General features: G+C 35.7%; 1 protein-coding gene across 2 annotated transcripts; it reads right to left on the bottom strand.

Annotated features, from left to right (window-relative positions):
- Window positions 1-23,921: 23,921 nt before the first annotated feature.
- CDC2 (cell division control 2) lies at window positions 23,922-62,824 on the bottom strand. 2 transcript variants are annotated; one of them, XM_089827599.1, is made up of 9 exons: window positions 62,281-62,824; window positions 61,873-61,934; window positions 60,231-60,415; window positions 56,489-56,609; window positions 28,871-29,044; window positions 28,623-28,786; window positions 28,407-28,494; window positions 24,486-24,539; window positions 23,922-24,320 (listed from the first exon to the last, which is right to left on the bottom strand). In XM_089827599.1, the coding sequence occupies exons 2-9, from the start codon at window positions 61,879-61,881 to the stop codon at window positions 24,231-24,233; spliced, it is 885 nt and encodes a 294-aa protein (XP_089683725.1). In that variant the 5' UTR covers window positions 61,882-61,934; window positions 62,281-62,824; the 3' UTR covers window positions 23,922-24,230. The 2 variants fall into 2 exon arrangements, with proteins under 2 accessions (XP_089683725.1, XP_089683723.1); XM_089827597.1 differs by having other exon boundaries at window positions 62,776-62,824.
- Window positions 62,825-72,089: the final 9,265 nt, after the last annotated feature.

Raw genomic sequence — 72,089 nt, 5'->3', positions numbered from 1 at the left:
CATGGATGTTCAACCTTTAAGTTGGGGGGAAAATGTCACCCTATTATCTTCCATTTGTCACCCTTACTAAACCCATCATACTATCCATTATATCCATCATACAATAGCATTTATTTTGTCTCTCATTTCTCCTATTTCACCATTTAACCTCCCCTTGTGCAAATGAAAATAAATTTCTCCTATATGAAACCTTTTGAAACATGATGCTATTTAAAATGAAAAGCAAAGCAAAAAGAAAAAAGAAAAAGAAAAAGAAAGAAAAACAAAAGAGAAACAACTTATGAAAAGTTGAAAGAGATATCCCTATTGAAGAAAAAAATAGCAAAGCTTGTCGTGTAAAGCAAAGAAATGGATTTTTGTTTATATATGAGTTATCATGGTTCAAGGTGGAGACAAAGCCAAAACTATAAATTCAAAGTGCTTTTAGTCAAAACTAAAGACCTTATGATCATACTGATTGCATGAGGACGTGCAATAAGCTAAGTTGGGGGGATGATGAGAGCATTTAATGTTCCAAATCATACCATATTTTAGCCTTCATATAAGCCTTCACACTCATTTCAATTCCCATTTTATATTCCATTTTCTCTTGATAAGTTGCATATGATTTAATATTTATGAGTAATATTGAAATTAGTTATTAGATAGAATATGTGAATATATAAAATGTGATTGTATTTGTCTAGCATTTTTTATTATAAGCTATGACTCTTTCTATCACCTACATATCTTCCTATTTCCTTCTATGCTAACTGGTGGTGATTAGAACATTATTGAAGCAAGTTGAATGCAAATTTGTTGTTATAGAAGCTGCTATATTATTCTTAATTTAAATGCCAAGTTAAAAGCAAATTTGTAGGCAAATTAAATGCCACATCATTATTTGATCACCTTCACGTAAATTAGTGGTTATAAAGGGCTTACATATTATCAATCACCTTACCCATATGGAAACATGATTGGTCCAACATTAACCATCGCCGATCATTTTGCATGAAACAAAATTTGTTTTGACTAAACCATAGAAAATATTATTTTGTTGGAATGATACAAAATGTTACCTAATCTACCCATACCGCATGAATCATGTGGATTTTGATTCTAAAGTGGGCAGCAATTTTGAATTATACAAATTCCATATTACAAGAAGATTGGAGGATCGATAGCATAAAGTCTCAACCTCCAATTTGCTCCTTTTGTGTGCCTACAGAAAGGATTCTACAGATTTAGACTCGGTCAATATGATAGGAGGCTGTTAACACAATCTTTCACATCAGCCACCTATTGTTATGGTGAATGCCAATAATTATATTTGTTATGAACTAAAAATAGGTTCGATTTTTCTCTCACCTTATTATAAAAGGGACTACTATGAAGTAAAATTATTTACACATATAGTCTTGTAGAATACACAGCATTGTACATAGATTGTTATTATTATTCTAAAATATAAGTTTCATACTTGCATGATTTTGGAGGTGTAAAACTATTGTTTTTCTTCACCAGGTAGCTAAGGAGGAAGGGCCCACTCTAAAGTTACCCGATGATTATTTTCTATTAGTTATGTTTGGAGTGCATTAAAATAAGTTTTCATTTGTATGTTTATTTATATTAGCATTACATAGTATGGATTTAAAATTAGTATATTCGTTTATGTGTTTGATATCTATATTTGATTATATAATAACATTTCATATGAATTAGATTACGAGCTGATAATTTGTTAAGAGTTGTAGTTATTTCATCATAGAATATTTATGTTATACTTCAATAAATTTCTGCTACTGAAAGTGACAGTTCCTGTCACAAAAGCATTTCAATTTGGTGTGAGTTTGTTTTTTGTGTGTTACAGATGCATTCATAAACCCTCATCTCACAACTACCATCCCTAGATAGCATATTGATCGGACACCTTTCACAAGCTTACGCTCTCAATTTGACACATATAGACCAGCCGAACTTTATCATAAAATTGTTAATTGTTTATTATTATTTGCCCCAGTGTTAGCCTATCACATACTAACCTTGATTTTTTTCTGGAAACTTCTTAATCTTCATTCAACTTATTTATGAAAATCCACTTTGTGCCAATCACATTTTTATCCTTGGGTCTAGGAACAAGAGTCTAAGTCTTATTCCTCTCGATCTATTTTATTTCTTCATTCATAGCTCCAATCCAACTTTCATTATCCAAAGCATCTTTTGCTGACCTAGGTTCAAATTCAGCAAGCAAACATGTACCTTTTAATTTGTTTCTTGTCATTGTTCCATCTAACTTGTCTCCAATGATCTGATCAAGTGCATGGTGCCTTCTGACATATCTTTCTAACATAGGTACTTTGGATTTAGAATTTTTTCCACTAACCTCACCATGATCTTCTATATCAAGCTCACATGTCACTATCTATAACTCATGTACATCAGACTCAATTTGCTCTAGCAATAGCTCGATAGCTTTTGACTGTGACTTGGATCCTTTAGACTGTGATTTGGGTTGCACTGGTTGCAACTTAGTAGCTTTTGGAGATTTTAGGGACTCGGGAGGTGAAGTCTACTGACTTCCAATTTGATTTGGCAATGTATCAAGTTCATAATACACAAATCTTCTATAATCCTCAGGTTCTTTGTTGCTTTCTTCTTCACTATTTTTTGCAAACTCATCAATTCCTACATCTACACTTTCTATGATTTTATGAGTTGACAAATTCAAACATTTATATTCTTTTCTTTTGTAGGAATATCCTAGGATTATGCCTTCATCACCTTTGACATCAAATTACATTTCCTAGATTCCTTCAAGATATAACATTTGCTACAAAATACTTTCAAGTAACTTACATTATGTTTATAGCCATACCATCGTTCATAAGGAGTTTTATTTGAGTCTTTCTTCAATTTTACTTTGTTCAAGGTATGCACTATAGTACTGATTGCTTCCTTATAGTATTTTATTGCAACACTCTTTTCTATCATTAAGGTTCTTGCACAATCCATGATGGATTTGTTCTTTCTTTCAGCTATACCATTTTGTTGTAGTGTACCAAGGGCTGATACTTGACTCTTAATCCCTCTTTCAATGCAAAATTCATTAAACTCATTGGTAAAATTCAATGAATTCACCACCTTTGTCGAATATCAAACACTTCAGCTTCTTTCCAATTTCTTTCTCTACTCTTGCCAAATACCACTTAAATTTTTGAAATGCTTCAAACTTTTCTTTTAGACATATTACAATTATTGTTCTAGAATAATCATCAACAAAAAGAATAAAAATATTTATCTCTATTGTAACTCTCTATTCCAATAGGTCCACATAAGTCTATATGAACTAGCTCCAAGACTTCTTCAGAATGATAATCCTTGCTTTTCAAACTTGTCTTTCCCATCTTACCAATTTGATAATTTTTGCATAGACCCATATCAAGTTTCCTCAAAGTAGGAAAACCTCTTACTCTTTTCTTCTTGCTTATCTTGACTAGATTGTCAAAGTTCACATGGCACAACCTTTTATGCCATAACCAACTTTCTTCTACTTGAGCAATAAAACATGAACTTTCACAGAGATCTAGGTAGAATAGGTTACCTTTTGTTTGTTTGCCAGACCCAACCAGATTTCCTTTTCCATCTAGTAGTTTGGCCTTCCCATTCATGAATTCTACCTTGAATCCAATGTTATTTAATTGTGCCACACTTAGTAGATTATGATTAATTCCTTCAACCCAATAATCATTATCACATCTAAGTTCACTAGTTAGTGAGATACAACATTTTCCTTTTATGCAACAAGTTTCATTATTTCCAAATCTAACACTTACACCATTGTAGTGTTCAATACGTTCAAACTTTGATTTGTCACTGGCCATATGATGAGAGCAACCACAATCAATAATTCATGTATTATTCTTTCTATCATGAGAAATAAGTGTCATTTTATCTTACTCATCATCTGATTCATCTTTTATAGCTATATATACCATTTCATCATCCTCACTACTATCTGATTCTTTAGCCATAAAACTAGATTTCTTACCTTTTTCCTTGTAGTCCTTGTAGCTCTTGAATTCCTTCTTGCCTTTGAACTTACCACTTTTCTTTTCATCATTGCCTTCTTTGTTGGGACATCTTGCAATGATGTGACCAAATTCTTCACGTGAAAAATAGATTAGAGGAATCTTACCTTTGTACTTTCCTTTGCCTTTGGAATATTTCCTTGCAAGTAGGGCTTCAACAACTTCAAGATCATTTTCTGGAACTTTCTTCCTCTTCTTCACTTTTTGATTGTTTTCCTTTTGATTTTCCACCTTTTTCCTTGAGTGAAAGCTTGCCTTCAAATGCAGAATCAATACCTTTGGAACTAGGGACATAGTTATCATAGTTATCCAACTCAAAAGTTGTCAATCTTCCCACTAGAGCATCTAGATTTATCTTATTATTTGGATCACATCTCATCTCTTGAATAGCAGACATTCTAATTGCATAGATAGGAAGAAGGGTTTTGGGTACCTTGCTTACAATTGTTTTGTCATCAAAGTCTTTTCCAAATGCTTTGATTGCACTCACACTTGCAGTGTTTTCATCCTCTCTCATCTTCATTTGATCAAATTTATCATAGTTAAGAGAAAAAACAATGTCAATCATCATGATGTTATGATTTTTCTTTTTAGCAATTTGTTCCACAATCAATGTTCCATTAGGAGCCTTGTAAGTATTTTCCAAGTATTTCAAACTTGAATCACTCATGGTTTCCAAATGTAACTTCATAAGTTCTTGTCATGCTGAAAAGTTCTCTATTCAACTTGGGAATCTCTCTTCTGTAAGACATTCTGATCTTTATCTTAGGTCCTTGAAACCTTCTCTGTGAGCACCAAAAGCTCTGATACCAATTGTTGGAAATATAAGAGGAGTAACTAAGAGGGGAGGGGTGAATCAATTACCAAAAAATAAATCTCATTTCCCTTAGATGTCAATAAAAATCAAAACATAAACTTTGATTAAACTGTATTTTGTTGTTACTCAACAAACACATAGGAACTCAGTTAAGACTAGAAAATACTGCAACTTGACAAGCACTAAGAATCAACCATAACTTAGCAATAACTAAATATGTCGATCTCAATGTGATTAACCTTAAATTTAAATTAGTTTCGTACACATAAAATAAATAGCATGAACACAAGTGACAACAAGATTTAACGTGGAAACCCAATTTGGGAAAAACCACCAATTGCAACTAGATACTATTTTCACTCTTCTGAAGTGAGCCCTGTTAGGAACCTACCCTGTTAAAGGTTACAAAACACACTATTTGGTGTGACCTTGTTAGAGGATTTAATCACCATGTTAGGAGTGGCCTTGTTAGAGGTCTTTAGATACTTCAATCTAGAAATGCCACCTTGTTAGATGATTTACAAATAGTTGTTAAGCCAACTCTATTAAGAGATTTAGATCACTGCTACAATGGTTAGAAAGTAACAATGAGATGACCTAATTTATGATGCAGCTAATTTTTTGATTACAGATCTCAATTCTAGCTTGTATACTTGATCCTTTCTAATAGAATGTATCTTTGTAGCTCCACAAGGATATTTTGCTTATCCTTCAAATTCACTTCCTCTTACCATCTTCAGATCTTCTATTGCCTTACACACATTCAATCCTCAACTTGACCTTATATTTATATCTTACACATTATCAAGTCAACTTGAATAAAACTTAGAATACTTAATATTCATCTCCTCAGTCGGCTAGAACCAACAAACAAATCAATTGAACTCAATATGCCAAAACAAGAAAATATTTTGTTAGCTGACCCTGCTCAGTAGACACTAACCAAAATAGATTTTCCTTCATTAACCAGTGAGCTCGGTTAACACTGTTCTCATGCTAACTTTCTTTGTCTCCCAAGTGAACTCGGTAGACACTACCTTCTATGAATTCACTATTCTCATGTGAACTTTTTTTGTCTCCCGAGTGAGCTCAATAGACACTACCTTCTGTGAATTCTCTATGGTAACCAAGTGAGCTTAGTTAACATTCATTATCTTCCAACTTTCCTTTGTCTCCTGAGTGAACTGGTAGACACTGAATTCTACACTTGGCATACATAAGAATGCTTGGCAGATACAGGGAACTGTCTTTATTGCTCGAGTGAGCTCGGTAAACACGAAACTGGTGAATGTATGACATTTTGTGTAACATCAAAGACAATATACAATTGATCAATTATTTTTAACAGAGCTTTCGTCCACTATCAAAAATCTCACTATCTAATTCCCAATCATCTCAAGGTAATAATTAGATAATAAATGAAGAAGAAGGTTAAGAAGCCATACTCATATTGGACTTTTGTCAAAAATATTTAATGATTGGATTAAAACCAAAGTGTCAAGGTTTCAAAATTAGTGCATAGTTCTCTTCCCATTAGTAGACATGTTCAAACATAATCATGCTTCCTTCTTGAATTTTTTTGAAAATAACAGTGAAAAAATCCTTTCCCACCGGTAGATTTGAACAAATCCAATAAGCATGGGCTCATATTGTTAGTTACCAGGTATGTCATTGTTGTAAACTTAGCCAAAAACCTTTAAATCATCAAATTAAACTCATTTTAGAGAAAACTACTAAGTTTTGAAACACTTCCGCATCTATCTCTTCATCCAAGTTCATTGTGATCTCCTTGGTGGATTGTGCCAAAGACTTCCCCCCATGCCTCTAAAATTTATTTGTGCCAAATGAGAGTCTATCAAAACCCTCGATGTTGAGAAAATTTGCAATGGCTCCATTTGGCTCATCAGACATTTTGTTTATTTATTTCACAATTACTAATTAATAATAATAAAATTATAGGCAAAAGCCTACAACGCAATGGCAACTTGTGAGCCACTCATGTGGGAGGTCTTGGATTCAAATCTACCTTTGCTTAACATATAATAATAATTAATTCAAACAAATAATAATAATTAATCTAGGCTTTGGCCATTTACCAATCATTAAAAATAATAATAATAGAATTATAAAAATCTATCACAAATAAAGAGAGGAAATTATTACTTCTAATTGTATATTTTTATTTTATTTATTTTAATAATTTGATCAAAAAATTATTTATGTTTCAAGTTATTCTTCCAATACTTTACAATGTATAGTGTTCATTTAAATTCCTTTATGAAAAAGACATGAGGCAAAAATTCTCGCTTGACCTCTTCCTCTCATATTATTTGTGTTTACATGTGTATGTACGTATAAACATGCATACATACATGTTTGTGTACAAATTCATCCTTAAATGACAACAGACATTATAGTACAAAGGGATCTGGAAAGGGAAGAGGGGGCTCAACCACAATGAAAGAAAGGCTTTTACACATTATGAATTTCATATGAAATTCCACAATAACTTCTCTAATATCACATTTGAAAATTCTAATTTTATTTCAATCCAAAGCTCATATTTCTCCCTCAAGATTACAAATGGATTCTCTTATCCAAATAACTAACATGTGGGTACTCTTTCCCCAATTGAAAACCCCATGAGTCACTCCCACTCAAACTAAAACTAATAATGGAGGTCCAAAAAATTTCTCAAGACTAGTTAGTCCATACAACATAAAGAACATAAAACCCTTATAATAATCACCATTATCCCTTCACATAAAACACAATACCAATGCAAAATAAATTACTATATTTTATTATAAAACTTCACACACAAATAAATGTGTATATCTTTCAATTTATTTTGCATACACACCAACTACTACAATTTAGAAAAGAGGGTTCAAACTCAACCTTAAATTTTGCTTCAACCTTAAATTTTGCTTCAACCTGAAAAAATGAATAAGAAGTCCAGAAGTGTCCCCTTCTCTCTCTCCTTCTTATTCTCCATCCTAGGTAACTTTTCCAAACTCACCAAGAGTTTCCAAAAAAGAGAAATTTCAAAAGTGCAATAAGCCCTCTTTCCTCACTAAACAGGGGAATAAAAAGAGAAAAGAAGGAAAACTTTCTCTCCACAACTCCATGTTTTTCACTTCTAAAAATGACTATGTAAAAGGTCTCTAAAACACAAAATAAAGAATTTATATGTTTTAACTACTCTCCAACCCCCATATCTATCACCTAGGTATATAGTTTTAAGAAAATCACATGTAGAGAATATAAACTAAAAAAGGTAAAATATTAAGAAAATATCAAAAATAAAACTCACAACAACAAGACATCGCAACACATTAGTTTGCATTATTATTAGAATCACAAAATTACAACACTAATCTCATAAACTAAATACAAATTTAGATCAATTTTAATGAGGAGATGTACAAAAGGAAAGTATCAAGTGACCCTTATTTGCTATTGGACAATAATTTGTATTCACCATACCAAAAGTGTTAGTACATGATATTAAATAATTATATGATTAGTCACAAAGTGCATCATATTAATTAACTATATGAATCGTCACAACACCTAATATACATATCACGACAATATTTGAAACATTTGTCATCTCGAAAGGTTCTTATCATATAGAAATCATATAACTCAACATTATTATTTATTTACTGAATTATCATCTTGCAATACCTACTTACAATTTTACCTAGTTTAATCATTAGAAAATACAATATATCCATCACTAATAATAAATCAACATCAATCATATAATCAAGAACTCAAATAATATCCATGATTAGACATATAAATGCTATACCATCACTTGAACATATGAAATAAATAAGCATCCACAAAAATCCAATCATATAAATCAAACACAAGTTGAGGGTCTCATTGTCAATAGGAAACAAAAAACCAACAAGAACATTATGGGTGGGATCTCATAAATATCAATGTCATTACTCAATCTTATTCACCTAGTTTATGAACCAAACACACTATCTTGAAAAAGAGACAATCTAACTAAACAGCATTACCTCTAAATAGAATCAAAAGAAAGAATTGTTCATCAAAATAAATCATACTAAACATAAACAAATCATCTAATTATATGTTGTTGGGGATGGGGGTGTTGGCATCCCTAAACCCTGTGGGTTTTGTGGATACCATAATCTCCAAAAACTCAATTGAAAAGGTTTATGTCTTTTAAACAAAGTTTTCCAGACTAGGAGGGATCAAGGAGTAGGAGTCTCCAATCCATTTCATGGGTTAGGGACAATGACATCCTTGGCACTTGACATTTGTCTTAAATTCCTTAAATTAAAAAATAATAAAGTTTGAGGATTAAATATTGTAAATAAAAAAATGTTTATAGGGCTCTGAAACACCAACCATAAAAAGGTTAAGGCCTTTTTGGGATTGAGGATCGATGATCCTTGATTTATTTACTCTGTGGTTTGAACCTTATGGTTCTCTTGAATCTTCCAAACCTTAACATGTTCATTTACTACTAGATTGTGATGTTCCTTAGTTTATTAAACCAAAGGGACCTCCTTTTTCGTGCTTGTGTTAGAAGGAAATGATTTTTTTATAAAAAAAGAAAAACTAAAAAATGGTTCAAACTAAGCCCTAAAAAGACACAACAACAACCAAGAGAAAGGGAGGAATAATAGAATTTTTTAAAAAACCTAAACTATGCAAAGACAAGAAGAGAAAAGAAAAGATATAACAAAACAAGTAGGGTGACAAAAATATACGTGTGACAATGGGACGAAAATGAAAAAGGAAGCTCTCAATGAAACAAGTAGGCACACGCAATGAATGACAACCATTAGTTTTGTAAACCATAAGATCTGAAAAAGATAATCAAAGTTGCAGTATATATAGACTATCATTGATTGGGACTTGCTAAAAATGAGACAAAAATGCCCCCTTTTTAATGGACAATTTTTATGTGACATCACCATCCTATCCTATACAACCCTTTATGAGTTAAAATATTAGGGGGAAATGGTAGTAACATTCTTGACATACTCCATCAACCCCCAAAATTACAATCCCTAATGCACAAAGAATCAAACCTTCAATCATCAAGCATTAGGAGTGTTGAGTTCCCTCAACACTTATGAAACCTTGAAGCTCTAAAGGTAAAAAAGAAAGAAAAAAAGAAAAAGAAAAAAGGGGGATTCTTGAGAGGGAGTCCCCACTTGGCCAATTAGATAAATGGGGTATGAGTTGTGAGACACGACATGATTGAATAGTCTAGGTCTCCTCATTATCATTTTTTTGGTGGTTTTAACTTGGATCATCAATTTTGTCTTCTTAGTTTATAACTCTTTTTATATAGCTCTAATTTTTTTCCTATGTTATGATGTTATAAAGTTATTTCAGATCTCTTGGGATCTATCCATGCACATTTTCCAAAATGGTCATTTTTATTTACTTTTTTGTGATATCACTTTTTTATTAGTTAAACATCTTAGCACTTGAAAATAAGTTTTTTTTTAGATGACTTCATTTGGTTTACATATGTTGAGGTTGTTCATCTATGATTTAACTATTTGAGGAGGCATCATAGGTTTTATGTCCATCCTTTTGGGTCATTATAAAAAGAGGATAATTGACACATTTTTAAGGACTTATACCTAAACCAAACAGACTATGGAGAAGATTATCTTGAGATAACATTATTGACCATATTGTAGTGGTGGTATGCTCTAATGTTGATCATGGCACTATGTGTGATGTATTTGTGCAAACTTGGGAAGTTCATGGAGACCCTATGTTGTGGTCTCACAATACATGCCCCAATTTTTACTTCAAAAATTGGGAACCCTTTTTTTGGCTTACAAAAGCTTGTTCGTTGGAATAGGGTATCTTCTAAGGTGCCTGAGGGAGTGGAAATTTTGTAGTTTAGGTTTAGGATTTTGGTCAATTAGCATCATTTTAAACCTCAAGCACCAGTATACTAATGTTTATCTTTTGTGTAGGTCATCATGGCATCATCATCATCCATAGCACAAAAAATTACGGTAGTATTGCATGTGCATTTTCAAAATAGACGCCTTTGGATTTCAGATAGAAGAAGCAAAAAGAGTTCAAGTCTATAACAATGTTGGACTATAAATGGGCCTAAATCATCACAAATATCAAAATAAGTACACTAGAGTGCTCCCAAAACTTGTTTGAGAAAAATTATGAAATCGTTTTCAAAACTGGGAACTTTGATTTGTGGGTGAATTGAGCACCTTGCACACTTCCCTAAAGGTGTGCAGGTGCGCAATTTGATGATTGGGTAAAGGAATTATCTCCAGAAGATGCACAACTGCACAAGTGCACATTGTAATTTTGAAATATGTATAAGTTGAAGGACTCTAGAAGGTGCACATGTGTGGAGGGGCACAATTTAAAAGTCTTGAAGGTGCCCAAAGTCCCAAAGATTTTAAGGTGTGCAAGTGCATAATTTTACAAAGTTTTGAGGAGCAAAGTGCATAGGTGCACAAGGTGCACAAATGGGCCTAAATCATCAAAAATATCAAAATAAGTACATAAGAGCGATCTAAACCCCATTTGAGAAAAACCTAGAAACCATTTTCAAAATTGAGAACTTTAATTTTTTGGTGAATTGAGCACCTTGCACACTTCCCTGAAGATGCACAGGTGCGCATGTGCGAAGGTGCGCAATTTGAAGATTTGGTGAATGGATTATCTCTAAAGGTCCCCAAGCGTGGATATCTAAAACATCTAGAGGCCCCCCTAAGGTCCCAAACATTACCATGGCTTCCTTGTCTTCTGCAATAGCTAAGATTGCACTCAAACCCATGACTATCAAGTTCCAAGGCATGCCCAAGAATTCACATTTCATGGTTTCCATAGGGAAGTGAGGAAAAATTATGAAGCTTTAGACTTTTTAAATCCTCAAGAGATCACCTCTTCCATCCAAAAGTTCAAAGGGAAACATCCACACATCATTTTGGTTGAAGGTCAACAAGACCCAGATGATGGAAATTGAAAATTATGGACTAAGGAAAAAATCCACTTTGAAAAATTATGGAGTTGGAAAAATTCTCACTTTCGAAAATTGTGGAGTTAGAAAAATTCTCACTTTGGAAATTTGTGGAGTTAGAAAAAATCTCACTTTGGAAAATTCTGGAGTTACAAAACTTTTCACTTTGGAAAATTGACACTTAAAAGAATTTTTGGACTTTTTGGTTCTATCTCCATGGTGTGTTTTTTGAAGGTACGCTTTTCATAGGTGCACCAATAGTTTTGAAGAAGAAGCAATGTGCCAATAGTTAACTGGAAGTTGTTATTTTAGCGCATTGTATGCATCGAAAATGCATTTTGACGGCAGTTCAACTCCCAAAGACACCAAGAGAAGATTGAGCTTCCATTTTTTACAGCTCTCAGGGACTCACATATCATCTAATGGATTCTATCTTCTTATCTCCTTCTTTTATTATTTTAAGTCATGTAAAGGCTCATGCACCCATTAATTTATATAAACAATGGTGGAGACATACATAGCACCTTTTAGAGAGTCAATTTGTATGTAAATAGCTTTATTTTATTAGTTTTTTAGAATGTGTTTGCATTAGAAGAGATCTCATTACTAACACAAAGGGGGGAAAGAATTTATTTTAAATACATGGATGTAATATGTACTCTGGGTCATTATTTTGATGCAATAATATATGTTATTGGTGCTTTCATTCTGAGTGTAGTTATTCTTGCTAGAGTGTGTTATTTTTGTGAATGCATGTTCATGAATAATAATGAATCCAATGGTTTTATTGTGTTGTTATGATAATAAAATCTTTTAGTTATGGTGTTTACCTTATGTTAGTGAATTCCATTGTTGTGAGGAATTGGAGAATTGATTGTCTTTATTCTTGCATAGCGTTTTGTGATGTGTGAACACGCTTTTCGTGGCCTCATGATTTGATGAATTGTGAAACATCTTTTGGTTATTATTGAAGTTCTCATCAACAATTGCATCACTGGATTTGAGGAAGCATTGCCTCTCATTTCATTGGTTTCCTATAAGTTCCTTTTGATAATTTGGTTCGCAAACATGTTGTTACTTTGGCTTATGTCCATTAGGAATTTCCCTTTTAGTAATTTGCTTAAAATCTCTTGTTACTCTATCTTTGTTATTTTATTTTCAAACACTTGGTTAAAATAGGAATTCATATAGTTGTATTGATAAATTGAATTCATCGTACAATAGAAAATACAAAAATATATCTTCCTTTGCAAAAACATTTTCAGTAGAGTTGTGCAAATTGGTTAGTACTAGCAAAGGCGTCCTTGTGAACATAAACATTTATCTTCAATTGAGTTACCCAACATTTATGTCGTTAAGCATTTATTTCATTAAGCATTGTGCAAAATGACCGCTCAACACTCTCATATCAAATTTATTCCCAAAAATAATATTGTATACTCTTATTCTCATCGATGATGAAGATTTGATGTCCATTGATGATTTTATTTTAAAGAAGCTTTACTATATCACAAGTCTTGCATGCTATGATAGATCAAAGGCCTATTTCATTTCTCCCACTCGTCAGATTGAAACCCAAACTCCATCTTTTTATTTATGATTGAATTATTATCACCTTATCCATGGCCCCTATTGATTTAGTGCAACTAGACCTGTTTCCTCTTCTAGAAATAACTACTTCCAATTCCCATCTTGCAAAAATATCATCATAATTTGTGAAATCTTGTATTCTACGTTTGGAAAATTCTATTGAGGGCATTCATCTCTTCTTTCATGCCAACCACATCATCAATGTTAACCATCGTCATTGCTACCTTAGAAGTTTTTTTTTAATCAATCTTAATACGATTTTGGATTGAGGATACCTCATTCCAACAAGTGGACATTTTAGTAGTTTTCAACAACAAGGATTGTTTGGATTTGGATTCCCTATTCATCCATCTTATGGGAATAGATTCCCCAATCACCAATGAATATGTTTCTTCCCAAGTGGAGAAATTTTTTTTGTAGGAAATGAATTACTATTTTCCCCTAAGCTTTCATCATTCACACAAGAGCTACATTTTCATGAAAGAGATTCATAACCTCATTCTCTCTCTTATTAGGATGAATTATTATACTTATGTGATAGAATCATGCCTATAGGTTCAAATTGAGACCTTTTTTTATTAGTTATTACACATGCATTTCTTTCTCTTTTAAGGAGGATTTCCTTCCCATAAGGTTTTTCCATGTCTTTGGTTTTGAGAAATTCATTTGTCTACATGCAGGTACTTCATCAAGCCTTATAATTGTGATTTGTAGTCATCGTTGGGATTTTAGAACCTTTCTTAGTTCTATTTAAGGGAGAGGAGAGTGGTGGTCATTGGAGAAAATTGATAATCACCTTATTATTAATTTATTAATTAATTAGGTCCACTTTATAATTTATTAAATTTAACTAAATGTAGGAGTGTTTTTTATTTTTTAAGTTCATTTTATCTCATAGCATAGGATGAGGGTACTTGTCATGATCTAACTTAAGCTTCACTAATTTCATTAGGTGTTTTTTTCTTTCTTTTATAAGTAGTCATTATTCATTTCAATATCAAACACTTTTCAAGATCAACTCTCTTCTCAAGGATGCATAAGCACAATCAATGGCTTCTTCTTTCTAAATGTGATGGGTGTTTTATTGCAGAGGATTACTGAGAGTTGTGGGGGTTTGGATCAACTGCAATAGATCCCCCTCCAAATTTGACTCCTCAATTAGAATATAACTCCTTATTTGATTAGTTGAATGTCAAGACCAAGAGGGGCCAAAGTAACTCTCAAGTGTTCTATGTAGGTGAAATAACCTCTTACATACAGTACTAATAATCCATGAAATATGATATCCATAGTCCACTTATTGATGCCTTATCTAATGACTTGTTACAACTATCATTAGGAAATTAAGCATAATTGAGGATGAGAACAATAGAATCTCATATTACAAAGAGGAAATCCCCATTTGCCCCTTGTTGTGGGGATCTTAGTGATAGTATCGTTTAGAAATTTTCTCATAAGTGTAGGAAATATCATTCTTCGCTTTCTCAATCTCAACCTCATGTTGTGGGCAAGTTGTCTATCCACCCTTGATGTGGGTTGCTAGTTTTTTTGCTAGTGTGTTGTTAATGGTATCTTTTGGACCTTGTTGGTAATAAATTATGGTTTGTATTTATAAGGACCAACACCCTCATTATGTTTCTATTAAATATGAAAAAAATATAATCTCATTATTCTGATAAGTGAATGCACTTTTCTATTCAAATACATCATTAAAAAATTAATACAAGATAATAACAACTAAAACTGAGATTTGCAAAGTTGACAATATCAAGTCATAAATTAAGGGGATTCTAAGATGGACACAGAATCTGAAGAGGATCTAGAGGAAGGTACAGGGAAGAAAAACACTGGTAATTCTGATATTGCTACCTTAAAAAAGGGGAAGAAGACTAATAGGGTTTCTAATATTCCCTCTAATGATGAACCTTTGATCAAGAGGATGGAGCAGAAAGGTAAGAGTCTGCTTTCTCAAGGGAGGGTTGTTAATAAAGGTTTTAAGGAGGTGGATGCCAATAGAGACAATATGGAAAGGGATGAGGATTACCTAGATCATAACAAGAACTATGAGGAACAGGGGTATTGGAAGGGTATAATTGGTAATATGGGTTTGATGAAAGGGGATATCAGAAGGATGCAAGAGAAAATGCAAGACATTAGGAGACAGTTTGATCAATTAAACAAGACCACTAGAGGTGAGAGAACTCTCGGTCAGCATATTGATAGGCTTTCTGAGGTGATTGGCAATGCAAAAGAGGTTAAGAATCTGATGGAGAGTTCCACCCTTGGAAGCCAATAATAGAGCTATAGAACAGAAGATGAAGGATTTGCAGAAAAGGTTGGATGGCTTGGATAATAGAGTGATCAATACTAAGAAGGCAATTAAGAAATTTCTGATCAGAGTTGCTCCATCTTGAAGACTGTGGCGGACAAAATTAACACTCTGCTAGAAAAAATGGAATGGGGAAGAATCTAAGGATTAAAGGACTTGAAAGAGGAATAGGGACCCAACAAACGTACCAGGGCTAATTTTAAGAAGATTGAGGTCATGGAAGCCAAAGAAATGGATGATCTAAAGGCCTCGTTGGTTAACATGAATATCCTTGCAAATCAAGCTGCAAATGTCCTGAAGACCCTGTAGCTATCTTTTTGTTGGCTTTTTTGCTGTCTTTTTGCTTTCTTTTTACTGTTTTTTGTTGTTATTTGTATTAAGACTTATGGTCTTAGTTTTATTTTTTTGGTGTTGATGCACAAGACTTCTGGGCTTCTTTGCTCTTGTTGTTAGCTACTTTGTAAAAGGTTGGGTCCTTTAAAACGTGTTTTACTTAATCAAAACATCAAGTCATAAATAGTTCCCAAATTCACATCTCAAGAGGTATTTAATCATATCCTCGGATTAATTAAAATTATATTTGATGATAGTGATATCTTCATTTAAAAAATGGTCATTTAGAGGCTTTAAAATATGGAGTAGTTCTCCATGCCCTTCTTATAATGTCTTGCACATCACAAAAACATGTGTAATCCATTTAAAGCTTGTGGTTCTTTTCTAATCTAAAGTAGATGTGAATTCACATGTCCTCATTCTTGTGGGGATATACATATATTAGTAGGCCTTCATGATATTGAGGTAATTCAACCACTTCAAGATTATCTCTAGCCTTTTCATATATAGTATATTTATTGTCTAGGAATAAGGACTCCCTTCTTGATTTGTCTCACCTTCTCTAATGGAATCTCTACTATTGTAAAATAAGCTTGCAGTCCAAAAAATACTCATCTAAATGATAGGTTAGGAATATTGTATGAGGCATCAAGCTTGTACATGTCATTGATTTCATCCATAAGATAATTAATTGTCTAAGAGAGTGAATGAAATAGGATTAGCCATTGTCCAGCAATTTGTCTAATGTTTTTAGTAGAAAAAAAAACAATAAAACTAAATCTTCCTCATTAAAGATGTTAACATGTCCCTTAATTCTCACTTTTGACCTCCCTATTTTCTATTTTTTTTAATGAGGTTGACTTTCTAGGGCACTAAATCTTTATCTTTTTGGTGTTGAGATGCCACCCAATTCTCACTTTTGACCTTATTTCTCACGTTTCTTTGTCTGGCATGCCCACCTTTACCATTTCAATTTTGTGCCTTCTCTCGCCACTTAATTTTTCCCAAATACGAGAAGCAAACATCATGGAACAAGGTGTAGCAAATTAATGTCATTTTTTAAACCTAAGGAATATTATGTTGTATACGGTGTCATGTACGACAAGAAAAAAATGTGCGACCAAGAGTAAGGAGAATAATTCTTCCAACTTGTGGAGCCTTGATATTATTAGCATATTGTCTTAATGCATCTAAACAAGAGATTATATGCCACTACATCCCTTATAGCATATAGAAGGGAACTACACTAATTATAGCCTAATTATCAATAATTTATCTTTTAATATAAATATTATAGGCATTCACTTGAAGATATAATGTGGGTTCTCATTTTCATCTTTATTTCTAAGGTTTTTTCTCGATGTCGAAGAGGAATCTTGGATTTCAAAGGTCTAAGTTTGGGAGATTGTGGTCCAAATCTGTGTTATTGATAAAGGCCTTTAGTGAGGTGTGATATGTAAAAAAAATTGAACCTCAAAAGGTGTAACCTAATAGGTCAATCAATTCTTGATAAGGACTATGAATAAATTATGTGAATGTCTCATTAAAAACCTCAACTATTCAATATTTGAATGGTGTATATCTCATGCTCAAATCCAATATTGAAGTGAACATTTTATCTATGCTTATTTTAACTACTCCAATAAAAATTTTATTTTGCTTTGTAGCTTGCAAGTGAGGAGATACATTTATTTCTTCGTGATAAAAAATGGTGGTTGAACCCAAATAAGGATCAGATTACATATCAAGACTTAGACCTCCTCATCTCCTCATGGAATAAAGTTTTGGATCGTGTTGAAGTTCTAATTTTGCATGAGAATGGACTCGTAGTTTTATGTCGAGCAATCTTGTGCTAGTAGAAATATGTTAGGAAATATGTGTTTGATGATCATCTTGTAGAAAAGTGAAAAGGGATTTAAGTGGGAATGAAGACTTTAGGGCATCTCAAACATTGCAATTAGGTCTCACTTTTGGGTTGCTACATAAATAGAAACCAAGATTGGTTTCTCATCTACAAATAAACTACCAAAGGAACTCTTCTCAATTGCTTTCAAGGACTCGATGGAGATCAAACTAAGTTGGATTGGCCAAGGAGACTTAGCATTTGTATCAAAATTCAAAAGAACAGAATGAAGACTTTAGGGGATCTTAGACATTGCAATTTGATCCCACTTTTGGGTTGCTACATAAATAGAATCCAAGATTGGTTGCTCATCTACAAACAAACTGCCAACTGAACTCTTCTCAATTGCTTTCAAGGACTCAATAGAAATCAAAATGAGTTGGATTGGCCTTCTAGACTTAGCATTTATATTAGAATTCAACAGGGTTGGCTTGGTTTTATCATATATGCAATCCTCATGTCATCAACTGTAATAAAAGTTTCAAATATATTTATTTACATGAAGATAATGAGGCACGCATTAGTGGGTTAGGAATAGTAGGATTTACAGGTGATAATTTGTATAAGTCTAAGTGATGCGGCCTCACTTGTGAATACCTTACACTTTCTAAATCTCTATGTGGTTGATTCCAAATCAAAATTATAAATGCAAGACTAATTACAACACCCTAGATCTTGTTGCAACACCCATTGGCTTGAAGTAAGTTCAAGCAAGTTCATTGACCATGCTACAAATTTGAATAGGTCAAGTAGCCTGTAGTGAAACCAAAGTATTTGAAGTTTTGCAAGGTTCATTATTTTCTTCAAATTTCTTCCCTTCCCATATGATCATTTTCAATAGATGAGAAATGCTACAAAGAGAAGCGTGTTAAGCCCTGCATTGATGGGCTCAAAGGAGCAAGATTAATGAGCGGTGATTTGTATAAGTCTAGGCAACACAATCTCACTTGTGAACTCCTTAAACTTTCTAAATCTCCTTGTGGTTGATATTGGACCAGAATTACAAATGCAAGACTAATTACAACATGCTAAATCTTGAAGCAGATTCACAAAACAAGCTAAAATAGTAATAGTCAAGTAGCCTCTAGTGAACAATATCCTATTTTAGCAATTTTTTTTTTTATGTATTTTATTGATCTTTTTATCTATTAAAATAGAGTAACAAACTTAGAATACATCAACTAATAAAAGTCTAAGGGCATAGGCCTAACCAACATAAGGCCTAAAACCAAAACTACATATTTACATAAAGAACCAATCTTGGAAAATACAAAGTTGTGGACTAGAAAACATTTGATACAAAAAGGCCTCCCAAAGATTTTATATTGAAGCCCTATGGCTGCCAACTGATTGGTGACTGCTAATACATCCTCATTTTCATCTCCATCATGAATGGTTGTTGATTGATCACCATGCCCCACTACGGTATGCCCATCATGTGCAGCATGAGTTCAGCTGCTCTTGTTCACATTATTTTCTTGGATGAAATTGCTCAATCTTTCCTTTTCTTTCATGTTTTGCATGTCAGAAAATGAGTCAAAGTACTTGATAGAGTGAACGTCTTCCTTGAATAGGACCATTGCCCCCTCACGTACCAAAGTCATGAATTTGTCCATGGGAATCTCCAGAACAGCTGAAACCTATGACATTATGTAGAAATTTAATATTAAACCCAATAAGAAACCTCCTTTTGTGCTCAAAAATGTCTTCATTTCTCCTTTTCCAAAGATACCAAAGGATTTCCATGGTAAGAACAAACCAAAACTTATTCAAACTCAAAGAAAAAATTTCAACAAAACTAGCTAGAATCGTTTGCCAAGATATATTATTCTTGCAATTCCATATGAGAAATTTTCCAAGAAAAATGGACCAAATTTCACAAGCAAATTTACATTCAAAGAACAAATGCTCAAAATACTGAGGCTAATTGCAAAAAGAACAAGGACTAGAATCAATGCCCAAAGTCTACAACTTATTAACAACAACAAAGCTTTTTAAGTAAAATCCATCTAAAATGCACTTTTAAATGTTCACAAGGATAATGCCAAAACGAGTAAAGAATAAAGTGGCATCTAGAGATTGGCCAACTAAAAGTCCAACTCTGATTAATCCAATTAAGAATGAATCCTTATCTTTGATCATATTATAAATATTTTTAGAAGAGTCATCCAGAAAAGGGGAAAAAAAAGTACCATCATTCCACTTTAGTTGTTGAATGAATTGAACGGAGTCAAGAATCTTGCCAAGAAAAAAGAACCAAGAACCTTGCAACTCAAAGTATAAGTTTTCTTTTGAGTAGCCAGGATATGATATTTGTGCTTAAGAGTTTCCCAATCACATAACTAAATGCCAACCAATAGGTCCCTAATGAGTCTTATGCCCTTCGCATACCATGATTTGGCTAAACAACATTGGGTAAGAGCAAGATGTTTGTCATTAAGATACATCCCCCACCATATAGATTTGTCAACAACAGAAAAGGAAGGTGACCTGCCTATAACATCCCCAAAACAGAGTACGGGTCTAACCCGAGACCAAGCCTTCCATAAGGAAGCAAAAATTTTGGAACCAAAGACTTCCACATCAAACTGCCCAAACAAAATATCATACAAAGAAATGTCCTTCCCATATTTACCTTTCTTGACCTTGGAATTGGCAAATATTGTTTCTTATAAGTACTTTCCAAGGTTCATTACCTTCACTATACTTAACAATCCACCTGGTTGCAAGAGCTATGTCTTGAGTCTTAAGGTCTCTAATACCAAGACCTCCAAGCACTCTAGGAGTGCAACACCAATCTCATCTTACAATATGCCTCTTCCCATTACCCAAGCCATTAGACCACAAAAAGTCCCTAAGAATCCTTTCCAGCGTATTGAACTAATAATTAGCAAACAACCATGAAGAAAGGTAGTAAATAACATGGGAGGCACGAACTTTTTAAACAACTTGTACTCTTCCTGCTAGAGAAAGTAAATGAGATTGTCATTTGAAATGCTTATTCTCAATCTTGTTATAAATCTTTAGCACATGTCTTTTCGAGAGGGCTCAATGGAAAAGGAATACCTAAGTATATGACAATGTTTCTAGGGTCTTTCCACATCCAACCATTGTTAACAATCCAATTGGGAGGATGTTTTGTCCATCCCAGAATAGTAGAATTGTGAGGAACAATCTTGGATCCAAAAGCTGAGCAAAAGACTTGAAGTTTATATAAAAACATTATCAAAGTTGTTTTTGTCAAGTTCCAGAAACAGGGCAATATCATCAACAAATTATGCATTGATGAGAATATCATTGTTGGGGAGAGAGATACCTCTGACAGGAGGGCCTAACTCATGAGCTCTAAAAATATAGAACATAGGATCAGCAGCAATGACATTAAGATATGGGGCACTATGGCAACCTTGTCTTATAGATCTTTGAAGCTAAATAGGCTCAGAATTTTTTTATTAAGATTTTAAAAATTATTTAATCTATTATTAAAACATGTGCAAATATTATCTTTAATTTCTTATTAACTTATCTAGTGAACCTTTTATAGGTGCAAGTGCTAGTCTTATAATAGGGATCAAATTAGTTGCTCTCAAAAATTTAATTATGTGAAAGATGATTGTTTTGTTATTCATAGTCAAATTGATTAATATAATCAATGGCATTCATGGCAAGCAACATCAACATTTGAACCTTTTTTATTGTTTGAACCTTTTTTATTGTTGTCATAGTTACAATTGTAACTACTGCTATTTTTTACTTGGTGAGGTATTTTGAACCCCATGGCTGGCTACACTTGTATTGCTTCTAGAGATGTTTAATGCAAAAATCTGGTTATTTTCTATATTGAATTTAACTTGAAAGTGACCAATATTAGATTTGAACCATTGACCCTTCTATCGCTATTGTCAGTTGCTTGATCGATTCTCATTTTACTCACAAAGCTTCCTCATAAGACTTGTAGTTAAGCCTCTAAACAAAGACATATTAATTGAAATAAAGGTATCTTGGGCCTAATTCCATGAGTTGATTCAATTATGATAATATACCATTTATTAAGACTTTTTATTTCTAGTTTCAACAAGTTTTTTCTTGTAAAAGCACCATTGAATTCTCTAATGAGTTGGCAAAAAGAATGGACTAATCCTTCTAATTGAGGTCAATCCCTTCATATTTTTTGGAATAAGCTTTTGGGAAAACTTTAGTGTTGACGATTATCCAAGAAAGCAACTCCTAAATAGTTGTTGTATAGGCCTTTACGTATTTGTTTAGGTCCTCCATCCTTCAAGCTTGCAAAATTTCAAAAGTGGCCTAGGTAAGATGTTGCCTCCAATCATACTATATACATGCACCTTGCAATGTTCTAAGTACGTTCCCAAGAAGGGGTCACCGGTAGGAGTTTATGTCCTATATATTGATCTCAATAAATTTGTGGCACTGATGTAAAATGATCAGAAGGTGAGGTGGGTCGAATTTGTTTATGCAAAACTTCAAAAGGCGTGAGATGAATGCACAAGGCATTGCATATGTCGGTGAATATGGGGTAACTATGAAAATTATTATTGCATGCATAGATATTAAATAAATCTAAAACATTAGTCTGAATTGACATTAGTGCAAGTTTTAGGACATGCTAGTCTTATGTTATTATGGTGAGATGTTTGGTGAGATGATTGTGCATATTTCTACGATCATGATTCTCTCAATAAAAATGGCAATGAAAGATTTCTACGTAATCTAACTTTGAATCTTGTTTGGGATGGTTCATATAGGAGATGATTGTGCATATTTCTACGATCACGATTCTCTCAATAAAAATGGCAATGAAAGATTTCTACGTAATCTAACTTTGAATCTTGTTTGGGATGGTTCATATAGGTAGTATAGGGAACTTGGGGAAGCTCTTACACATTCATGTTGGGCTAATCATCTTGTGTGGAGCATTATGCATAATGATGACCTCAATCTTTGGCAAAGCCTCGATATCATTTAAGGCAAATTGAATGGTCCATGATTCTAATAATGTGGGCTTAAGTCAACTTGTCTTCCATCTAGTCGACGTTTTGCTCAATATACCTGGTCCTCTCTATAGTGTCGAGCTCAATTCTCTCGCAATATGTAAGGGCATGGCAATGAATGTAATGAACTCAATGGGGGGTTAAGATAAGTATGAATTCCGTGAGCCTCTCATTGCCATATGAGTTTTCTCAAACATTCAAATACAAGCAACACTAAGCTCTTACAACGTGCTCATATAAGTCATATTATCTATTTCTAATCACAATGGCAAACATGTCAAAGGCGCTAAATAATAGGAAGCTTAGGATATGTCTACAATTGAAGTGGGACTGATGATTGCTCTCTGAAATGTTTTCACTGTTATGGGGGAATTGTGTGTGTGCAAAATGTTCAATTATTTTGGCTTTTTCCACAATGTTTTTGGTATTTTATTTTTAATAAGACAATTAGACTGGATATAACCGTTGGAGATCAATTCAATCTACAATTGATTTCAATACAAGGTCACAAAAACTTTCTATATGCATCTGCATTTTCATAATAAATGATTTTGCTTGAATTGAAGTGATTAAAAACTCAACATTTTCTAAGCGAACAAAGTAAAATTACCAACGATAACCTTAAAAGTGAGTTAAGCATAACCATAAATTACTAGCACGAAGACTTCCAGAAATGACAAATAATTCATAACGATATTTTCATGCATATGTTGCACAGTTGCAAGATAGATGCTCTTGAGTTATTAATAAACAAACCTACCTTGCATTAAACATGAATATCATAACAGAAAAGATCACAGCATTCTGGCAGGGCACAAAACATATTTTTCATCTCATAATTTGATCATGCAAAAATCATCCATAAAAAAGACAACATTGAACATTATATGTTGGCTTTTGTTGCTGATTCAAAACAATATGTTTTATGGGTCAAGTTCTGCCCTGCCCTCTTCAAGGGCTGAGAAATCATAACCAGTCACACCAAATCAGAAATACACAAGGTGCACATCCTTAACAAACGTGGAAGAAAACCAAAATGACAACCAATCCTGGTACTCATACATGTCTATATCTAACATACCAGTCTCTAACACAACTCATCATCGAAACAAAACTACAATACAATTCCCCAACAATCTTTTTGATCAGAGTTAATATACAGGTAGTTCACGGTACAAAACCTAGATCCTTGAAATATTCATGCTCGAGAGCACTTCGAGCAGTGATGCGTCTGCTGGGCTCCAAGCACAACATTTTCTGCAGTACATTGTTAATTGGAGAATATAAATGAAGCAAAAATAGTCACAAATAAGCAAATTACTATTCAACATCATATCAACTTATTCAAATGATGATAAATATAATAATATTACAAGTGACTGATATTAAACAGCTTCAAACAACAAAAGTGCTTGTTCTTACAGAAAGAAGATCAACTCCAGTTGGCTCGAGCCCTGGGACAATACTTGCCAAATCCTGTAAGACCCAGAACAAAGAGTGAATGACATGCTTACTGTATAGCACAATTCCACAGAAATCAATTTCATTTAGAAAGGATTGCAAAATATGTGAGATGTCTCATCAAACTACTCATAGAATTAAGCGTTGAATACTAGTACTTTAGAAACTTCACAGTATTTATGTGACAGAAAGATATAATATCCAAAAATAAATTATAATATGGTTATTTTATGCATTTATCTTTAGAATTACTACTTCTGAAAAGTCAAATCAAGAATATAAATAATTTTAAAAAGAATAAACCTAGAAGGCTCATCTTTATTGATAAGCAGTTATCATATTTGTGTTTTATAACTTATATCAGAAGCACAATGCATCAGCCAATCCAAGAACATGAATTGACAATAACGTGAACATAATTATAACACCAATACACCTGTTTACTCTGAGGACGTGTCACCTGCATTTTAACACCTGTCCCCTACCAAAATCAATTAGAGACACCGTGAATGGTTCGAAACACATCCCACAGCTATCCCCAATTTGCAGAAAATATACAAAACATCCCCAGGACATCAAAAAAAAAGTCCAGAAACAGGAGGAAACAGCATTGCCGTCACCTGTAGCCCAGTCAATAATAAAACCAACTTTTTTTGGTTTCAAAAGATCTCACATTCCAGAAAAACTTAAATTCTAAAGAAAATATTGTGATTACCTTTTAACGTGCAGAGAGGATCCTCATTTGGACTCAGTTTTGCCTCTTATTGGGCAGTACTAATGACCTAAGTTACCGATTCAAATGCAGATACAGAAGTGGATGAAGGAAGTGGATACAGTATGCGGGAAAAAAAATGGTATGGATGCGTTTGGAAACGTGTGTGTGTGTGTAAAGAATTTAAGAAACTTATAAATACAAGAATTGAGAAACTAAGAAATATACAAGCATACATCATCTGATAGTATCATATGATACTTGACCATTGATCAAGAATCAAAATTCAAGATTCAAGATATTTCATGTCAATTAAATAGTTCAAACTTCAAATTATAACTTCATAGGCACAAATATTCACATTGAAATTCACTCAAGTTCTAGACTCCAAACTACAAAATCAAAAATACCCAAAGGAAAATCAGCATGCAGCGAAATATTATTAAAATATATAGCTCGGCATGTAGTTGGAGATCCTTGAAAAGAAGCTCATCAGAAACAAATAGTCCAAATCTATTCATATTGTTGGTAAGGTAGAGGGACTAGGCAATTGTAAAGATGGCTGTTAATGGATAGCCAGGTTTGCACTTTCTGTTCGTTGTGATTTTCAACAAACAACTAAAGCAAATGATTCAGCATTTGTCACCTCTCATTTATTTTCATAAGAAGGCTAGGACAAAACAAATAACACAACAGAAACACATTTCTTCTAAAGCAGACTACAATCTAGTGCCAGTTTCAAAATTTACTTTTTCTGCGTGGATGTTGACGGAAGCTCCCAGGTGCCCACCTGGATGCCACTCACAGGCACCCGGATGCATCCGAATGCCTGAAACAGGCATCTGTCTGCATCTGGGTGCCTGTGAGTGGCATCCTGGTGGCATCCACAGGGAACCCTTCCGCCTCCAAGCTTCTGCATGCCTCCGCTTCAGTATCGTCATTCCAAGCAAGTATCGGTATCTAAGCTAATGACCGATGCCCCATATGAACATGGTTCCTATTGTTTGACTTGATGTAATCTCCCCGTTTTTTGGAGGAGTTAAATTATTTATAAAGTTATCAATAAAAATATATTACAAGATAACTTTATATTTAATTAACTCAATAAAGTGATATTTTATAAAATCATTAAATAAAACAATCTTCTAGAGGTTGCTGGAAGAAGCGATGAATAAATAAAAAGGAGGCCGACCTATCGAAAAATAAATAAATAAATAGGCATTGAGGGCTCATTGCCTATCATCGAGATTTATTATTGATTTTTGCTTGTGCGTTGTGGAGCCTAAGGTTTCTGCAAGTAGTCACAATTGGCCATTGAGAACGAAAACTCTCAATTGGTACGCAATTTTGAGGGTCTGAGAGATCACCTGAATTATTGCAGCCGTGGGAAAGATATTTCAGTCCTTTCACTTGTGCTTAATTGCTCATTTGGAGTTTCAAGTGGAGTTGCAATTTCACCATATCATCTTCAGCAGTCAGTCTCCAGTATCTGATCAATCCAAGTTCTCATTTCAGTTTGTAGTTGTAATAAATTCTCAATTGTATACAGCCAGTTAGGGTTATCTGTAATGTGCCAGGTCATAATGTTTCAGTGCTGAAAATTGACATATCATTTGTAAAAATATTTGGTTTTCATTGCATGAATACATTGACACTATTATTTCCTTATTTCAGCAATATACTTAAGCTGTGTATTAAATTTAGGGTTTTGTTTAGTGGCCTATTGGTACGGGTCATTACACTTGAGTCCCAAAATGACTTAACCTTCTGTAAGGTAAGCAAGTTACCTTCTATTTACAGCTATCAAGATCAAGAATTTCATGTCTATGGAGTTTATTATAACTCGTTGTTTTTAAGATTGAAGAGGATTGAGCTCTCTAGTGGTAGAAGATTGAGCAGAAGCTAACAGAAAATTAATGAAAATGGACCTGTGTATTCATTTCAGTGATAAACTACAGCAGTATTGATAATCATTCTTGATAGTAATGTAAACATATTAACTGATTGAATCAAGTAGTATTGGAAGCCAATAAAACAGTGTCAGAATGTATTGATGCCACACAAACGTTATAACTTATATGGAGAAAAAGCTATAATCAATGGGCATTCATATAAATTAACCATGTCTTAGATTAGCCACCTTCCTCCCACAACTCACTCACAGCTTCTAACTCACTAGCATAGCTCGTTCAATTTTATCATATGAATATTTGAAATTTTTTCTATATTTTTTAATTTTCACCAGCCCCCTGCCCTCTCAAATATAACCTTCAAAAAGATCCATCTCAGAAGCATGTCCACCTATCCTGTTGTATCTGTCCCAGAAATTTGGTTTAACATGGCAATACATCAAATACAACACCAGAACCTAAACTAGTACCAGCTATTAAAATATAGAATCACTAAGCCCACCACAGTTAACAGATATATATCACAAGCCAGTGGACAAAACATGTGCTTGCACAAAAAGAGATGACAAAAAGGCCACCCACAATAAGTAACCACATAAATGGCATTAGATGATTTAGTCTACTCCTAAACGCACTGAAACATTTCATAAATGAATGTGACCAACTCCTACAAGGCACTGACATTCTTAATATTGAGCATTACACACGCATAGCGAAATCCTCAAATATTCCAGAGAGTTGATATGAACGAACCTTTTGATCATCTCTTTATGCACATTGTAAAGATATGTATTGCTGATGTCATGAGTTTGGTTGCTTATTTATCATTTGGTGAAAATTATGATAATTTTGATCAGAGTCCAAAATTAATTGTACCTTTATGATAGTCAACATCAAGGAACCTCCCCTCTTCAGACATGACTGGGTGATGATTCCTCCACACAGACCTATAAGCTTTTCATATTTGTTATATTTAGTCACTTGTTTCATCATTGGCCTTTACTTGCATCTAGGTAGATGTGATACTCATTGTGTCTCACCTCCTACTTATTATCTTTTAGAACCTATGATAGAGTTACAAGATTGTTGCCAAAACCACATGTTTACACTTATCATTAATGAGGACTATCTAAACGTTTAATGATATGAACTGGTTAAACAAGGCTAGCACAAGTAAAAGGGCAAAATTAAAAACACACAGGCAGAAAGCTAATTTATATATATTAATAAAATTACATTAGTGCGCTAAGGATAAAATACCTTGGGAGGCCACTTTGGAAAAGCTGATTTGAAGTCTGGTAGAGAGGTTACTCCAGGCCATGTTTCTTCATTTGGTGTTCCTAGCACCCTTAGAAAAGCGTAATAAAATAATGTAATTCTTCAGACATACACATGAGCATAAAAAGGTCGATCCCTTCCAAATAGCATGAGAAAATCTTTATCCAAAAATATGTAACACACAAGTCTGACTCTCACCTGAAAATCTTAAAGAGTTCGTCAATCTCTGAGTCCCCAGGAAAAAGTGGTCGTTGATTTACCATTTCCGCAAATATACAACCCACAGACCAAACATCAACAGGAGTTGAATAATGTCGAGACCCCAATAAAATTTCTGGTGCACGGTACCATAAAGTAACCACCTGACAATAACTACTATATTAACTTTTTGCACACATGGAAAATTAACTTTAAAAGGCCACATAAACCATGTGTACAATGTTTACCTCATGAGTAAAGGTCCTCACTGGAATTCCAAATGCCCTTGCAAGTCCAAAGTCTGCAAGTTTCAAAGCATTGGTTCGGCGGTCTATGAGCAAGTTTTGAGGTTTCAAATCCCGATGAAGAACACGGTGAGAATGACAGTAGGCGATGCCACGGAGAATCTGATATAGAAACGTCTGCAATACAAAGAGAAAGGCCTAATAAATCATACATGCATCAGAATCCTCATCAAAATTTCATTTTTTCCTATTATTGTCATCTCAAAGTAATGGGGGTTGAGATGAGCGACAATCCACTGTTCTCATTTAACACCTGAATGAAGGAAAGCACTGTAAACTGAGCACTACAACAACAACTAATATAAGAAACCTGCAGCAAATACCATGCAAGTATTAGTGTAAAAAGGCTGAATAATTGATGCAGGCACTAGTGGCTTAATTATTTTAACACGCTTAAATGAACAGAAGCACTGTACAGTGTAAACAGAGCACTTTAATGGCAATGCATGTAATGCATAAGCAACAAATACCTTAGAATTAATAATGTCAAAAGGCTGCTGTAGATGGGCTTGGTTGGGTAAAGTGAATGTCTTTGTTGTCGGATGCAAATTGTGTGTGCAAAATCTGAGGAAGGGTGGTGGAAAAGCAAATTTCGATGGGGCAACAAAGGGCAATCCTGGTCCATCGGGAGGAGGTTTTATTATCCAAGATTGGAAGGGCAACACCATAGCCTTAGATGGGAGGAGACTTTAAGATGGTACTAACAATGTGGCAGAAGTAGAGGTGGCTTTATTGGTAATTAAGGTGCCAAGTTGTTTAGGAGAATCAAAACTGCATCTTGAAGAGGATTCACAAATTATTATTAATGCAATCATCAAAGGCACATTGCAAATGTGGCACTCATAGAATTAAGTAGATCTAATTAGTGGTCAATTAGCTCTTATATATGATTTTCAAATTTTGCATGTGAAGAGAAATGGTAATGAGGAAGTAGACATCTTATCAAATTGAGCCCTATCTTTTGCAACCAAAGGGGAAATAAAATAGAAGACTTCAGAAATTTGACCTTAAGTAGTGATGTAACTGTTCAAAAACAAAAAAGAAAGGGATTTAAAACGGTGGCAGGCAAGGTGGTGGCACTGTGCTGTTGCAGAAGAATTAAATTTGGTGTGAAGGCTGAAATGACAGAAGGTGTAATGGGAGGACAAGGCATTTATTACAGGGAATGTTCCAAAAAATTGGTAAATCTACCCATTGTCGCTCATTATTCTCATGCCAGGGAAAGAGGTCTAAAACAGGGGTCTGAAGATGGAGACATCTTTTACCTGTGGCGAAGCAACAAAACCCACTTTACAGACAATTGATGAAGCAAAGGCTTGATGGAATGTTTTTGATTCAGGATCCCAGACTCGTGGATAGTGTCTCTTTACTTCTAGGAGATATGTTCAATCAAATAAAAAATCAGAAAGGGATGAACATGGATGTGTATACCATGATAATGACCATGGGGATTGGAGTTGAGTGAGTCAGTAGAAAATGTCCAAATGATGATTCAAATTCTGAACCATAGTATCTACAGATTTTCTTGGTGACTTGGATGTGCTGGCAAGAGCAGTACCTGGGCTGGGAATGAATTTTATGGATGAGTGGCTAGTGCATGTCAAGATGGGGCCACGAAATTTACTCCATTTGTTTGGTCATTTGAGGAGAAGAAACATAAACAAAAGTTTAAAGAGTCTCATAGAGGATGGACGGCTTTGAAGCTAGTGTTAATGATAAGGCAGTTGGACAAAGAGATGAAGCGTAATTTAGGGTTAGCTGAGGTGGAGGTTCCCAGGAAGAGATGGATGGTGAGGTTGGCAGTGCGGCAATGCCAAGAAGCTGATGGAGAAGGGATTCGAAGCAGAAGGGGAGCCAACATGCTAGTAATCAGGAGCTCTCAAACCCTTTTTTGAAGTTGAATTTTGTTAAAATTTCACACTATTGTTACTGCATGAAATGTAATGGGGGCAGTCTGTGGTTTTAGGGCTTACAGCCTGCAATTTTGTTGTGTAAAACAAGCTGCAATTCCTGTTTTTTCTGAAGAATGTCGGTGTTGGGTTAGGTTACTTTGAAAATCTGTCTGTAAATTGTTAGAAGATGTAAGGGGTGGTTCAGTGGAAGTTTATGGGGCTTTGTGGACTGTCAAAACTTCAACTTTTTTTGTAAAAACACTTTATTTTATTAATAAAACAAAAAATCTATTACCGAGAAAGAAAACATAATGTCAAAAGGCTAAATAGTTGATACATGCACTAATTCTTGTAGTTAAATGCAGTTTTGAAAAGGAAGTTACAGGAAGCCAGAACTTCCGTATCATTAACAGCAAGATGTAAATAATCTTAAGATATTTCATAAATGTATGTAATACTCAAAATTGTTATATATGTCAAGGCTGAAGTGTGGCAAGTTAGTCCATAAAGTCGGTGCCAGATTACAAGATCCCATGAGATGATGTTCCTCACGATATCTTTATATGCAAGCCATTTGACTTAAAAAAAGAAACTGCTTAGCACTGATAGATGTGTTTGTGCCTGGAATGAGAAATTTTAATTAAAGCATAACTCTTCTCAATAATTACTGGTTTGAGATTTCCTCATAATTATTAAAAGGATACAATAAAATAATTTATTTTGTGCATAATAATTTAACATGCTTCCTGAAGTGAAGAAATGTTCACGACACTGACATGTCATGGGATTTATAGGTGGTTTCTTTTTCATTTAAGCAACTCTTAAGAATCTAAGGTGTTGGAAAGAAATTTAGCCTCTGAAAACTGCTCCAGAAGACAAAAAAATAGCAAAACACTTAGTATTTGGGGCCTTTTAGAAGTTATTTCGTAAATGGTATTTTAAGTAGTTTTGATATTATTTTAATGGTCTTTCAAAAAGTGACTTTTAATGAGAATTAGAGTTCATTCTCTCAACACTTAGTTTTTTTTTCTTCTGATAAGTAGGAGAAATTTTCCACATCAAGTCAAATTGTGATGTTGCTATCAGGACAATATCAGTATTTTTCTTCTTTTAGCTCTCAAACCCTTTAGATTGGAAAATTGATTTGGGAAGAATTAAAAATTGGAGAGTAAAGATTTTGCGGGTATGGGCTTGAAGGATGTGAGGGAATTTTACTGGCTGTCCCAGTTTTGCTTTGGCTCTTGCTGTGCATGGAATCCTTTAAGTTTGAGGTAGGAATCTTGATTTATTCCCTGTTTCTCATTTGGATGATTTATAGAGTGATTTAAAACATTTGACTTTTGCAGAATTTCAATTGAAGTATTTTTGAGATTTTATGTTGGAATTTTCATTCAACTTTGAAACTCTGGGTTTTCATAAGGATATGCTGCCCAATTTTTTTTGATTTGGTGAAATGTAGATTTGAATGCTATTGTTAGTTGCTGAGCAGTAGCAGACCAATGGGTCTTCCCAGATTTTTAATTCTGAGTTTGAAATTTTGAGCTTTTTGGAGGCCCATCAATGGTTGATGGCCTCCGTGACTCATTCTGGCCAGATTTTGGCATTTCATAAAAAGTAGAATTTTGTGATTTGAACATGATATTACTAGGTGGAATCATGATGTCATATATATCAATTTCATTTTGGGATCAGTTTGGATCCATTCTATTGTTTTTGTGAACAAAAGAGTGTGCCATGTGTATGTTTGGTAATGGCATTGTAAAGACAAGATGATTGATGTTTATGAGATGTTGCATTTCTTATTTTGACATCAGCCTAGGGTTAGGTCCAAGAGTGAGTCTAGGCAGTAGCTTCGAACGCTTAACCCGTAAGTGGCAAGCAAGCATCATATTGGGAAGTTTTAATCAAGTGTTAACTTAATAATTAACTTGGGGAAAACAACAATAAGATAACTGATTCCCCAAGAACACCACGAGTGCTATCATGAGGCTATGGGTGACGTGGGAAGGCATGCTTGCACATGGAGTGCATGGTGACTTGTCCAAAGAGAAATGCCCACTCATATGATGTTGGTTCTTGCACGATTGTCACTCTCATCCATACGAGACAATGTTCAGCTGTGTATGGTGCATCCTCATATGCACATACAATGACACTCTCTCCTTTGCACTCTAACACCTTCTAGAGATTTAAGTAGTGACCTGTTTTTAGATGATAATTGCAGTGGCTCCCTTTTTGTGAAGTTGAATGTGCTTGATGTGTATATTTTGTGTCTTATGTGTGTATAAGCCTCATATCCCCCTTGTATTTTCCCACAAACTGTATGAATTGTGTGACTATCTTTGAGCACACTAGGGTGGACCTACGAGTACCACATGGTCAAGTGTCATTGGCAAACATCGTTGGGGGCCAATGGACATGTACATGATCGACCCTAGAGGGCTACTATACCACTTTCTTCTCATGTTCTCTCATAATTTCTCATTCTTATGAGTGCAGACATAAATGTGATGATTCAAAGTTCAAACAATGTAAAACTTGATGATTTGTATATTTCAACACTCCAATGCAAAGAAAGATGTAATAGGAATATGATGGATATGTAGATGGTACTTTTGTGTGACTTGGTGTTGGAATCAGGAACGAATTATCCATGTTTGTGGTTCTTTCTAATTGATGACTCATGGGTTTAACATAGGAACACTTCCATGGTTTAAAAAGAATACATAAGTGTTTAGTAAGATATCAAATGTTGATTTAGTCACCTCATGCTCAATCATCCTTCTTGAACAATTTTGAGTGATTTGGAACCAAACCAAGCTTTTTGAAGACAACCCGATGAGTGTCCCGATGAGCATCCCATTGGGTCCAATTGTCGCTCTAGTTGATTTGGGCTCCTTTGTATCCATAATGATTAGTTAACAAAGTTTAGGGTGGATTCGATATGTGCAAGATCTAGCCAATCTTGCCCTTGAGTGTAGGAGCCGCATAGTGACTTCGGGGGCACTTTGCATGCCTCGTCTCTGAAACGTACTAGATTGTTATTTTGTAATCACCCAAGGGTTTACGGTGGCTAGGAGGTCTTGCAATGAAGTCGAGAAGCTCACTAGTCAAGCCAATCATACGACTCAAGAATGACAACATGAGTCGATTTCAAGGATGAAATAGCAAAATTTGGATACCAACGTGCAAATAAGACATTTGCATGGTCTGTATTCATCCACAACAAATTTCATCAATGTACATTTGTCTAAGGCACTTTTCATCAATGTGCATTTGTCCCAAACACTTTTCAACAGCTCACATTCATCTTGGACCCAATTGCACAATCTTTATTTGACCCAAAAATCTGTTAGTGTCCTTTGTGAATGTGTTTGTCAAGCAGTCCAATCCAAGGAGTGTTTCAAGTGCTAGGAATGTTTGTGTTGGAAAGTTATAGGAGTCACAGAATGCTTGAAAAAGGTTTAAGAAGGTTTAGAGTCAGTTTGGTTAGTGTTTGAGGCATTTGAGCGCAAAGACTCTCCTTAACAATGCTCATTTGTGATGTCTATGCCCTTGGAAGGTCTATATTTTTAAGAAAAGTTATGAAGCTTCAAGAAGGGTTTTGAATATTACGAGGTAATTGGTAAATACTTGCTTATTAATAACAGAGACCGAAAGGTCAATTTCTACAAAAGGAAGAGACGATGTTTCCTTAGGAAACGATCGTAACGAATAGAAACATTCTATTCCAGAGAAAGCAAAAAACAAAAGCAAACTAAAGCTAAAGATATTTACAAGATAACCATTAACTAATAATAGACGTCTTATCTATTATTGTAATACCCTCCCTTAATGGTTAATCTATCTAACACACCAAGCTGTCCTCTGAATTTGACAAACTTATTAGGACCAAGAGGCTTGGTGAGAATGTCTGCAGTCTGATCTGAGGTAGGAACATACTGCAGATCTATAGTCCCGTCTTCAACCAGCTGTCGTATGTAATGACAATGAACATCCACATGCTTGGTTTGTTCATGGAAGACTGGATTCCGTGCTAACTTGATAACGCCTTCGTTATCAACAAACAGAGTAGTCGGTCCTGCTGGTGACATCTGCATATCCCCGAGCATCCGATGAAGCCAGACAGCTTCACATCCTGCCTTAACACTCCCTCTGTATTCAGTCTATGTAGAAGAGAGAGAAACTGCCTACTGCTTCTTGCTGGTCCATGTGACTGCACCGGATCCCAAACTGAACACATATCCTGAGGTTGACTTTTTATCATCAACAAAGCCTGCCCAATCTGAATCTGTGAACCCACTGAGTTTAGGATTAGAACTCCGAGAATACAAAAGTCCATAATTAGAAGTGCCCTTCACATAACGAAGCACACGCTTTGCTGCCATCCAACGATTAGCCTTAGGAGCTGTCATAAAGCGTGAAATATAGCTGACTGCGAAGCTGATATCAGGCCTAGTAGCAGATAGGTAGATGAGGCTACCTACTAGTTGCCTATACGTAGTATCATCAACAGAAGGAGAATCAGACTTGGCTGATAACTTGAGACCTTTCTCCATAGGTGTAGATGCAGGTTTGCAATCCTGCATTCGGAATTTGTCTAACAAGGCTCTGGCATATTTGGACTGAGAGATGAATATACTAGAAGACTATTTCCAAACTTCAACACCTAAGCAATAATGCATGAGCCCAAGGTCAGTCATATCAAAACACTGGCATAAGTGTTGTTTGATTCCCTGAATCAAAGATGCCGAACTGCCAGTGATGATCAGATCATCCACATAGATAACCAGAAGGATGATGTCACTGTCAGTAGTCTTGATGTACAGATTTGAGTCTAAAGAACTCCTCTTGAAGCCTTGATCACTGAGGTACGTATCAATCTTGATGTACCATGCTCGAGGGGCCTGCTTCAAACCATAGAGAGCTTTTACCAATCTAAGAACCTGATGGTCTTTACCAGCAACCTTGAAACCAGGAGGCTGCGTCATGTAGACCTCTTCATGGAGATCACCATTCAGGAAAGCACTCTTTACGTCCATCTGATGGACCTTCCAGCCAAACTGTGCTGCCATGGCTAAGACTAATCTGATGGTGCTCATCTTTGCAGTAGGAGCAAAGGTCTCCTCATAATCAATGCCCTGACGCTGAGAAAAGCCCTTTGCCACTAAACGAGCTTTGTACTTATCCAAAGTACCATCTGATTTGTATTTGATTTTGTAGACCCATTTGCAGCTAATGGGTTTCTTCCCTGGGGGAAGATCAGAAAGGACCCAAGTGTTGTTCTTCAGCAGGCTCTGGTGTTCAGATTGCATGGCCTGTTCCCACTCTGGAATTCCTTTAGCCTCGGAATATGTTTGAGGTTCAAACACACTGTGAATGTTGGCCATAAGAGCAAAGTTAACAGAATCTATAGTTTTGCTTTTTTTCCGAGTAGTTCTCCCATCAATGAGCTCATCATCATGAAGATCAACAAGTGTCTTAGCCCACCACTTAGGCCGGAGAGGAGAATGACCAACAGTAGTACTAGGAGATGCTTGATCAACAGGATCCTGATCAGAAGAATCTGGATCAAACTCAGGTGAAGCATCTTCAAAACGAGGTGATCCTGCAGGAGAAGCCGGAGGAGGCTGTACAGGTATCACTGGCAGGACTGGAGCTATAGGAGCTACTGGAGCCCTCCCATCAGGTGGACCTAATGGAAGCCGAACTCCCAAATCATGAACCTGCATAGGCTGGTCTGCTGGATCAGAAACAGGAGAAACAGGCATGAATGGTCCTCACTGCTCATCAAAGACTACATCGCGGCTGTATATGAGACGAGATGTCTCAACATCAATAAGGCGGTAGGCTTTGTGAAGACTGCTATATCCAGCAAGCATCAGTTTCTGACTCTTGGCATCCAACTTGGTGCATAAAGCATCAGAGATCCAAACAAAAGCAAGAGAGCCAAAAACCTTCAGGTGACTGATTCTGGGCTTGCGACCTGACCAGGCCTCTTCCGGAGTTTTACCTTTGACCGTCACTGTGGGTGACCGGTTCAACAGATAAACTGCAGTGTTAACTGCTTCTGCCCAAAAACGCTTCGGAACATGTCTGTGTTCGAGCATGGAATGAGCCATCTCAGTGATTGTCCTGTTTCGACATTCAACTACACTGTTCTGTTGTGGCGTGTGGGGTGTGGTGAACTGGCGTTGGATGCCATGTGTATCCAAGAAGCTGGAGAAAACATTAGAACAAAATTCCCCCCCATTGTCTGATCTAAGAGTAATAATAGATTTCCCAAACTCTTTTTCAACTAAGGGTTTAAACTTTTGAAATACAATAAATGCATCGGATTTCTTTTTAAGGAAATACACCCACATTTTTCTACTGAAATCATCTACAAACAACAGAAAATACCTGTACCCAAGAACAGAAGGAGTGGCCATAGGGCCGCAAATATCAGCATGAACAAGCTGAAGTACTTGAGAAGCTCGCCAAGAATCGCCACTGGGGAAAGGTGTGGGATGTTGCTTCCCAGCCTGACATGCGTCACAAACTCCAAGGTGTTGGGTTTGAATCTCTGACAAACCAAGAACAAGCTCATCCCGAGCAAGTTGTGAGAGATAATGCACATTTAAGTGCCCATATCGCTGATGCCAAAGTGTGTTGATGGAAGATCGCCGAGCAGCCATAGCTAAGTCCTGAGAATCACCAGAATCAGTAAGTCTCAAAAGACCATGATCCTCAAGACCAACTGCAATAGTAGACTTAGTCGCCCGATCAATGATGGTGCACTGATGTGAACTGATGGTGACTGCCAAGTGTGGAGAATGTCGCAGCAACTGACTGACCGAGAGTAGATTTAGTTCCATCCCTAGAACGTAGTACACATCAAGGAATATGAGCTTCCTCCCAACAGACTGAATTTGAATGTTGCCTTTACCAACAACCGTGTACTCTTCTCCACCACCAAAGATAACAAAATCTGAATAAGGCTGGTAGTCAGTAAACCAGTCTCTGCGGTGAGTGAAATGTCGAGAGGCACCTGAATCAATGTACCAGGCAGATGACTATACATGATCTGCGGGTCTTTTAGCCATGAAGGCGTAAAAGGCAGATTCCGCCTGCTCAGTGTGCTCTGCACTGTTCGCTTTGGGTTGCGAACCTGATTGCTTAGACTAGACAGCTAAGCGTTTCCGACATGCAACCTTCATGTGACCATACTTGTGGCAATAGTTGCATTGAATGTTCTTCTTTTTGGTACCATCGGATGCTGGAGCAGAAGACTTCTGCTGAGATGGTTGCTGAAACTTGCCCTTATCCTTCTGAAAGGATTTCACAGCAAAGGCTTGCTCAGTGGAGGTGGAACTAGAGCTGCTACTGAACTGTTGTTTCCACCGATCTTGCTGAAGTAGCAAGGTGCAGAGATCAGTGAATTTTAGATCAACACCAGTAGATGTGATGTTGAGAGTCTCGATAAAATGCTCATAGGAATTTGGTAAACTCCGAAGAGTGATTACCACAATATCCTCTTCCTCCATCTTGCGACCGATGGCAAGTAATTGATCACGGATTTCCTGAATCCGATTCAGGTGTGCCTGGAGCGAGGTGCACTCATCCATGACAATAGAAAACAAAGTGTTTTTCAGAAAGAAGACTCTGCTCTTGTCGGAAGTCTCATGAAGACCTTTTAGATGTGTCCAGATTTCGGCCGCTGTCTTGCCGGATGGAATCTGAGAAAGCTGGTCATCAGCTACGATTAGTTTGAGAAGCATTACTGCCTCTCGATTATTCAGATCCCATGTATCTTGATCAGGACCTGGAGAAGTCGAACGCTGCGTAACACCCAGAACAAGTTGATCAGTGTTTCGATATTCGAAGATTGCAATGATGCGTTGCTTCCAGGTTCCATAATTGCGACCATTGAATTTGGAATTATGCTCGAGCAAAATATTTGTCAGAGATGCCATGGCACATTTTTCAATGAAAAGCTATGAAAATTTGTGAAGGCACGTTCTTCGAGGCAAAAATACTGAAGACCCAAAAGAATTAGAGAATGACCCAAAAGAGAGCTCGAAAAACCCAAAAGGAATCTGTTGTCGTTTTTTGAATCTACTGGCTCGAAAATTGAGGCACAAAAATCGAGGCACCCAGAAAAAACGGACGACAACCCAGTTGAGCTCTCGAAAAACCCACCAAGAATTTGCAAACAAAAAAATTTTTCGACCCCAAAAATTAGGGTTTCAAAAAAAAACGGCCCTAGCTGAAAAAAACTTGAAAAATTTTCAAATTTCTTGATGAAAAATGGTCGAATCTGCTTCCCAGAGCATGATGACAAATTGAGATGGCTAAGAGCATGAAGATTTGATACAGAAACATGCAAATTTTCACCCCAAAAACGCGAGTCTTCAAAAAATGGCCACGATTTCCACGCGATTTGCAAACCCGTAATTCGGGAATTTCTCCAAGCAGAAAAACCCTAGGTGGGTTTTGGAGAAATTAGCTGAAATAATTTTGGAAAAATTTAAACAAATAACTTCAAGAAGAAATTATAAATTTTTCTGAAAAAATTTAAGTATTTAGCTCTGATACCATATTACGAGGTAATTGGTAAATACTTGCTTATTAATAACAGAGACCGAAAGGTCAATTTATACAAAAGGAAGAGACGATGTTTCCTTAGGAAACGATCGTAAAGAATAGAAACATTCTATTCCAGAGAAAGCAAAAAACGAAAGCAAACTAAAGCTAAAGATATTTACAAGATAACCATTAACTAATAATAGACGTCTTATCTATTATTGTAATATTGAATGAGTCAAAGTATTGATGTGAGGTTTTCACACCATCGCCCCAAAAATTTTGGGGACCCCCTTTTTCGAGCAAGCCTTGGCAATTTTTGCGGATTTTTGGAATTTTTCGATTGCCTTAGCAAATTTTTCAGAGTTGTCCAAAGGTTTTCGATTTGAAATTTTACACTTTGGACACCTTCGAGCCAAGAGGGATGTGGTTGAATTTGTTTTTTCACCCGATGTTAACTTGATTTTCCAAAACGTGTAATTTTATTCTTAGGCCAAACAAATTTCAAAACATTTTTTCGATGGTTAGAACAATATTCGGCAGGATAAATTTGCAAAAAAAATTGGGCTTAGATGGATTTTGGAAATTGGAAAGCTTGAGCATTTTCAAAATGAAATTTTTTAGATTTAGTCATTTTGGAAAATCTTGAATTTTTCGGTGAAAAGAGAAATTTTGATAGTGAAATTGAAATTGGAAAATCAGTTTTGAATGCTAGAAAAAGGATTAATTTGGTTAGAAAATTAAAATTGGATTAAATTGCAAAATCGCATTTATTTTGGTTGAAATATTGCTTAAGAGATTTTTAAATGTTGAAAGAAATTAGTAAAATTAAAATTGAAAATTGATTTTGGCTTGCTAAATTCAATTTTAATGATATTTTAATTGCTAAAACATTTTTAAATGAAAATTTTAGCATCTCCTAGGCTTTCCTTGTTTTATTTTGCAATTTTTTATCAAAACCGACAATTAAATGGACTAATTTTACTTTGAGCTAAGTAATTTTTAGCATGGCATTTAAATCTGGGCCATCAATAAAGGGCTAATTTAATTTTGTTCTCCTACAGGGCAAGTCGGCCAACTTGGAGGGACATAGAAATTTTGGTACCCCCTCTCTCATCTCCTCATTCCATCTTCATTCTCCTCATGTGTTGTGCAATTTTTCTCTAGAAGGGCAGCTTGCAGACTTGGACAATGTATTTTCGGGCAGATTTTCCTTGCTTGGCGTCATTTTTTTTTCTTCTTCCATCTTGGGCAAACTTTTGCCCTAGGCAATTTTGGAGCAGATCTGAAATTTTCTTGCTTAGGCAATTTTTCTTGGGGTCTGATTTTCTTTCCAAAGGCTGCAATTTCAAATTCCAGATTTGGGCGATTTTGTTGGTAAAGAGGCTATGTGATCCAAGGGTTTGATTTTGGCAAATGTGGGCAATTTCAAGGAGGTCAAGATTCTGATTTTTGCTAGGGCATCATTATTTGCAAGGAGGCTTGAAATTTTCGAAATCTGATCCGAATTTGAAGAGGGCATAGTTATTGGTAAAGGCAGATTTAAGGTAAAATTCTATTCATTTTTAGAGGTGATGATTGATTTAAAAGTGGATTCTATTCTTTGTTCTCGCTTGGTTCGTTTCCTTTATTTTCTTCTTGCACTCATCATCCACCACTTCATCATTCCATTGATAGGTTGAAGCTAGGAGATATAAGTGTAGATTTCATGATAGGACACTTGGAGAGGCAAAAATAAGCTAGACCACCCTAAGATTGAAGTTGGGAGATATAAGTGTAGTTCATCCTAAGGTAATGAAAAGGCAAAAATAAGTGCTAGTCCCACCCGTAGGTTGAAGGTTGGAGATTGATGAGTGTAAAGATAGGACTTGGCGAGACAGAAATAAGCTAGATTCCATCGATAGAAAGAAAGTTGGAGATTGATAAGTGTAGTCCATATCATTTAGAACGAAATGGCAGAAATAAGTGTTTAGGATGGTAGATGTTAGTGCATGCAAGAACCCAAAGGGAACGAATACCAAAAAAGACAAGGAAGACATGATGCCTAAGACCACTTTTTTCTCGAAAGTGAGGTAAATAAGTGATATTAATATCGGTACAATGAACATGATACAATTAAAGGACAGATTGAAGGAAGGACAATCCCCCATCGCAAAGAAGATCCACAAGAGCGGAATTGTACACAAAGCAACTTTCCCTCCTACCTTGACTTGTCCGGAATTGGTAATGAAGCGTGCATCCCAATTTGATATTCTTACTAAGTCCATTTTTTATGAAGGGAAGAGAGTGTTGGCCAACATTGGCGGACAAGTGGTTGAAGAAGCATTTAATATTCCCTAGTATAAAAGCATGACAGTGGTAATGATGGATTAGGCGACTAAGTTATTTCAAGATAATCGGAAGGCCTACTTCATTCATCTAAAACAAAATTGGTTGCACGAAGGCAAGAAAGGAGTCACCAAGTCGTCAAAGCTCACCAAGTCGTCAAAGCTCAAATTAGAGTATTGCAATCTCATTGTGCTTCTCGGCCGAATCATGGGCGTAGCTCAAGGTATGCAATTCGAGAATTAGATGTACTTCTTTATTGATGAAATTGAAAATGTAAAGAGAAGTTTTGATTAGGCTAGGATTATAAGCGAAAATTTAGAGTTGCAACTTAGTACTGTGCAAAATCAAAAGCAATTCTATATGGGATCCTATCTTTCCTATCTGATTGCGAGACTATATGAAAATCCTGGACTTAAGGCCTTAAGAGTAATTGGCAATGGACCGGAGCAATGTTTGGTGCATGAGTGCTATCCACAGCTTCATTTGCACAACACCAAGGATTATAAAATCTTTTATGATGCCTTTGCCATGAAGGCAGTAAGGATATTGCAAGGGACACCTGTTAAGAGGCTCTCATCAGAAGCAGAAGCAAAAGTTAAGAAGTATGGGAGTTGGTTCATCCAATTTCCACAATTCACTCATATTAGAGTAGCAGAAAGTACAATTTGTCCCAAGAGACTTCCAAGGTACCCACCCGACAAGGTAGTTTTGATGGAGTTGGCTAGGCAACTTGAGCATTATGACAAAATGATGAAACTTAAAGGTGAGACAAGGATTACCTTCTCATTTGGAATTGGCAATAATAGTTGTCCCAATCCTGTCACCTTTGCAACTGCAGAGAAAGAGTTAGAATGTTATCATCTAGGATGGTATAGAGCAAGGCAAGGATTTGATCCTAATGTCTTATCAAGGCATCTCACGGAATTACATTTAAACGTGTTCCTACTATAGAAGATTTTTGGGGCAATGCCCAAGATGACTTTCATGTGAGAAAGCTAGTTTTTTCAAGATTGTCAATGAACATGACGAGGGCAATTAGATGGAGATGCTTTGATATTCCCGATCAACTAGAAGATGATGAAAATGTACTAAGAGAAGATTATGATACAGTGGATGAAACAGAGTTGTATCTAATGGATTGGGATGATCATCAAGATCTTTCCTTGGAGGCAATTACAAGGACAATTGATCTGCACATCGAGTCATGGTACAATGAGAAGTTAAGGAAATTACAAAGTCAAAGGGTACACCTTACTTATGAGAAGATGAAAACGAAGGAAAGTTCAGAGGAGTCAGTCGGATAGAAATGTGGGTGCAGTAGCCAACAGCAAAGAATAGTTAAGAGCAAGAAAAGAGGTTTGGAGGTTGAGAAAAGTAAAGAACATCAGGAACCTCCAGCAAAGAAACAGAATGCAACACTGTCAAGAGAGAGCATAATTGAGGCTAGAGACCAAAGGGATAATTCAAGTGGACAATAGGAGAACGTCAATAAGACAAAATTTGGATCAAGATTGGATGAGTTGGGGAAAGTTGCCATCAAGAAGAAACATTTGGGCACCCTTTCCTCCCTCAATGCCTTTATCGGATATGCGAGAGAATATGAGAAAAATCATGAGAAGATACTGCAAGCAACAAGCAACATGATGAATTCGGCTGAGCTCAAGATGAAGCATACACTTTGCCCTCCCATGAAGGAAGTCAACAACATGCTAGCCAAGTTCATCACTTTAGCTAAAAGGATGAATAAAAAGGGTAGAACTATATTAGAAGATCATTTGATGTAAGCGCAAGTGGCAAATTCTCCTTCTTCTTGGGTAGAATAGGTATCTGATTCTGATTGGCTACCATTTTGGTGCCTTCTCATTAGTTGCCACTTTTTTTTTTTTTTATTGGTCCATTGATGAGGTGTCGTCTTCTCATTGGCCAATGGGGTGGCAACCCCGAATTAAGGTTTCTAGGATCCAATCTAGATCATTGGTTTTGCCTCTTAATCTCTACCATTGGTTATAATTTGGGCCTCTATATAAGGCCATTTGCTCTCATTTGTAAAGGGTTGAAGAAAATTGTTGCTAAGATAATACCAAAATTGTTTCTCTTTATCATTGTTGTGACTTGCATGGTGATTAAGAACACTTGGTGTTATTACATGGTTTCTACTTCCAACAGTTAGAATTAGATTTCCTTTGAAGTTGTTAAAGTAGAATTTATTTCAAGAAAGTTAGTGAGAGTAAGAATAGATGGATAGTTGCATGGTGATATTAGTGGATGTTTGATAGGGATCTATAACTAGGCCACTAGCATCCTAGCAGCTTGTTGGGAAGCCTTGCGTGATAAACTAGTCTCTTCCCTTGAATCATTGCATCTAGGAGGTAAAGCTACTGGTTAGCTTTCATCAGATTCAATCCCCATCCATTTGCTAATCTTTCCATTCATAGGAGTAGGAGTAGAATAGCAAGTAGTTGAGTAGTCGGATTTCATTCTAAGAAACTTAGAAAGGCATAAGCCATTTGAACATACCCTCCATCATCACCACCATCAACATCATCTGGCACTCATACAAAATCATCACCACCACAACGAGAGCCCAAGTTATCCTTGAATGAATGACATAAGGCCGCCTACATGATTACCAACAAAACACATCGATATAACTGAGTTAGTATCCACAAGTGTAAAGAACATTGGAGTTTTTCTCATGTCTTCATGAGTATTAACTTTTCAAGAGAGGAATTGAGTGTTTGATATTCCATATCAAGTATTCAATTGCTATATGTTATGTAGTGGTACAAAACTGACATCAGCAAGTACTACATCACCATGTCTAAGGTGTTTGAGACTTTTCCCTTTGCTTGTTTGAGTTTGGGGTTTTTAGTCTTCCGCTTATGCAACGTCATATAGCAACCATTTGACCTGGTCTAGAGGTTTTGAGCTCAAGATCTATGTCTATTGCTTATGTTTAATGTTAACATTTCAAAAAATATGTATGTTTTACCCTTATTCCCAATGGTTCCTTGGCAGGGCATTACAAGGTAAGCTAATATGCACCACAACATCCCATATGCTGCCAACTTGCATGTTAAGGGAGTTGACTCATATCCCTTGAAGCTTGGTTTTTTAGTACAAGGACTTCATATTATTACTTGGAACATGGATAACAATTTCTAAGTTTACATGCTTCTCTCTAGGACAGCATTTAATATGATGAAAATTAGTTCCAACATACATAGCATCCTCTATGTATTTATCCAACATTATGTTCAATGTTCATTCAACTTTGAAACTGTTGGTCTTTATGAGGATATGCTGCCCAATTTTTTTAGATTGGGTAAAATGTAGATTTGAATGCTTTTGTTGGTTGCTGAGCAGTGGTGGACCAATGGGTCTTCCCAGAATTTTAATTCTTTGAGTTTGAAATTTTGAGCTTTTTGGAGGTCCATCAATGGTTCATGGCCTCCGTGACTCATTCTGGCCAGATTTTGGCATTTCATAAAAAGTAGAATTTTGTGATTTGAACATGATGTTGGATAAATATCCCCTTATGTAAGTTTCATTAAGCCCACATTATCCCCTTTTGGATTACTGTAACATGCAGCCCTGCTTATGCTCTGATTTGTTTTTATTGTGTTTAAGTTGTTTTGAATTGTTTTTGCAAATACAATGGCAATAATACTGCAGATAAAAAGACAATATTGTAGCACTCTCACAAACTCAAAAGTATGGACAAAACTCAGAAATAGCATTGCTGAAATTTTCAGATTTAATTTATAATCTGATTAATATTTATCAAATATAATAAAACCTAGTTTATAATATGACACTAAGTGACTCGGAAGCAGATATGGGATGCGGAAAAAAAACATTTGATGCAGATGTGGGAGGAAGCATGTGTGTGTGTGTGTGTATATATATATATATATAATAAATGCAAAGAAATACAAGAAATATACAAAAACGAATCATTTAATAGTATGACTATGATACTTCACCATTATCAAAATTCAAGATATTTCAAAATTCATATATCAATATGTGCTCGTTCAGCATTAGAGTTTTGTCTTAGACAATAAGTTCCGATAGGTCCTATTCAAGATTCCAACAAAATAAAAACTTAGTTCGCAATTGAAGATTCAATCAACTAATATGCATCAGAGTCTAAATCATAAGGATTTGCAAGAAAGTCCACATTCTCATCATCATCTCCAACCGCTGAAAGATCATTTGAACCAAAAAGGGTTCCACTTATGTTAGATGCACCATGTGCCATGCTTATCATCATCATCATCTCTGAATGTAGCAAGATCATGAAGTGTTGCATCCAAATCCACACACTCAGTGGCTACATCCGAAAGCTTTGTTGTCCCTTCCTTGTAATGATCATTCTTATGTGACAAAAGACGCGAGTTGGTGTGGACAAAGACCAAGTCCTCAGCTTTCTTGGAGCCCAATCAATTGCACTTCACTGAATGGATAAAGAAATGTGTACTCCAATTCCTTTCTGAAGTAGAAGAACTAGCAACATAGATAGTGGTGACAAAACATACAGATGAAAAACAAATTAATTTTAGAGAATGTGTGAAACACTAAATTCTAGAATGCAAGTGGTAAACATTAAACAAAACAAAAGAATGAGACGATGTTTCCTTAGGAAACGATCGTAAATAATAGAAACATTCTATTCCAGAGAAAGCAAAAAACGAAAGCAAACTAAAGCTAAAGATATTTACAAGATAACCATTAACTAATAATAGACGTCTTATCTATTATTGTAATACCCTCCCTTAATGGTTAATCTATCTAACACACCAAGCCGTCCTCTAAATTTGACAAACTTATCAGGACCAAGAGCCTTGGTGAGAATGTCTGCAGTCTAATCTGTGGTAAGAACATACTGCAGATCTATAGTCCCGTCTTCAACCAGCTGTCGTATGTAATGACAATGAACATCCACATGCTTGGTTCGTTCATGGAAGACTGGCTTCCGTGCTAACTTGATAACGCCTTCGTTATCAACAAACAGAGTAGTCGGTCCTGCTGGTGACATCTGCATATCCCCAAGCATCCAACGAAGCCAGACAGCTTCACATCCTGCCTTAACACTCCCTCTGTATTCAGCCTCTGTAGAAGAGAGAGAAACTGCCTGCTACTTCTTGCTGGTCCATGTGACTGCACCGGATCCCAAACTGAACACATATCCAGAGGTTGACTTTTTATCATCAACAGAGCCTGCCCAATCTAAATCTGTGAACCCACTGAGTTTAGGATTAGAACTCCGAGAATACAGAAGTCCATAATCAGAAGTGTCTTTCACATAACGAAGCACACGCTTTGCTGACATCCAACGATCAGCCTTAGGAGCTGTCATAAAGCGTGAAATATAGCTGACTGCGAAGCTGATATCAGGCCTAGTAGCAGATAGGTAGATGAGGCTGCCTACTAGTTGCCTATACGTAGTATCATCAACAGAAGGAGAATCAGACTTGGCTGATAACTTGAGACCTTTCTCCATAGGTGTAGATGCAAGTTTGCAATCCTGCATTCGGAATTTGTCTAACAAGGCCTTGGCATATTTGGACTGAGAGATGAATATATCAGAAGACTGTTGCCAAACTTCAACACCTAAGCAATAATGCATCAGCCCAAGGTTAGTCATATCAAAGGACTGGCATAAGTGTTGTTTGATTCCCTGAATCAAAGATGTCGAACTGCCAATGATGATCAGATCATCCACATAGATAACCAGAAGGATAATGTCACTATCAGTAGTCTTGATGTACAGATTTGAGTCTGAAGAACTCCTCTTGAAGCCTTGATCACTGAGGTACGTATCAATCTTGATGTACCATGCTCGAGGGGCCTGCTTCAAACCATAGAGAGCTTTTACCAATCTGAGAACCTGATGGTCTTTACCAGCAACCTTGAAACCAAGAGGCTGCGTCATGTAGACCTCTTCATTGAGATCACCATTCAGGAAAGCACTCTTTACGTCCATCTGATGGACCTTCCAGCCAAACTGTGTTGCCATGGCTAGAACTAATCTGATGGTGCTCATCTTTGCAGTAGGAGCAAAGGTCTCCTCATAATCAATGCCCTGACGCTAAGAAAAGCCCTTTGCCACTAAACGAGCTTTGTACTTATCCAAAGTACCATCTGATTTGTATTTGATTTTGTAGACCCATTTGCAACTAATGGGTTTCTTCCCTGGGGGAAGATCAGAAAGGACCCAAGTGTTGTTCTTCAGCAGGCTCTGGTGTTCAAATTGCATGGCCTGTTCCCACTCTGGAATTCCTTTAGCCTCGGAATATGTTTGAGGTTCAAACACACTGTGAATGTTGGCCATAAGAGAAAAGTTAACAGAATCTGTAGTTTTGCTCTTTTTCTGAGCAGTTCTCCCATCAATGAGCTCATCATCATGAAGATGAACAAGTGTCTTAGCCCACCACTTAGGCCGAAGAGGAGAATGACCAACAGTAGTACTAGGAGATGCTTGATCAGCAGGATCCTAATCAGAAGAATCTGGATCAAACTCTGGTGAAGCATCTTCAAAACGAGGTGATCCTGCAGGAGAAGCCGGAGGTGTCTGTACAGGTATCACTGGCAGGACTGGAGCTGGAGGAGCTACTGGAGCCCTCCCATCAGGTGGACCTAATGGAAGCCGAACTCCCAAATCATGAACCTGCATAGGCTGGTCTGCTAGATCAGGAACAGGAGAAACAGGCATGAATGGTCCTCGCTGCTCATCAAAGACTACATCGCGGCTGTATATGAGACGAGATGTCTCAACATCAATAAGGCGGTAGGCTTTGTGAAGACTGCTATATCCAACAAGCATCAGTTTCTGACTTTTAGCATCCAACTTGGTGCGTGAAGCATCAGGGATCCAAACAAAAGCAAGAGAGCCAAAAACCTTCAGGTGACTAATTCTGGGCTTGCGACCTGACCAGGCCTCTTCCGGAGTTTTACCTTTGACTGCCACTGTGGGTGACCGATTCAACAGATAAACTGCAGTGTTAACTGCTTCTGCCCAAAAACGCTTCGAAACATGTCTGTGTTCGAGCATGGAACGAGCCATCTCGGTGATTGTCCTGTTCCGACGTTCAACTACACTGTTCTGTTGTGGCGTGTGGGGTGTGGTGAACTGGCGTTGAATGCCATGTGTATCCAAGAAGCTAGAGAAAACATTAGAACAAAATTCCACCCCATTGTCTGATCTAAGAGTAATAATAGATTTCCCAGACTCTTTTTCAACTAAGGGTTTAAACTTCTGAAATACAGTAAATGCATCGGATTTCTTTTTAAGGAAATACACCCACATTTTTCTACTGAAATCATCTACAAACAACAGAAAATACCTGTACCCAAGAACAGAAGGAGTGGCCATAGGGCCGCAGATATCAGCATGAACAAGCTGAAGGACTTGAGAAGCTCGCCAGGAATCGCCACTGGGGAAAGGTGAGCGATGTTGCTTCCCAGCCTGACATGCGTCACAAACTCCAAGGTGTTGGGTTTGAATCTCTGGCAAACCAAGAACAAGCTCATCCCGAGCAAGTTGTGAGAGATAATGCACATTTAAGTGCCCATATCACTGATGTCAAAGTGTGTTGATGGAAGATCGCCGAGCAACCATAGCTAAGTCGTGAGAATCACCAGAATCAGTAAGTCTCAAAAGACCATGATCCTCAAGACCAACTGCAACAGTAGACTTAGTCGCCCGATCAGTGATGGTGCACTGATGTGAACTAAAGGTGACTGCCAAGTGTGGAGAATGTCACAGCAACTGACTAACCGAGAGTAGATTTAGTTCCATCCCTAGAACGTAGTACACATCAAGGAATATGAGCTTCCTCCCAACAGACTGAATTTGAATGTTGCCTTTACCAACAACCGTGTACTCTTCTCCACCACCAAAGATAACAGAATCTAAATAAGGCCGGTAGTCAGTAAACCAATCTCTGCGGTGAGTGAAATATCGAGAGGCACCTGAATCAATGTACCAGGCAGATGATTGCACATGATCTGCGGGTCTTTTAGCCATGAAGGCGTAAAAGGCAGATTTCGCCTGCTCAGTGTGCTCTGCACTGTTCGCTTTGGGTTGCGAACCTGATTGCTTAGACTGGGCAGCTAAGCATTTCCGACATGCAACCTTCATGTGACCATACTTGTGGCAATAGTTGCATTGAATGTTCTTCTTTTTGGTACCATCGGATGCTGGAGCAGAAGACTTTTGCTGAGATGGTTGCTGAAACTTGCCCTTATCCTTCTGAAAGGATTTCGCAACAAAGGCTTGCTCAGTGGAGGTGGAACTGGAGCTGCTACCGAACTGTTGTTTCCACCGATCTTGCTGAAGGAGCAGGGTGCAGAGATTAGTGAACTTTAGATCAACACCAGTAGATGTGATGTTGAGAGTCTCGATAAAATGCTCATAGGAATTTGGTAAACTCCGAAGAGTGATTACCACAATATCCTCTTCCTCCATCTTGTGACCGATGGCAAGTAACTGATCACGGATTTCCTAAACCCGATTCAAGTGTGCCTGAAGCGAGGTGCACTCATCCATGACAATAGAAAACAGAGTGTTTTTCAAAAAGAAGGCTCTGCTCTTGTCGGAAGTCTCATGAAGACCTTTGAGATGTGTCCAAATTTCGGCCGCTGTCTTGCCGGATGGAATCTGAGAAAGCTGGTCATCAGCTACGGAGAGTTTGAGAAGCATTACTGCTTCTCGATTGTTCAGATCCCATGTATCTTGATCAGGACCCGGAGAAGTCGGACACTGCTTAACACCCAGAACAAGTTGATCGGTGTTTCGATATTCGAAGATTGCGATAATGCGCTGCTTCCAGGTTCCATAATTGCGACCATTGAATTTGGAATTATGCTCGAGTAGAATATTTGTCAGAGATGCCATAGCACGTTTTTCAATGAAAAACAGTGAAAATCTGTGAAGGCACATTCTTCGAGGCAAAAATACAGAAGACCCAGAAGAATCAGAGAATGACCCAGAAGAGAGTTCAAAAAACCCAAAAGGAATCTGCTATTGTTTTCTGAATCCACTAGCTCGAAAATTGAGGCACAAAAATTGAGGCACCCAGAAAAAATGGACGACAACCCAGTTGAGCTCTCGAAAAACCCACCAAGAATCTGCAAACAAAATATTTTTTCGACCCCAAAAATTAGGGTTTCGAAAAAAAGGGCCCTAGCTGAAAAAAGCTTGAAAAAACTTCAGATTTCTTGATAAAAAATGATCGAATCTGCTTCCCAGAGCACGATGACAGACTAAGACGGCTATGAGCATGAAGATTTGATACAGAAACATGCAGATTTTCACCCCAAAAACGCGCAGGCTGAAGATGCGAAAATGGAGTGTAAAAAAAACGCAATTTGTAGAGGATGTTAGGCAAAAGAAATCGCGATTTTCAGATACCAGCTAAGAATGGTACAAAACGACCACAATTTTCATGCAATTTGTAGACCCGAGTTCAAAATTTCTCTAGACAGAAAAACCTAGGCGGGTTTTTGGAGAAAATAGCTGAAATAATTTTGGAAAAATTTAAACAAATAATTTCAAGACGAAATTATAAATTTTAACAAAAAAATTTAAGCATTTGGCTCTGATACCATATTACGAGGTAATTGGTAAATACTTGCTTGTTAATAACAGAGACCGAAAGGTCAATTTATACAAAAGAATGAGAGGATGTTTCCTTAGGAAACGATCGTAAAGAATAGAAACATTCTATTCCAGAGAAAGCAAAAAACGAAAGCAAACTAAAGCTAAAGATATTTACAAGATATTAACTAAAGCTAATAGAATAGAAACATTCTATTCCAGAGAAAGCAAAAAACGAAAGCAAACTAAAGCTAAAGATATTAACTAATAATAGACGTCTTATCTATTATTGTAATAGATTCATGGTGAGCTTCTCAAGTACTTTAGCTTGTTCATGCCGATATCTACGACCATATGGCCACTCCTTTTGTTCTTGGGTTTAGGTATTTTCTATTGTTTGTTGATGATTTGAACAGAAAAATGTGAGTATATTTTCTTTAAAAAAAAATCAGATGCATTTATTGTATTTCAAAAGTTTAAACCTTTACTTGAAAAAGAGTTTGGAAAATCTATTATTACTCTTAGGTTAGGCAATGGGGGAATTTTGTTCTAATGAATTCTCTAGCTTCTTGGATACTCATGGCATCAAATGCCACTTAACAACACCCCACACACCACAACAGAACAATGTAGTTGAACATCGAAACTAAACAATCACTGAGATAGCTCAATCCATAGTCGAACACAAACATATTTTGAAGAAGTTTTGGGCAGAAGCAATTAACACTGCAATCTATCTTTTGAACAAGTCACCCATAGTGGTGGTCAAAGGTAAGACTCAGGAAGAGGCCTGATCAGGTTGCAAGCCCAGAACTAGTCACCTGAAGGTTTTTAGCTCTCTTGTTTCTATTTGGATCCCTAATGCGTCATGCATCAAATTGGATGCCAAGAGTCAGAAACTCATGCTTGCTAGATACAATAGTATGCCTACCAATTGATCGACACTGAGACATCTTATGTTCTATATAATTGTGATGTAGTCTCTGATGAGCAGCGAGGACCATTCATGTATCTTTCTCTTATTCCTGATCTAGCAGACCAACCTTTGAAGGCTCATGATTTGGGAGATAGGCTTCCATTAGGTCCACCTGATGGGAGGGCTCCAATAGCTCCTACAGCTCCAGTTATACCAGTGATCCCTGTACAGACACCTCCAACTTCTCTTGTAGGATCACCAACATTTGTAGATGTTCCACCTGAGTTTGATCCAGATTCTTCCGATGAGGAACTTGATTATAGAGCAGTGGTGGGCTAAGACACTTGTTGATCTTCAAGATGATTAGCTCATTGATGGGAGAACTGCCCAAAAAAGAGCAAACCTACAGAGTCAGTTAATTTTTCTCAAATGGCCAACATTCACACTGTGTTTGAACCTCAAACATTTTCTAAGACTAAAGGAATTCCAAAGTCGGAACATGCCATGACATCTGAACACTAGAGCCTACTAAAGAATAACACTTGGATCCTTTCTGATCATTCACCAAGGAAGAAACTCATTGGCTGCAAATGGGTTTATATAATCAAATACAAATCTGATGGTGCTTTGGATAAGTACAAAGCTCGTTTAGTTGCAAAGGGTTTTTCTCAACATTAGGGCATTGATTATGAGGAGACCTTTGCTCCTACTGCAAAGATGAGCACAATCAGATTAGTCCTACCCATGGCAAGTTTGGTTGGAAGGTCCATTAGATGGACGTCAAGAGTATTGTCCTGAATTGTGACCTACAAGAAGAGGTCTACATGACACAACCTCTTGGTTTCAAGGTTGCTAGTAAAGAACATCAGGTTCTCAGATTAGTGAAAGCTCTTTATGGCTTAAAGCAAGCCCCTCAAGCATGGTACATGAAAATTGACAAGTACCTCAATGATTAAGGCTTCTAAAGGAGTTCTTCAGACTCAAATTTGTACATCAAAACCACTGATAGTGACATCATCCTTCTCGTTATTTATGTCGATGATTTGATCATCATTAGCAGTTCGGTGTCTTTCATTCAAGGAATCAAACATAATTTATGCAATCTTTTGATATGACTGACCTTGGGCTCATGCATTATTGTCTAGGTGTTGAGGTTTGGCAACAATCTTTTGATATATTTGTCTCTTGGTCCAAATATGTCAAGACTCTATTAGACAAATTTCGGATTGCAAGCATGCATCTACACCCATGGAGATAGGTCTCAAGTTATCAGCCAAGTCTGATTCTCCTCCAGTTGATTTTACTACATACAGGCAACTAGTAGCCAGCCTTATCTACCTCTTTGCTACTAGGTCTGATATTAGCTTCGCAGTAAGCTAAATCTCACACTTTATGATAGCTCCCAACGTTGATTATTGGATGGCAACAAAGTGTGTGCTTCGTTATGTGCAGGGTACTACAGAGTTCTAATTCTAGACTCAGTGAGTTCACAGATTCAGATTAGGCAAGCTCTGTTGACAATAAAAAGTCAATTTCTAGATATGTGTACAATTTGGGATTTGGTGTCGTCAGATGGACCAGTAACAAGCAGCAGGCAGTTTCTCTTTCCTCCACAAAGGTTGAATACAAAGAGGGGCTATTAAGGCAGGATGTGAAGCTATTTGGCTTCGTCGGATGCTTGGGGATATGCAAATGTCACCAGCGGGACCGACCACTTTGTTGATAACGCAGGGTCCTAGTTTCAAGGTTGATGGTAAAGAACATCTGGTTCTCAAACTAGTGAAAGCTCTCTATGGCTTGAAACAGGCCCATCCGGCATGGTACATGAAAATTGATAAGTACCTCAGTGATCAAGGCTTCCAAAGGAGTTCTTCAAACTCAAATTTGTACATTAAGACTACTGACAGTGACATCATCCTTCTAGTTATTTATGTGGATGATTTGATCATCATTGGCAGTTCGGCTAATCAAACATAATTTATGTCAATCTTTTGATATGACTGCCCTTGGGCTCATGCATTATTATCTAGGTGTTGAGGTTTGGCAACAATCTTCTGATATATTCGTCTCTCAGTCCAAATATGTCAAGGCTCTATTAGACAAATGGTCCCAAGTTATCAGCCAAGTTTGATTCTCCTCTAGTTGATGATATTACATACAAGCAACTAGTAAGCAACCTTATCTACCTCTCTGCTACTAGGCCTGATATCAACTTAGGAGTAAGCTAAATCTCACACTTTATGACAGCTCCCAAGGCTGACCATTGGATGGCAACAAAGTGTGTTCTTTGTTATGTGAAGGGCACTACAGAGTTATAATCCTAGACTCAATGGATTCACAGATTCACATTGGGCAGGCTCTGTTGATGATAAAAAGTCAACTTCTAGATATGTGTACAGTTTGGGATCCGGTGTCGTCACATGGACTAGTAATAAGCAACAGGCAATTTCTCTTTCCTCCACAGAGGTTGAATACAGAGCGGTTGTTAAGGTAGGATGTGAAGTTGTTTGGCTTCGTCAAATGCTTGGGGATATGCAGATGTCACCAGCAAGACCGACCACTTTGTTTGTTGATAACAAAGGTATTATCAAATTAGCACAAAATCCAATCTTCCATGAACAAACCAAGCATGTGGATGTTCACTATCACTACATACGATGGTTGAAGACAGGACAATAGACTTGCAAAATGTTCCTATAGCGGATCAGACTGCAGACATTCTCACCAAGCCTCTTGGACCTTATAAGTTTGTCAAATTTAGAGGACAGCTTGGTGTTGTGGATAGATTAACCATCAAGGAAAGGTATTACGATAATAGATAGCTTCTATTATTGGTTAATAGCTATCTATTTGTAATCTATTGTAAATATTAGAATGTTTCTAATATTTAGTTAGCCTGTAGAAACTGTTAGTTTTCTATTAGCTAGAATAGAATGTTTCTATTCTTTACAATCATTTCCTAAGGGAATATCATTCATTCTTCTTGTATATATTGATCTATTGATCATTGTTAATATTAAGCAAATATTTTACCAATTACTTCGTAATACATATAACTCCTCTAAATCATTTGAGGGTGATAACTGCACAACTAAAGAAGTTGAAAATGAGAGTGATAACTTTCAAATAGAGCTGCTCTATCTGAGCACTGATTGGTAAATTGAATTATTTTCCTTCGTGTTGTCTACATGCTCTTAACAATAACTTGTAAGATCTCAAAATATAGATTGGATGAAGTCACTAATGGCCAAAGCTAGAGACGTATAGATGTGCATAAACACCCACCATCACTTGCACTATTCAAATCTATCAAAGAAAAAAAATCTCAAACCAATGGAGACTAGATTGGCTTGTTATTTAATTTGCTAGAGAGGATGTGGGAAGTGCAAGAGGCTCTACAATCCATGGTGATTTGTGAAGAGTGGCAGACAGTTGAATAAAAGTCAAAAGAATTGCTATCTTAGACCAAGTTTCCAAGACGGGAATGGAGATGTAAAGTCCCCTTTTCAATTTCCCTATTTTTCTTTAAATAATAAAAACAGCTCACAATAGTAGTTGTGAAATCAATTATAAGCATGCAATCAACCTAGTAATTATATATTCAACAGTTAACAAACAATTTCTGATTTAATGCTTGCATGTATCTCAGAAAGATACCTTTAAAACTCTTTTACTAACATTTAGTTCTTTGGCGCCTCACAAAGATGGGCCACAATGGGGAAATTAATGTTGGGCTGGATAGCTTTAAAACCCATTAATTAACAGGTAAAAGTTATATAGGGAGTTCAAAAATCAAACCTACTCAGGTCAGCCAACAACCAAAGACACAAACTTACATATTGCAAAGAGGTACATATATTGAACAGTTTATTGTCCTGACTCGAACATGTATAACAAAAGATACCACGTTTACCCTCATAAATGACTGTCAAGCCAATACCTGATTGATTAATTGTCATCCTAGAAATGCAATGATTGGTCCAGTCAACTCTAACAGAAATATTTCATATTCATTTGGTCTACAAAGAATTTAACAAGAGCCTTTGTTCCATGGACTTCTTTTAACTTAACAAACAATATTCTTCAAAAGCTTGGCCACATTTTTCATACCCTCATTAATTGAAAATAGCTTGACACGTGGAATGTTTGAAACATTTAGTCTAGCTATATCTAATAGTTAACTCTTAGTTCTCATAAAGAATCTTCAGCAAGTACTTGGCCTCAATCAAAGCAAAAGGAGGAAAGGTCTCACCTACTTTGATTAGACGGGGATCTTTGGCCATATCAGGACAAGAATCCATATGCTTCTTGAGGTCCAGGTCCAAGTACTCGAACACTAAATACAAGCGCTTTTCACTGTGCACCACATCCTGCAACCTAGAAAATGAGAAGATGATGGTAAGAAGGCAAGACAAAAGAATAAGTACTCAAACGCTAAATACAAGCAATTTCCACTGTACACCACATCATACATATATGTATATAAACAGCAATCACTGAAACTGATAAAATACAGCACCAAAAAAAATATTAACAAGCTAAAAAATGAGAAGATTATGGTAAGAAGGCAAGACGAAAGAATAAGTACTCAAACACTAAATACAAGCAATTTTCACTGTGCACCACATATACACATGTATATAAAGAGCAATCACTGAAACTAATAAAATACAGCACCAAATAAAATATTAACCAGAGCTTCTTTACAGGAGCATTTGATGGTTTATATACCTATTGTTAAATAGAAAAGTAAATGATACAGAACAAGTAGCATCACATCAAAGAAGACATTCAAAGACAATAGAGCACTTTCTCGAGGTTAAGACTAAAAGTATGTCATTAATCATTTTACCACGTGAATTGTCCTCTACATAAGTTTAGTAAACCAAACAAATAAACTGATTTAAAATTAATCCAAGTGAGTTTCTAATATATAGATAGATAGATAGATCGATAGATCTCTTCCCCTTTACTGAGGTTCTTACCAGTCTCTTGCATTCACCTTTTATAAAAGGTTATAAGGATTTGAATCACCAATTCTTCAGTATCATTCATGACTGTTGTTTCTCAAGCACTCCAATTAATTCATTATGGAATTATGAAGATTTCAACAGGTGTGGATGGTTAAATTGTCATTGATTTGATTGTCCTTAAGGATTGTAATTAATATTTAAATTGTCTTTCAATTGATTGCTCTCAGAATCTCCATGCAGCAAATACCAGCACTCTTATTTGAGAATATTAATGGCATTTGTAAATTTACATGTGGTTTCTTGATTTAATGCTATTCCATGTTAGCTTACATGCTTTATAAATTAATAATAAGTTCAAACTCAATAAATGCTTTGGCAAGCTATCTGAAAAAAAGGCACTGAGTTCATGGGTACAGCTATCCACTAATTTATATATACACACACACAAAATTAAATACAATACAAAATGTATATAACATATATTAAAAAGTAGACAATATTTATGTAAGGCATAAGGGAGTCGTAACCTGTATATATAATATATAAGTTAGGCGTAAGGTAGTCTCTGTAATGTCCCCACTAGGATGCTGCCCGTTCCTAATGATTAGCATGCATCACTATGCAAATTATTTAGATTAAATCAAGAAACAATTAATGATTCATAGTAAATTTGACGGTTAACATACTCAAGCCATACTTCCTTAGATCACCTCTCCTTTTAAAGTATTCCAATAAAAATATTGAAATCGGTATATATTAGTCAACTATAACATTTCAATGTCCTTGTTTATTAATGGGTCACTGTTTAAGCCATTGAGATGATATCCAAATCACTGTCTTTGTCATTATTAATGCTTAGCTCTCCATCATATGCCTAAGTCTTGATAATCTTGTTAAGTAAGATATTGCAGTTTTTCGAGACTAACATTTCCTATTGGCTTGTGGTAATGATGTTTGAAATGACAATCATAGCTGCCATGTTGATAGATTTACCTTTACTAATCTGATCAATATTATCAATTACATTAATACAGAGTTGGTACCCTTTTTATATCTCAAATATAATCGCTGGTTATGATGCCTTCTGTCACTGCCAGAATTGTACCAAGTAGATCAACGTTTTTACCCTTGAATTGTTCTTATTTTATTTTGTTGCCATTTTAGTATTTTAACCAGATTGTTTTATTTCTGCTATGCAATCCCCCTTTTAATGCAAAGCAGAGATTTACCCGACCACTTGATTCATTATAGAGCTGTTTTAACATGGTATTCAAATATCATTAATTTCTGAGCACTAAATTCCACATTTATTGGCTCAATAGCATTTACTGACATAAATTCAATAAAATCCACTATGATGCAGATCAGTATGAAAGATAACAAAATCAATCAGCATATCTAGAAAAGGCTGGAAGCTGCAGTATCTCAGATCTAATGTACTGGACCTTGTTCAAAGATAAAATTTCCTGAAACCAATCTGCAGTGAGATTGCAATGACATTGACAAAAGCATATTGTAGCATTTTCCGGATTGAAAAACCAACAAATACTCTGAACAAGTTGCCTTTTATGATCTCCACAGGAAATTTCCTTGGGACACTAAGCAGCATTGCCACTGCAACTATAAATACGCATTCCATTCATTTTACAACCAAAAAACGGGAACTTTAACACAGACAAAAAAAAATTATGAGATTTTTAATACAGTATTTTTGGTTCTCTTATTCAAAAATTTACATATATTTTTCAATGAACTGTCCATTACAAAGCGAACTTCCCCCATGTCCATTGATTCATTCAATAAATAGTTCATAACCTTAAAATATCACAAATCTACAACAAACCTACAGCCCTCTACTGCCTTAAATGTTCTGCATACTCATGAAACTGAAGATAAAATACAGTTTCCCTTGGAACTTTGACCATTGTACACTCTGAGTAGTAGGTAAAGCTCCAAAAGGAAATACTGTGTATGCACCAAAAGCACCAAGTTCAGTAAAAAAAATCAACAGAAACCTTCATTAATCAAAAAAGAGATGCCTGTAAAGAGATTCGAATTTGAAACATGACTTTTTGACTTTACTGGTACTAATGTGGAATCATAAAATGAAGCTGACATCAACTTGGAGCCCTGCAAAGTTGAATAGGCATTAAGTAATACTAGAGATTTTGCAAGCATTATTCACAGCACGGGAGTTGGAATAGAATATAAAAAGGAGAATTATAAATGTTAAACAAATCTACAGCCTTGTACTGCCTCAAATTTTCTGCATAGTCGTAAAACTGAAAAGAAAATAGTCACCTTGGAACTTGAACCATTCTACCCACTGAGTAGTAGCAAAATTCAAAAAGGAAATAGTGGGTAATATTATGCACCAGAAGCACCAAGTTCAGTAGACAATTTTGAATGAAAACCTTCATTAATAAAAATGACAGATGCCTATGGAGAGATTTAATTTGAAAGATGACTTTTTGACTTACTGGTACTAATGTGGAATCATAAAATGAAGCTGATATCAGCTTGGAGCCCTACAATGTTGAATAGAAGTTAAATGATACCAAAGATTTTGCAACCATAATTCATGGCACAGGAGCTGGTAGAATCATAAATAAATCTTTTAAAAAGTTTTTAATTGAAAAACCAACAACACGATAACAATGTCAACAATGAGGCAAACTTAAACAGCAAGAAAGGCATAAATAACTAAAAATCACCTTGCAATTGTGCATTTCCCACATACAGTTAACTAAGCACGTTAGGTCTCATGATTGGCAAGTTGCAAGTGCCAATTCGAGGCCACAAGATCAATTAGCACAATGCTAAGACCAAATTAATTGTGCATTTCTGACATACAGTTAACTAAGCACGTTAGATCTCATGATTAGCAAGTTGCAAGTGCCAATAAGAGGCTACAAGGTCAATTAGCACAATGCTAAGACCAAAATAAAAAATCTATGCTACGGGCAATCTAGCAATTACAGTTTACTGTTCAAAGTTTTGCACAAAAAAATCTCAATATACAAACCTGACAATGTTTCCATGTTGCATTTCTTTAAGGAGTGAGATTTCACGAATTGCAGTACTAGGAACACCCTCATCTTCTTGCTCCAGGCGAATCTTCTTCAGAGCTATGGTCTCATTTGTAACTTTATCGCGAGCCTTATAGACAACACCATATGTTCCTTCTCCTATCTTCTCAACCTTCTCATACTGAAAGAAAAGAGAAACAAACAACATAGAATTTATTTCTCAAAGGCAAAATAATTGAAATTTTGACAGAGAAATAAAATCTCAAAATAAACTAACAAAATAGATACCACACTATGTGAAATGAAGAATTGTAACAAGACTAAAAGATAAAGTAGAATGCAAATTAAGTGTTCGGTAATAAACACTGGCTTTAGCATGTTACATGTTACAGAGATTGTGAGCATTAAAGAAAACCATGGTTGTTTAATCGCAGAGTAAATAGCTAGACTAATTAAATAAGCATAATAAGAATATTATAACTGCTAAAAGTTAGACTAATTTCATATTTAACATCCATGAGTGGCCAAGAATGGCTTACCGGTCTGAAGATATATTCATAATAATAAACGTAGATAACAATGGAAACAGCCGATGCATCTATGATATAGAAAAATAAAACTAAGACCTCTGACTAGTAAAAGGCTCTTAAAAAACATTAATAAGACGCAACTCAGGTCTGCAACTTCTAAAAACATAAGACGACATGAACACTCTTCTTGCATTCATAAAAATTGTAATAGGGTTTGTATTGACGTTTATTTTAGGTCATTGGAAGCATAATTATAACTGCTAAAAGTTAGACTAATTTCATATTTGACATCCATGAGTGGCCAAGAATGGCTTACCGGTCTGAAGATATATTCATAATCATAAACGTAGATAACAATGGAAACAGCCGATGCATCTATGCTATAGAAAAATAAAAATAAGACCTCTGACTAGTAAAAGGCTCTTAAAAAACATTAATAAGACGCAACTCAGGTCTGCAACTTCTAGAAACATAAGACGACATGAACACTCTTCTTGCATTCGTAAAAATTGTAATAGGGTCTGTATTGACGTTTATTTTAGGTCATTGGCATGAGTATAACCTCGTATAATACAATAAAGCTTCGAGAAACTCTCTTGCAGATCAAATTTAAAGTAATAAACGCGGTGAGTCTAACCTGTTACAAATTTAGTGAACATTAAAGAAGATCGTTGCCGCCAAATAAGCTTAACATTAACTTAATTTAATTTAATTGATGTCCACGAGTTACCAGGAAAGGCCAAAGAAACTGAGGAAAGTTCATAACAATGGAAACGCCTGCCACCTCTTCAGTAAAGCGAATCGAAACTGAAACGGAACAAAAATACAAAGCATCTAAAAGTTCAAAAAGAGAGACATATGGCATTAGATATCAAAGCTCTGATGCCTGAAAACATAAAGCCAAGACTCGCAACCACTGTCCTCACATTTAAACAAGATTAGAAGTCATAAAAGGGTTCATGCTTCGCAATAATAACTGTTCGATATTTTGAGGCCATTGACATGAATTAAGTCTTTTAAATATGCACCAAAGATAAACGAGGATTGTCCTGCTTTATACTTCAAACAAATAAGCATAGCTGCATAGGAAACTAGATAAATTATATACCTGGTCCATTCAGCTTCCGTTATGTTCAATTTCGTCTCTGAGGCCGTTAAAAGCAAATGAATCTGCACGAGTACAGAAACTCTACAGGATTAAACATTGCTCTACAAGGTTGTAACTGATGACAATTTATTACTTACGGATTTTTGTTAAATTTGAGATATACATAACTAATAATTAAAAACTTAATGTAAAGCTTTGTATAACCAGACTAAAATAGTGATGTGACCATAAATGCAAAAGAATTTTCACAAATCTACAGCACTATTTTATATCAGGTATTCGATTCTGTTAAATAACGGACATAAATGACGGATATATTATAGCATAGGTGCCCCCAGCTCAAATGAACGTCAAATGTTGGAAATTCTCAGATAAGGGAAACGCGACTGAGATCTAAAAGCACATTACAGGTAATTTGATCGAAAGCAGCAAAATGACTATGACAGCATTCTGACAAAATCGTCCGCGTCGACTGAAAGGACTTCTAATCAAAGCTACGAATGAGCTGACCAGGTTATACAGACGTCTGCAGGCAACCTGATTCTGCCAAAAACGGAAGGAAGGCAAAGAAATGAACGAAAACACAACTCGTGTCTATTGACGGCAGAGGAATCTACAGAAGCAACAAATGCCAGTTCAAGCTACATATCGCTCTCTATCGACACACGTAGAAACGCGAACGCGCCAATCGCAGGCAAGCGAGCTTTGGCGATCTGGAACAGAATCCAATGCAGGAAGATATCGCATTCCGTCAAGTGACGCAGATTACGCATAATGGAAGAAACCAAATGCTTGAAACCCTCGACAGAAATGGATTCCCTAAACTGCTGTGTTCTAGCCTGAAATTAACATTCGATGACAGATTTACAGCTAAAATGACAGAAAATAAATTGCTCGACATACCTTTGCGAGCTCTGAGAAGTTGCAGTAGGTTGCCTATGCAGCTGTGCATAAATGTAGAATACGGCAAATTATTTGTTTTGTAGTTTTGTTTTTTATTTTCTTTTTATGGGGTTTTGTGGCGGGAGAGGACAGGGTCAAATAAGCGCTTTTCACAGGATCACCTGCTCAAAATAGTTTCCACCATTCACGGTTAAGAGCTACGCCGTTTGGAGCCCATGGTCAGATCGGGGGCGCCACATGTGACCGGCCTCTTGGAGAAACTCTGGATTATGTTTGCAGTTCGTTAGGGGCTACGGCAGTCAAGGGGATCCAATGCTTTAGGACTCACGAGTTTCATGCCTAGTGGTATGGCATTGGTTTCTATATGGTCTCAAGTGTTGTATGTTTTATGTTATTTTGGGAGTTGTGATATATGAATGAACCAATGGAGGATTTTAATGACGTGTAGGAGACCAAACATCTAAAGGGATTGTAGGTAACATTCTTATGTAAATTCCCTACTATGTAATTTGATGATCAAACTACCAATTTTGATGACCTTATCTTCTTTGAAGAAACTTTGCATGTTGTTTGTTGTTAAAATGATTTCGTATTGGGTCCTAACGTCATCATATGCTAAGCACTCACTATCAAAGTATCATTCACTCTCAATCGTACTTGTCTCACAAAACTTGCAGATCCTTTTTTCTCACTCCTCTTTACTTTTCCATCAATCAATCTCTCATTTGAAATGATGAGAACCCGTCTTCAACTGAACCACCCTACAATACATAGTTTTAATTTATAGTTTGATTTTTTTGGTGCATTTGGGACTCCTAAGTTCAATTTGTGTATATTTTGTGTTATATTGCATCATTTTATCAATAGTTAAGCTTAGGTGTATTAATTTGTTTAAATTTTGTTTAAGATTGCAATAACTCTAAAATAGCATAAAATAAAAGAAGCATACAATCTCTTTTTCTATAATTTTAGAATTAAAGCATACAATCTTCTTTTATATAATTTAGAATTATGTATACATCTAAAAAACCTATGTATTCCTTTTTAAATATAGAGGAAAAGATTGCATGATTCTTTTGTTTTATATTACTTTGGGGGGTTATATGTTTGGTGCATAGTTTCACTCTATAGTTTGATTATTTGAGTGTAATTAGGACTTGTAGGTTCAATCTAGTATTTAGTTATGTCACATTATTTTATTTATATTTAATTTTACATAAATTTAATTTGATTATTTTGATCATATTATAATTATAATTTTATCTTCTAGATAGGATTGTGAGTGTGATTGTGTGCTTCCTTCTAAAAAATTACATTTAAATTCAAATCCTTATATTTTGAAACTAACAATCTCAATATCTAACTATTACCACTCAATGTGGATGCTAAAAAGTTTGAACCATTAAATTTGTGTTGTGTGCATAAAAGCATCTCCTTAGGACACTCTTGTGTAATAGAATGGTCATCAAAAGCCTCAATGATTTCCATTGTCATGTACCATCAAATCAACATCCCTCAGCAAGTAACAACCGATATCTATTGTCAAGAAATGTTCCAAGGACATCTTCATCATAATCACCCATTAATTATATTAGACTTTAAAAAGAAGTTTTAGTGATCAACCGAATGGTGACTTTGTCACTCGTCTCTTTATTATTGCAAATCTTTATTCCAAAACTTAAATAAGGTGCAAAGAACTTATAATATATCCATATTAATTTCTAATTGTAAAGGACAAGATTGTATGTTTCTTTTGTTTTATGCTATTTTGGGGGGCATTATGGTTGGTATATCATTTTAGTATATAATTTGATATTTCTTTTAGTATTTATGATTATGGTTTCAATTTAGTATTTAGCTATTTCCAACATTTTATTGATAGTTTAGTTAGGATATATTAGTTTATTTATCTTGATAAGTTTGCAATTACAATTTTGTCTTCTAAATAGGATTGTAAGTATGATCATATGCTCCCTTTTCAAAGTTTAAATTCAAAATATTATACTTTACAACTAACAATCTCAATATTTAAGTATTATCAATCAACATGGATGCCAAAAAGTTTGAATCATTATTTTTGGGTTACGTACTTTATCTTCTTAAGACACTCTAATACAATATAAATGAACATCAAAAATATTTATGTTATATATGGAAATATATAGGCGGAGAAGGGAAGCAATCAATATGATGTGTAAATCACCTTCCTTTCAACAATTACACATTTCAAAAGGAAGAACATCTCATTAGATTCAAGAGGAGACTCAAGTGCTAAGGGCAATGGTTCGTGGGCTAACTAATGTGATTGACAAAATGGAAATTGATGTATTAATGTAATTAAAGTGATTGACTTGACAAGTTACAAAAGAACTATAAATTGCAATTTGAGAATAAGCAAAAAAGTACAAGAATGGAAAGCAGAGCACAAACTTGACCCATAGTTGAAATTTGAGTTGCAAATGTTAGGGATAGGCCAAAACTCATTTCGTACCTAAGTAGACATTGTCGATGGCATTTTGTACCAAGAAATTTTGACTAAGTTTGTTTAGCACTTTTGAATGTGTCTAAACTTCCTAGGGTAAAAGGCAATTTTGACTAAATTTTTCAAGCACTTTTGAATATGTCTAATCTTCCTAGGGTAAAAGTGCAAACATGTGTCACACTTTTATAGAGGAAAAGGCTAATAGCACCCCAAATGTTCAACTTCAATGACATAAAAGTGATATTTTAGTTTGGACTTTGAAGATTATGTAAAATAGTAAATATGTAAAATTGGATTAAGTTTATGTCTACCATTTAAAAGTTTTAAATTTATGTTTCTTTGTAAAGTTTTTTTTCAAGTACTATAAAATATTGTAAATCGGAGGGTCTATCTCTCACAAAAAAATAATATGTAAAAAGTATTTTTCTCCTCTGATTTCAAAATATGTTTTAGATGACATGTATGGCAAGTGAATAAAGAAAGAGATTGGCTTTCAATGTATATATTTTCTATTGTAACAACTCAAAGTCTAACTTACAGGAAATTGACAGGTTTTGGCTCCCACGTTATTTTTTCCTTCAAATCTATATCAACTAGGAAAACAAATTATATATTTTTGAAGAGGGTTGTCTTCTCTAATCAATCATAAGTTTTTAAGCTTTTTTTATATGATTTTTTTTTATCAGTGTCTTCTTGAATTCCAACATACCTACTTGCAACAAAAAAAATATTAATATATTAGTTATGATCAAAACACTATAAAAATTATATGAGCATGTTCTTGACTCCAAGCTCTATAAAATAGTATTTTTAGTTTTTGAGTTAGTGGAGTTTTGATGGAGAAATCAGTTGCAAAAGTTAAAAGTTGTGGAATTCTAAAAATTCTTGTGACTTGGTTGTCATATTGCATGACTCATAAGAATTATGGTGTTGGTCAACTCTTGAGCAATCGCCTAGGTAATCGCCCACTACATCCTTAGGAATATGAAGAAAATATTTCTCATTTTAAAACATCAAAAACAATTAAGATCAATTTTATTGAAGCTCAAAAGGAGTATTCTAAAATTATTTTTTTGAAGAAGTATTAAAGCGATCCTTTTTTTGCATTAGAGGGCAATTGTACAAATAAATTAGATGAAGGTTTTGTTAGAGTAAATAATTATTTATTTATTATTTATTCCATTTACTTAAGCTTGCTTAGGTAAATGCATTTTATTAGTTAGTTGTAGTCTAGGAGTTTGTTATAGGTTGTTGACAATACAAGAGTTTGTTCTCTCCTAAGTCATACTTATCCTCTCACCTTGTTCGAGGATTTTCCACCTCATGTGGATGTATGCTTAGTTGTCACACTTATCTCCTAGCATCTTCTAGCTCATTCTAGGAGATTCCTTGAGGCTTTTATAAGTGGTCTCTCCCTCATTGTATTTCATATCACTTCTTGCATATTGTAAATACATATTTTCTTGTGTTTGCATATTTTCTCTCTCATGTCCGTTTAGGTTTTTATTCCCTTGCTCCACGCTCTTCCTTCCTTGGCTTCCCTTTGACAGGTTTTCACATGTAGGTGATCTTGGGTGTCTTCAGAGTTGGATTTCATCAACTCCAACATGGTATCAGAGCCTCCCTGATGTTGCTTCATTGAAAGTTTTTTGAAGTCGTGATTTGAAGTCACAAACCCTAGTTTGTTTGTGCATTTTTTCTTTAAATCAAGGGAACAACAAATTTTTGGAGCACTTTGGACCCAAACGGATGCTATCATTGGATTCAGAAGGCACTTTTTAGCTAGGATCTATATAAAATTTGTCCATTTTGGAGACAGGGCTTCAGAAGACAAAAAAAAATTGCTTGCAGGGCTTTCTGTACGGTCGTACGAATGATTCGGCGTAAAAAATAAAATAAAAAATATTGCAGGGCGCACCGCAAGAAGGCCACCACCGCACCACCCATGCCCTGCCTCAGCTCAACTTGCGCCTAGTCTCTCCACCGATGCGCCTCCTGTTCCCCGCTCAGTCACGGCCCAGTCTTTGTCGCCCCCTAATCTAGCCACTGCCACCAACTTCTACCCTCAGTTTCACGCCACTCTGCTCCGGATCACCGCCTCCAGCGCCCATGTGTACAGTCAGGTCTGCTTGCGTCAGAGTTTTTCGCCCAATCAGCGAACCTGTCAGCACCGCGTTGGATTTTTTAGCACAGTCAGCATCCGGTCCAGTCAATAGACACTCGGTAGTTCAACAACTGACATGTGGCACTTCGTCATGTCACCCTGCCACATCATCTGCTTTGCCACATGGCTGCCATGTAGCATGCCCACGTGGCCTCTTTTTTTACTGTGATGGGTCATGGGCTATCAATTTTAATCCCATGGATTGTTGACGTCAAGACTACATCATCAGCCCTTGCACCTCTCCTAGGTCCTTTTTGACCTACCTTCAATTTTTTGGCCATAACTTGACATACGGAGGTATTTTTTTGATTCGAAAGAAGCATCGGAAAGCTAGTTTCTAGACGGAGACATTGGTGTAGGTATTTTCATATTTTGATGTAGTTTTGTACCTTTTTTTGCAGTCAAAGTCTAGAGTCTTATTTTTGACTCCGGCATGCATATCTTTTGCATCCCATGTTAGTTTTTTGAAAACGTTATATTTTTGGAAAGCTATTTCTATCACCTTTTCATAAATGTAGTCCTTTTCCTTAGATTTTGACCCATGTTCTTTCTATCATGTTTTTGGTGTTTTTGCTCTATGGTGGATATCTTGGGTGTTTTAGGTCTGAGGATCATTTTCCTGGCATGGTTTCTTTTGTTTTGGGTTGTCCTTTCTTTTGTGTCAACTTTTTCTTTGTTATGATCATTGTAGACATCATTTCTAAGCTCTTTTGTATACGCGCTGAGATAAAGTGTCACTTTTTGCATTCCAAGAGTCATGAACGTTGTTTTGAGTTAGTTGTACCTGCATTATTTTTATAAAGCACCATGGGGGGATAGTTGTTTGTTGTTTTAGGCATTCTCCCTTTGTCAAGTGAGTGTCCCTCCCATGACATTAGCCCCATGTAGAGTCAGTTTGATCGTGTCTTTATGGGTGTTTGTACCTCTTTCTCTCTCTCGTCGTTCTTGGTTCGTTTGCAAGAGACTTTGGCTAACCTTTTCAGTTGCTTGTCATCTCACCCCATCTACATTAAGTGGGGGTTATGTTGTTGTTCTAATGCATCCATGGTTCAATGGTTCGATAATGTGAGCTATGTATTCAGTGGTTGATCCTATATACAAGGCGATTGCAGTGGCTGGCTACCTATGCATTTCGGTGAGATGGATCATCTACCATATAGACACGCTCTGTTTGTGCCTTCTTCTTCCTTGGAGGTTCTTCAAATCAGTAGTTTTCTTTTTGGTGGCAGATTTGTGGCTTCTACATGCTTCAGTGATGCTCTTCATGATCACTTTTTGTTCTTGTTTGAGGGGACACTTTCCTAGTTGGAGGCTTCTTTTGTTCTTCACTAGGTTCTTACCTCTTTTTGGGGGAGGGTTTTTCCCACGTGGTTTTCTCTCTTTCCTCATTTTATAGAGGTTGCATTCAGTTGCATTGTTCATGGGTACCTAACATGGCCTCGTTGTCGGGACCCATTCTGCATTTCTTAGTCTTGTGAGCTTAAGATATTTCCCTAAGTTGCACTTAAGGGGGGGTGTTAGAGTAAATAATTATTTATTAATTATTTGTTCTATTTACTTAAGCTTACTTAGGTAAATGCATTTCATTAGTTAGTTGTAGTCTAGGAGTTTGTTATAAGTTGTTGACAATACGGGAGTTTGTTCTCTCCTAAGTCATACTTATCCTCTCACCTTGTTCGAGGATTTTCCACCTCATGTGGATGTATGCTTAGTTGTCACACTTATCTCCTAGCATCTTCTAGCTTGTTCTAGGAGATTCCTTGAGGCCTTTATAAGTGGTCTCTCCCTCATTGTATTTCATATCACTTCTTGCATATTATAAATACATGTTTTCTTGTGTTTGCATATTTTCTCTCTCATGTCTATTTAGGGTTTTATTTCTGTGCTCCACACTCTTCCTTCCTTGGCTTCATTTTGACAGGTTTTCGCATGCAGGTGATCTTGGGCGTCTTTGGAGTTGGATTTCATCAACTCCAACAGGTTTGATTTTTGTAGTAATTTAATTTTCTGCTTCAAATTTTTCCCTTTTTTTTGTTTTTTATTAAAAAAATTAAATTAACCGTATTCATGGCATTATTAAAATGTTTATGATTTTTTTAACTTGGTATATTGAGTTTTTTGTATGTAGGTGAATTAAAGCTCTCAATTTGAATACTTTGTGCAATGGGGAATTAAAAGAATAAAGAAAAACTATATGATCAAAAAGGGATGACAAAATGAAAGGTCGCACAAAACAAAATCAAGAGCAACATATTGATGTTCACGAAGAATCTATTGATGTTCAAGAAGAACTTGTTGATATTCAAGAAGGTACAATTCAAGTAGTGGGTCAAATTGGTAGTAGTCAAGGTAGAAATATTTCTTATGGCATGGAAAAGTTGATGGAGATGAGTGAGATTTCTCTTTTTAGTCAGAATTCATTTGAACATGTGGTTCCTGAAAATGCAACTAATTTGAATTGGAAAAACATATGGGAGGAGTCTTTCAAAAAAAATCTTTTTTTGGAAGGGCATAATTATTTGTCAAGTTATTTAAGAAAAGAGAAATGACTCCTATATTTAGATTTATTGGTATTGATCACAACAAAAGCTCAATAGGTCATGTAAAAGAAACAATACTTAAATATTTGCAAGATGCATCGAGCCTTATTAGTAATACAAGTCGAAGACTTGATTCAAGTGTTGCATATAGAGTGTTAATAACTATTTCTAGTTAGAGGTCATCATTTAGAAGACAAATTCATGTGATTTATGACTTACTAAACACAGAGTGAATTATTTGAAGCATTCAAGTGGGAATTTTTAAATGTGAAAATATGTTAGAGAATGCTTGAGAGGTTGTGCAATTGCTTTGTATGTATAAATAAGGTACGTGAAACTTTTTGTTGCCTACATCATGTTGAGTTTCATATATACTTACAATCATATAAAAAAGATATGACAATTTTAATCTATATATGGTCATTGCAGGAAATACGACATAATTTGTGATTCTATTTTATGTGATAAATCAAAAGATTCGGATGAGTTAAATATACAATGTATAAAAAGTGCATGCATTAATTGTGGAGATTTACAAAAAAAAAACATTATAAACTGAGAATATTGATGTTTTAATGTTAGTTTTATTGAAGATATTTGAATATGATGCATACCAAACTAAGATAGGAAATGAATTCAAAAAAATTGCATTGAAGGAGTGTGAATTGCCCTACCTTGAGTTTATGACCAAATTTTGTAGTGTCATTGTGCACAATCGCAAGCTAAACAATTTCATGATCCCAAATATTGTTTTCCACCTGGTTGTATTCTTCTACTTATAGATTTCTCTTGGAACTATACATATTCAAGCTCAATGTCATCATTTCGACCAAGTTACAATATTTATGTAATTGAGCTATAGACACACACACACACACACACACACACACACACACACACACACACAATTTGGTTTGGATGGTGTAGAAAGTACTGATCCAAATGAATGCATCATCATCAAGAATTTAATTTCTATACCAGTGATAATAAGGTTCGTGATAGGAGCTATTTATCCCATTATTTTGCAAGAATTTTTTAAGATATATTGAATAACAAATATATGCTTCATAGCACTGGATTTGGTCTAATGGTTATGAGGATAATTACATACTTCAATTGATTTTCATTTTCATTTATGCTATTATTTACTTTAGTTGAGTTATAATATATATATATATATATATATATATTCATTTTATATATTTGTGTATTTGATTTCAATTTAATAAATTTTATTAAATGATTACATACATGTGTAAAACTTTTTCCCAAGGAAATTGGAGTCCACAGAAGCCTTTAATTAGCTATCCAAGTGATATGCTAGACACAACATTAATTTTTTGTGGAACTTCTTTGAAAGTGGGCATGGAAACGAAGAGCACGATGGAGCAAGAGCATGTTAAAAGCATGCACTTTACCGATATGAACTTGCATGTTAGATGAAAACATTGAAGAACTAGGTAAATATTCCTAGACTTCCTCAAGAAGATAGAATTTTTGAAGATGTAAGAAGGAAAGTCATTTAGTATTGGACCGGCTACTTTGATGTTTCTTCCAATAAAAGGGACACTATACATATGAAATATGTAGAGACTAACATGAAATTTTACATCCAAAATGTCTTGTAGATACAACACAAAGTGAATTATTTGAAGCATTCAAGTGGGAATTTTTAAACGTGAAAATATGTTAGAGAACACTTGAGAGGTTGTGCACTTGCTTTGAATTATAAATAAGGCACGTGAAACTTTTTGTTTCCAACATTATGTTGAGTTTCATCTACACTTACAATCATATAAAAAAGTTATGGTAATTTTAATCCACATATGGTCCTCCTAAGAAGTACAACATAATTTGTGGTTCTATTTTTGTGTGATAAATCAAAAGATTTAGATGAGTTAAATATACAATGTATAAAAAGTGCAAACATCGACTATGGAGATTTACAAAATATATTATTGCAAACTAAGAATATTGATGTTCTAAAGTGCATGCATTGATTGTGGAGATTTACAAAAAGAAATCATTGTAAACTGAGAATATTGATATTTTTGTTAGGAATAAGGTGTCTCAACCTTGTATAATTCCTATTCTTATTATTTGTTTTGTAAAATGTATTTCTTGCAAA

The sequence above is a fragment of the Cupressus sempervirens genome, chromosome 1 (genome assembly GCF_028749045.1).
Source record: "Cupressus sempervirens isolate cs-2001-9-10 chromosome 1, ASM2874904v1, whole genome shotgun sequence".
In the NCBI taxonomy this organism is placed as follows: Eukaryota; Viridiplantae; Streptophyta; class Pinopsida; order Cupressales; family Cupressaceae; genus Cupressus; species Cupressus sempervirens.
Note: the sequence above shows the minus strand (reverse complement) of the source record. Positions and strands in the feature narration are given on the sequence as shown.

Bases quoted from the DNA above. Each gene is read 5' to 3' on its own strand.
- CDC2 (XM_089827599.1), bottom strand. The intron at 56,610-60,230 runs GTTTGTATATTG...CTCATTTTCTAG, and splicing joins CAACATGGAAACATTGTCAG to GTTGCAGGATGTGGTGCACA. The intron at 29,045-56,488 runs GTAGGTGAGACC...TTTGTATTGCAG, and splicing joins AAGATCCCCGTCTAATCAAA to ACGTTTCTATATCAGATTCT.